Source organism: Anolis sagrei, chromosome 6 (assembly GCF_037176765.1).
Source record: "Anolis sagrei isolate rAnoSag1 chromosome 6, rAnoSag1.mat, whole genome shotgun sequence".
NCBI classification, from domain to species: Eukaryota; Metazoa; Chordata; class Lepidosauria; order Squamata; family Dactyloidae; genus Anolis; species Anolis sagrei.
In genome coordinates, this window is record NC_090026.1 from 15,809,880 (window position 1) to 15,860,864 (window position 50,985).

General features: G+C 42.4%; 2 protein-coding genes across 2 annotated transcripts; one reads left to right on the plus strand and one right to left on the minus strand.

The window, feature by feature from the left end:
- The first annotated feature begins 1,272 nt into the window (after positions 1-1,272).
- Positions 1,273-20,470, plus strand: LOC132779356 (carbonic anhydrase 4-like). Its single transcript, XM_067469819.1, has 10 exons — positions 1,273-1,580; positions 6,864-6,954; positions 7,293-7,322; positions 10,140-10,304; positions 11,698-11,846; positions 12,753-12,842; positions 13,403-13,487; positions 15,465-15,628; positions 15,785-16,028; positions 20,308-20,470. The coding sequence occupies exons 2-9, from the start codon at positions 6,879-6,881 to the stop codon at positions 15,995-15,997; spliced, it is 972 nt and encodes a 323-aa protein (XP_067325920.1). The 5' UTR covers positions 1,273-1,580; positions 6,864-6,878; the 3' UTR covers positions 15,998-16,028; positions 20,308-20,470.
- A 796-nt stretch (positions 20,471-21,266) lies between these two features.
- On the minus strand, positions 21,267-41,948 carry LOC132777760 (carbonic anhydrase 4-like). Its single transcript, XM_067469820.1, has 9 exons — positions 41,840-41,948; positions 35,611-35,704; positions 33,754-33,783; positions 31,722-31,886; positions 28,547-28,692; positions 23,688-23,777; positions 22,696-22,768; positions 22,429-22,592; positions 21,267-21,726 (listed from the first exon to the last, which is right to left on the minus strand). The coding sequence occupies exons 2-9, from the start codon at positions 35,687-35,689 to the stop codon at positions 21,556-21,558; spliced, it is 918 nt and encodes a 305-aa protein (XP_067325921.1). The 5' UTR covers positions 35,690-35,704; positions 41,840-41,948; the 3' UTR covers positions 21,267-21,555.
- Positions 41,949-50,985: the final 9,037 nt, after the last annotated feature.

Here is a 50,985-nt window from a genome sequence, read left to right on the forward strand (position 1 = left end):
ACATTGGAGGTCCTAAAGATACCCAGGGAGAACATTTTAAATCAAATCCGCAAATAATCAAATTTGTGCAAGTCTAAATCACGGATGAGGAGGGATGCCTGTAGTTGTTCTAGGTTACTAGTAGAAGACTGGAGTTTAGAGCAGGCATGGGTAAACTTTGGCCCTCCAGGTGTTTAGGACTTCAACTCCCACAATTCCTAACAGCCTACCAGCTGTTAGGAATTATAGGAGTTGGAGTCCAAAACACTGGGAGGACCGAAGTTTGCCCATGCCTGGTTTAGAGTGACATAGGGTGCAACTACACTGTAGAATTAATGCAGTTTGACACCACTTTTAACTGCATTGGCTCAATTCTAAGCAATCTGGGGTGTTGTCTTTTGGTGAAACACAGCACTCTTTGATGTAGAAGGCTAAAGGTTCAGTAAAACTATAAGTTTTGTAGCTTTCTTTGCCATGATTTCCAGGTGTTTTTGGACTTCAACTCCCAAAATTCCTAACAGCCTTGGGCCCCTTCCTTTTCCCTCCCTTGTGGTTAAAGTGGTGTCAAAGTGCATCAATTATACAGTGTAGATGTAAAGGTTTGGATTGCAGACCACTCCTTCATCCTCTAAAACAGGCATGGGCAAACTTCAACCCTCCAGGTGTTTTGGACTTCAACTCCCACAACTCCTAACAGCCTCGGGCCTTTTCCTTTTCCCTTCCTTGTGGTTAAAGTGGTGTCAAAGTATATAAATTCTACAGTGTAGATGTAAAGGTTTGGATTGTTGTCCACTCCTTCATCCTCTAAAACTGGCATGAGCAAACTTCGACCCTCCAGGTGTTTTGGACTTCAACTCCCACAACTCCTAACAGCCTCAGCTCCTTTTCTTTCCCCTCCCTTGTGGTTAAAGTGATGTCAAAGTGCATCAATTCTACAGTGTGGATGTAAAGGTTTGGATTGCAGAGCACTCCTTCATCCTCTAAAACTGACATGAGCAAACTTTGACCCTCCAGGTGTTCTGGACTTCAACTCGCACAATTCCTAACAGCCGGTAGGCTGTTAGGAATTGTGCGAGTTGAAGTCCAAAACACCTGAAGGGTCAAAGTTTGCCCATACCTGCTCTAAAAGGTAAGCAAGCACCTTGTAGAAGTTAAGAAACTACTTTTTCCAAAGGGAGCATGATCTAGTAGTTAGACCAGTGCCTGTCTTCTGGGTGGGCAAGAAGCTACCTTTGAGAAACTGGAACGTGCCCTTTGTCGTGTTGAAAGGCGTGATCATTTCCTAAATTGTGTAACTTGCTTGCTCACATCCCTTGTTCACCAACTCTCTTCTCTCCGCAGGAATGGTGCTGAACCCATGGAACTGTCAGGAGCCTGGCTAACTTTCTCCAGCTTGCCTCCCTGCCTGCATCTTCTCCTTCCCTCCTCCTTCCTTGTAATCTACTACCCTCCCTTTCTCGGTAATTCCACCCGCCCCAGTAGCAGACTGGGCGGTGACCTTAATGCATATATATGTATATTTGTAAAAGAAGCTGGATGCTCTCTTACCACCTCTGGTATCACCTTGTCCAGCAGGAGGGAAACAGATAGCCACTTGGCAGGTAAGTGAGCCTCCTTGGAGTTGGGGGGACAAATGGAGGGGTGTTTGGGTGAATGGACTGGTCCCCTCCAGGGGCCACCACTAAAAGACCCCCAATAGAAGCAAACAGGTTCATTTGGAAAAGATAAATTAGTTTCACATAAGTATTTCTTAACAGTGGTTTGTTTCTGGACATCCGATGGATACAGAAACAGAGCATCCAAACAGACAATGCAAACAAAGCATTTATCTGTGATTAAACAAAACTTTTTGTAAGTTTTGAGCAGCGTTTATCAACCTTCCTAATACCTAATACAGTTCCTCATGTTGTGGCGACATTATTTTCATTGCTGCTTCATAACTGTAGTTTTGCTACTGTTATGAATTGATATGCAGGATGTATTTTCATTCACTGGACCAAATTTGGCACAAATATCCCATACGCTCATATTTGAATACTGGTAGAGTTGCGGGGGGGGGATCGATTTTGCCATTTGGGAGTTGTAGTTGCTGGGATTTATAGTTCACCTACAATCAAAGAGTATTCTAAACTCCACCAATGATGGAATTGAATCAAACCTGACACACAGAACTTCCATGACCAACAGAAAATACTGGAAGGGTTTGGTGAGCACTGACCTTGAATTTTGGAGTTGTAGTTCACTTACACCCAGAGAGCACTGTGGATTCAAACAACGATGGATCTGGACCAAACTTGGCACGAATACTCAATATGCCCAAATGTGAACACTAATGGAGTTTAGGGGAAATAGACCTTGACATTTGGGAGTTGTAGTTGCTGGGATTTATGGTTCAACTACAACCAAAGAGCATTCTGAACCCCACCAATGAGACAATTGGGCCAACACAGAACCCACACAGAACCCCCATGACCAACATAAAATACTGTGCTTTCTTATGTTCTTGGCCACCCCTCTGATACCCGCTCGAGACTTCCCCAGGGGTCTCAACCCCCAGGTTGGGAAACACTCGTTTAGAGGCTTTTAATTAGAAACTTAATCCCTCCAGTATTCTTCCTGTGTCCTTTTCATAAAAGCTATCAGAAAACCCGATGCCTCTGTCTGGAGATAAGGAGAACATCAAGAAGATGTTCCATCTCTTGTCTGGATCTATACTGACATATGATGCAGTTTGAAATACTGACCATACAATGTAGGATCAAACTGAATTAATTATCTGGCACTGTAGATTGAGCCTCTGTTGTTAGTTCTTAGTATCTAGTGTTCACAGGTAGACTGTCTCTCAGCAGGGATGATGTATTTGGTTTTCATGGGTAGCAGGTATTGGGGGACATTTTCTTAAGAAATTTGTCTTATCTGTGTTTGAATGTGTTGATGCTGATGACTATCCCATCTGATACATATAATTATTCCTAGGCTTATTGATATTTATGTAATTTGTGTTTAATGCAATATGTTAATGTATTGTCGAAGACTTTCCTGGCCAGAATCACCGAGTTGCTGTAGATTTTTCTGGCTGTATGGTCATGGCCATACAGCCTGAAAAACTTACAGCAACATGTATTGTCAAAGGCTTTCATGGCTGGAATCACTGGGTTGTTGTAGGTTTTTTGGGGCTATATGGCCATGGTCTAGAGGCATTCTCTCCTGATGTTTCGCCTGCATCTATGGCAAGCATTCTCACCTCACTACCTCTGAGGATGCTTGCCATAGATGCAGGCGAAATGTAAGGAGAGAATGCCTCTAGACCATGGCCATATAGCCCGATAACACCTACAACAACCCAGTTACAGCAACATGTTGATGTATTGTTTATATGTTGGGATGGGAGATGATGGTTATCTGTATTATATAGTTTTTATATTTTTGGCTGCTTGTAATTCCATCCGTGGGAGAAAAGCAGGATAAAAATAAACAAACAACAACAACAACAATTCCTCACGTTTAGTGTTGTTGTGAATAGCAGTAACATTCAGAAGAACTATCATTGTTTCCACTTGTTGAGCTTAGCTTTCAGCTCATTTTGAGGTTACTGAAAGGATTTGAGGAGGGTTTTTTGCTTTCTTTTAAGACTGCTGGGTTCTACAGTTGTAGAACTGTAGTGTTGTAGAACTGTAGTGCTGCATCAACAGGACATTGAACCCTCAACTTAAGAATGCAGAACATAATACATTTGGGAAATCTGATGGGAGGCCAGTCTCTAGTTCATTTCTTCTGCTACACACCTTGAAATCTAAGCTTGAAAATGTAGTTCCTTGGACTACAAATCCCAGAATGATCCAACGACTATAGTTACTGGCCTGAAGACCCTGGAAGACAAAGTCATCGTCCCTCTACGAAAAGGACAACTGTTCCAATTGCCTTTTGAACTACAGTAGAGTCTTGCTTCTCCAACAGAAATGGGCCGGCAGAACATTGGATAAGCGGAAATGTTGGATAATAAGCAAGAATTACATTCTGATTTTACATATTAAGCACCAAAACATCATATTTTACAACAAATCGACAGAAAAAGCAGTTCAATACATGGTAACGTTATGTAGTAATTACTGTATTTGTGAATTTAGCACCAAAATATTGCAATGTATTGAAACAGCTGTCAATTCGGGCAGGAGGTAGTGTTGGATAATACAGAACACTGGATGAGCGAAGGTTGGATAAGCGAGATTCTACTGTATATATGAAATAGATACTGAGTTGTGATTATTCCTGCACAGGAGTAGACACAAGAAAATAGAATAGATGACCATTTTCAACAATCTACATTTGCCCTTTTTTTGCTATGTTTGTATGCACATTCCTCACTGCAGCAACTTCTCATAGTTTCCCTTCATCTCTACACAGAAGGAAAAACTATGTCCATGCAATAATTTGCACATAATGTGTGATTCGTGCATTTGCTCCAACACAGAAAATTTAACACTTGCACTAGCCTTTTAGAACTGTTTTGTCACACTGAAATCCCTTTCCTTCTTCTCATTTGGATACAAAACTATAGCTGGATCTAACAGAGAACACTTTATATACCTTTGGCATGCCAAATATCATACACTACAATTGTCCCAATTGTGAATCACAATCGCAATTTCATTCCCTGTCCTTCAATTTTTTCAGCTGCTTTTAAGTTGTCCCAGTTTGTATTTCCCCCTTTCCTCTCATTCTCCTCACCTTATTTCAACTGCTGAAAAATTAAAATAATACTTTACATTTAATTAATTCAGCAGAAGGAGGGGAGAGGAGAGGAGGGAATTTTTCTCTTCTCAGTTGGCTCAAGCAAAAGCATAATGATGCAGTCTCTCCTTTTCTTCCATTGTGACCACACTTACATGGTTTCATGGGTACTGGGTTTCAATTGCAAAATGTTCAAAGATACGACGGAAAGGTATAACACTGCCATAATGCAGTTAGATAATATTATGTAACAAAATCTGGGGGGGGGGTCTGTTCCTGGATTGAAAGTTTTATTTCCTGATTAATTGTGTAGTACTTACTTCTAAAGTAGTTGTTATTCTCCAGAAACTTTATTTTTGAGGCTGTCACAAACTATGTTGAATTGGTTGAGACTTTATGAGATATTCATTTGAAAAATTATAGCAAAATGTGCTGCAGGATGTCCTGAAAATACAAAGTTTTTGCAGTTTAATAAATTTTTTCCGTGTTTTCATGAAAGAACCAATTAGGAAATCACATTCATAATCCAGAAACAAAAAACGTGTTACATAGACTGAATTTAATCGATTTAGAGATATGGGGACTGTCTAGATCAGGCATGGGCTAACTTTCTAACTTGGAGGTTGCATGCTAGCACGTCCTGTGAAGAAGACTGGCTGCCCAGTGATGGAAGGAAGGAAGGGAAGGAGGAAAGAAAAAGAGAAGGAAGGATGAAAGGGAGGAAAGGAAGGATGGAAGGAGAAAGAGGGAGAGAGGTAAGGAGGGAGGAAAGAGGGGAGGGAAGGATGGCAGGAGAAAGAGGGAGAGAGGTAAGGATGGAGGAAAAAGCTAAGGAAGGAAGGATGAAAGGGAGGAAAGGAAGGATGGAAGGAGATATAAGTGAAGGAGGGAAGGAGGAGGGAAGGAAGGAAGGACAAAAGAGAGGAAGGGAAGTATGGAAGGAGAAAGAGAGGGGGGGGGGAGGAAAGGAGGAAGCAAGGCCGAAAGAGTGGAAGGGAAGGATGGAAAGAGAAAGAGGGAAGGAAGGAAGGGGGGGAGGTAAGAAAGAAAGAAAGAGAGAAGGATGGAAAGACGGAAGGAAGGAAGGAAGGAAGGACAAAAGGGTGGGAGGAAAGGAAAAGGGAGGAGGAAGGAAAAAGAGAAGGGAGGGAGGGAGAAAAGGAGGAAGAGAAGGATGGGAGAAAGAAAGGGAAAGAGGAAGGAAAGAGAAGGAAGGAAGGAAGGAAGGAAGGAAGGAAAAACAAAAGGGTGGGAGGAAAGGAAAAGGGAGGAGGAAGAAAAAAGAGAAGGGAGGGAGGGAGAAAAGGGGGAAGAGAAGGATGGGAGAAAGAAAGGGAAAGAGGAAGGAAAGAGAAGGAAGGACAAAAGGATGGAAGGGAATGGAGGGAGGGAGAAAGAGGGAGGGAGAAAGAGGGAAGGAGGAAGGAGAAAAGCATGGAAGGATAGGATGGTGAGAGAGAGGAGAGTCTGAGAAAGGAGCCCAAAGGGCTGCATCCGGCCCCCAGGACTGGGTTTGCTCATACCTGGTCTAGATGCTGTTATACATAAACATCAAAAAAATCTAATAAGATTCTTCTTCTGCATTTGAAGCCTTACCAACTCATTCTGGTGTAGTGAATCTATCTCGAAGACTGCCCAGTAATTTGTTTTCGTTGTGATCACTCCAATTGCTCTTCATTTCAAGGTGTACCAGAGTTTATCTCTCTTTTGCAGACTTTAAGATGACCTGTCCAATTGACTAACTTTTGTCAGCCAGAGATTAACCTTTGACCTGAGCACACATTGTATTTCTATGTATGCCTTGCTATATTGTGGGCTACCAGACTCACACCCACCGATATGTTTAGCATACATTCATGTTGTCATTCCACCTGCCTTGTGAACATCTGAGCTGTCCAAATGACAGAAAACTGAATTCTTTGCTCAAAAGATGGCAGGTTTCTACATCTCATGGTTGCCAAAGAAAATATGCTAAAACCACCTTAAAGAGTAAAAATAGAGATGCCATATGTTGACCGTGTGATCTAGTCATCCTTCTTCCCTCTGCAACCAACATTGCCAAATAGGAACTGGTAAATTCCCTGGATTTCTATCTACTCATGCTTACTTAGGAACTGTACTTAATTTGTTTTATTATATACTTTTCTTCATAGCTCTCACAACACACAATGGCTTCTGTCTGGGTGCGAGCAGTTCTTACGGTGGTCCTTTTGCTCTTGGGAGGACACTACTCCAGTTCTGCAGGTAACACTTTTGCATCTCCTTCCACACCTGGGAAATATCAATTTTTTTGCTATGGGACGGGGAGGGGGAAAGTTGAATTCCTTGTTGATGGAATCAATTTCTACCATTGTGTGACTACACTGTGAATTACTGCAGTTTCACTCCACTTTAACTGTCATGATTCAGTGCTATAGAATCATGAGAGTTTAGTGAGACTAAAGATTTTGTAAAGCTATAACTTTCCTGTCACTGAGCATGACAGTTAAAGTAGTGTCAAACTGTATTGATTCCACAGTATAGGTTCATGTTTGGACTTCTTTTAGCTAAGTTTATACCTTCTCTGTTTATTTCCTTTATAGATTCCTGGTGCTACAATGAAGCACACTGTGGTAAGAAACAAAATAGCTGCCATTCTCTTTGCTCCCTAAAATCTGAAGAAAATAGGCCTGGGTAACAAGGCAAAAATTTGGTTTTGTAATCGTTTTGTAATTGGGGTGTTTTTTTGTTTCGTTATTTAAAATAATTACAAAATTTTCCCCCAAAAAAGTTCGGTATTTACGAAATTTCGTAAATATTTACAAAACATTTTGTAAAGATGGCGCCCTTTTTTTCCAATATTTTTAAAATATTTTTTAAATTTAATTATTAATTTAGTAGAATAGGGAGGAGAAATTAAAATTATTATTATTAAATTTAAATTATTATTAAGGAGGGAAGGCAGGCACTCACTCTGGCGGGCCCTCTCGCTCGCTCGCCGCTCGTTCGCCCCTCTCGCTCGCCGCTTGTGGGGTTCAGAACGCTCTTTGATTGCAGGTGAACCATAAATCCCCGTAACTAAAACTCCCAAATGTCAAGGTCTATTTCCCGCAAACTCCATCTGTGTTCATATTTGGGTGTATATTGAGTGCTTTTGCCAAGTGTGGTCCAGATCCATCATTGTTTGAGTCCCTCTCGCTCTCCACTCGCCCGCCCCTCTCGCTCTCTGCTCACTCGCCCCTCTCGCTCTCCGCTCGCCCGCCCCTCTCGCTCTCCGCTCTCTCGCCCCTCTCGCTCGGTTCGCCGCTCTCTCGCCCCTCTCGCTCGGCTCGCCCCTCTCGTTCGGCTCGCCGCTCTCTCGCCCCTCTCGCTCTCCGCTCTCTCGCCCCTCTCGCTCGCCGCTCTCTCGCCCCTCTCGCTCTCCGCTCTCTCGCCCCTCTCGCTCGCCGCTCTCTCGCCCCTCTCGCTCGGCTCGCCGCTCTCTCGCCCCTCTCGCTCGCCGCTCTCTCGCCCCTCTCGCTCGGCTCGCTGCTCTCTCGCCCCTCTCGCTGGCCAAGTGTGGTCCAGATCCATCATTGTTTGAGTCTGTAGTGGTCTCTGGATGTAGGGGAACTACAACTCCAAAACTGAAGGTCAATGGCCCACCAAGCCCTTCCCTGACAGATGGCCATCCAGCCTCTGTTTCAAAGAGTCTCCACCGCACTCCCTCTGGGGCAGAGAGTTTCACAGCTGAATGGCTCTCACCGTCGCCGCTCGCTCGCCCCTCTCGCTCGCCCTCTCCCTCGCTTGCTCAGCCGGCAGAGCTCCCAGCAAGCATCAGCAGGCGGCCATCTTACGTATTTCCGAAATGGACGGAAATACAAAATTTTTTGGCGCCTGCCGTTTCGATATTTAAAAACACTTCCAGGTTAAAAAAAAGTTTTGTTATCGTTTCGTAATTAAAAAAATAACGAATTTTTAACGAATTAACGAATTAACGAAACGAATAGCCCAGCCCTAGAAGAAAACCTTATTCTTTAGAGCAGGCATGGGAAACTCGGGGGCCACATGTCTTTCTAACTCGGGGGCCACATGTCGGGCAGAGCGGGGTGGGCAGGCCGGAAGGGCAGGGGTTCTCCCCAAGCCCCCTCCCTACCCTTTCCTCCCCTTCCTCTTCTCTTTCGGAGGCAGAAAGTGAAGGAAAGATGGGAAACGTTTGGATCCCAAAAGGGTTGGCCTTGGTCAGGATGAGATGGTGGTCGGGAGAGAAAAAGTGTATTAATTAGATGCTGTATTGTCTATTTCTGATATAGAATCCTAGAGCTAGAAGAGACCCCCAATGGCCATCCAGTCCAACCCCCAGCCATGTGGGAAGGCACAATCAAAGCACTCCCGATAGACCAGCATTTCTCAACCTGGTGGTCAGGACCACGGGGGGGGGGGGGGGTCGCAAGGGGGGTTGCAGAGGGGTCACCAAAGACTATCAGAAATCACAGTATTTTCTGTTGGTCATGGGGGTTCTATGTGGGAAGTTTGGCCCAATTCTATCACTGGGGTTCAGAATGCTCTTTGATTGTAGGTGAACTATAAATCCCAGCAACTACAACTCCCAAATGTCAAGGCCTATTTTCCCCAAACTCCACCAGTGTTCACAATTGGGAATAAAAAGGACACAGGAAGAATATGGGAAAAACCTCTAAATGAGTGTTTCCCAACCTAGGGGTTGGGACCCCTGGGGAAGTCACAAGGGGGTATCAGAGGGGTCGCCAAGACAATAAGAAAACACAATATTTTATGTTGGTCATGGGGGTTCTGTGTGGGAAGTTTGGTCCAATTCTATCACTGGGGTTCAGAATGCTCTTTGATTGTAGGTGAACTATAAATCCCAGCTACTACAACTTCCAAATGTCAAGGCCTATTTCCCAAAAACTCCACCAGTGTTCACAATTGGGAATATTGAGTATTCATGCCAAGTTTGGTCCAGATCCATCATTGTCTGAGTCCACAGCGCTGTCTGGATGTAGGTGAACTGCAACTCCAAAACTCAAGGTCAATGCCCACCAAACCCTTCCAGTATTTTCTGTTGGTCATGGGAGTTCTGTGTGCCAAGCTTGGTTCAATTCCATCGTTGGCGGAGTTCAGAATTCTCTTTGATGTTAGCTATGGATCCCAGCAACTACAACTCCCAAATGACAAGATCAAAGAAAAGAGGGAAGGAGAAAGGGAGGGAGAAAGTGAGGAAGGAAAAAAAGAATGAAGAAAGGATAAGATGGTGAGACAGAGGAGGTCCTGAGAAAAGAGCCTGGTTAAAAATTAAGATTAGATTAAATGAGAGGGCTATAGATGGAAGTAAGAGTATAACAAGCTTGCATGAGGACTAGAGTCTTGGCAACTCTTTTCTGTTTCTTTATCGAGCACTAATTACTATGCGGGGACCAATCTTGACTCTTTCTCTGCTTTTCCTTGCCAAGGCCCTAACACGTGGATATCGAGCGGTCATTGTGGTGGCAAGAGACAGTCCCCCATCAACATCATTTCACGTGAATCCATCCTTAACTCTAAACTGGGCGCAGTGAACCTCACCGGCTATGAAGACAGCAAAAAACTGCTGGTGATCAAGAACACCGGGAGAACAGGTGACTGTTCCATAAAATAGCTGTGATGACTGATATTAGCTTAAAGCCTTTTCACACTATATAATTATGGCTTTATTGCGCCAGCCTGCTGTCTTGTAATTGCGTTGTTGAAACAAATGGAACTGACTTACTTAGGCAATCCCTCGTAGGCCAAGGATGATGGTCCTCCAAGTGTAGTGTCTTGGCAGTTGGTCTGTAGGTAGCTGTGGAGCCCTATTCTTGATCCGCCTATTCTCCCACAGTGAGGACATCAGTTTCCAGATGGAAGGAGGTGCCAGTCAAGGTTGGCTTGGCATGCCTTCCTCTTGCCATGTTTCTCTCTTTCACCCTATCGTGCCTCTTTGAATTCTGCAGCACTGCTGGTCACAGCTGACTTCCACTTTGAGCACTCGAGGATCAGGGCTTCTTAGTGTCTATACCACAGTTTTTTAGGTTGGCTTTAAACCCATCTTTAAATCTCTTTTCCTGCCACCAACAATTTTCTGTCCCATTCTTGAGTTGAGAGTATAGTAACTTCTTTGGGAGATGGTGATCGGGCATTCGGACAACGTGGCCAGTCCAGTGGAGTTGATGTCATAGGAGCATCACTTCAGTGCTGGTGTTCTTTGCTTCTTCCATCATGCTGACATTTGTTTGCCTGACTTTCCAATACATTTGGAGGATTTTTTGAAGGCAAAACTGTTGGAATCATAAACGTATTCGTATTTCAATGGGTAGTGTGGGCCTGCTTTTGGCTGATGAGATAGGATTGTTGTTGTTGTGTGCTTTCAAGTCATTACAGATTTAGGTTGACCCTGAGCGAGGGCCAAGTAAATGACCTTGGAGGGCCGTATCTGGCCCCGGGGCCTTAGTTTGAGGATCCCTGCTTTAGATAGATAGATAGATAGATAGATAGATAGATAGATAGATAGATAGATTGATTTCTGGGTGTTTGGGATGAGACCCAAGTCTAAATACATAGTAATAATAATAATTTTGAGAACACAGAAATGATGGACCACTCTCACAACCTCAGGACTACACAGAGAAGCCATTCTCTGTTGTTGTTATTGCTGCTGTATGCTTTCAAGTCGTTTCAGATTTAGGTTGACCCTGAGTGAGGGCCAGGTAAATGACCTTAGGGAGCCAGATTTGGCCCTCGGGCCTTAGTCTGAGGACCCCTGTTCTAGGAGTTGAGTGTGAAGTCTGTAGACAGTCCACGTTTCGTAGACATATACAGGGTTGGGAGGACAATAGCTTTATAAACAATCACCTTAGTCTCCCTACGGATGTTGTGGTGTCAAACTGTATTAATTCTATATTGCAGATGCACGCATGGTGGTTTTATTAGAGAAGAATGCTAGAGTTTCCAACAGTTGCAAAAACATATTCCTTCTTTTCTTCTTCCCTGCAGTTGACATAGAACTTGAAGATGGGCTCTCTCTTAGCGGACATGGCCTTCCATCATTATATACAGCTAAATCCTTCCACCTCCATTGGGGAGATGGTGTCTCCAAGCCAGGATCTGAGCACACTATTGACAGTAAACGCTACTCTATGGAGGTGAGGACATATTCTTCTCCTTCCAGGGACTTGGAGCTCCCTCTTTTGAAGCTTGAAATGCCTTCAATGCCTTTCTTGGGATTATTTCTCCCTCTGTAGCTTTCCCTATCCAAACAGTAAATGGAGCTTGGAAATGTTAATTTGGAGACTGGAACTCCCAGCATCCCCCAGCCAAGCATAGTCATTGCCAGTAATATTCAGAGTTATTGGACTCAATCAAACTAATTCAGAGATTGGAATCTTTCACTTTCAGCCTCTCTGAGTACATCTACACTGTAGAATTAATGCAGTTTGACGCTACTGGAACTGCCAGGGCTCAGTGCTATGGAATCTTGGGAGTTGTAGTCTGGTGAAGCATCGGCACCCTTCGACCGAGAAGGCAGCAACTCCCATGATTCTATAGCATTGACCAAGAGCAATTAAATTGGTGTTAAATTGCATGAAGTGTAGACCAGGCATGGACAATTTTTGGCCTTCCAGATGTTTTGGACTTCAACTCCCACAATCCCTACCAGCCTTGGGTCCTTTCCTTTTCCCATTCAGCTGCTTAAGCCACTGAGGCTGTTAGGAATGGTGGGAGTTGAAGTCCAAAACACCTGGAGGACCAAAGTTTGACCATGCCTGGTGTAGATGCACTCTTTTATGAAGTCCCAGAATGTCCAAGCGAGCATGGCTACTGATATAATCCAAATTTTTCAAGCGTTCTTTGCAAAATGCTGCATAACTTGTGGTACAGATTCTATATAGTTTGGGTTAATATAAAGGTTTCCAAGCTAAAGTCTGCTAGATGTGAGAAATGGCCCAAGAAACAAAAGAACCCATGATGACATATTTCCAGCATGTAGTGGTTTTAACATACCCACGAATAGATGCGTGCCAAGCTAATCGTGTTTTTGCCCTCCACAGTTACATATTGTGCACACCAAAAACAACATGAATATATCGGATGCTGTGAAGGACCCAGAAGGCATTGCTGTGCTGGGATTTTTTCTTGAGGTAAGGGAAAGAAAGATCATACCATCTCACAAAATCTATTGTAATATCAGCTTGTACCCATTTTGTGATATTTGGGGGTGCATTGAGGAGCCTCGGTGGTGCAGCGGATTAAACCACTGAGCTGCTGAACTTGCTGACCGAAAGGTTGGCAGTTCGAATCTGGGGAGTGGGGTGAACTCCCACTGTTAGGCCCAGCTTCTGCCTACCTAGCAGTTCAAAAACATGCAAATGTGAGTAGATCAGTAGGTACCACTTCTGTGGGAATCTAATGGTGCTCCATGAACTTGGAACCATCTCTGGACAATGCCGGCTCTTCGGCTTAGTAATTGAGATGTTCACCACCTCTCAGAATTTGACATGACTAGACTTAATGTCAAGGGAAACCTTAACCAAGGGGGTGCATCTATACTGCAGAGTTAATGCAGTTTGACACCACTTTAAACTGTTGTTTAGGGTGGAACCATGACAGTTAGGGGAAAATCAAATAAGATACTGAAGAACTTCTGGGCTCTTTCTTCACTTCTTCTGTGTTACATCTGACCAATGTCTTTTTCCATCAGGGCTCAGAGGCGGCTAAGTCGAAGGGAAAGGCAGCCGAAGCCTGGGAAGAATTTATAAAGAACCTCGATAAAGTCCCTGAAAAAGGTGAGTCTGTTGGCTAAGTCAAGGTTCTGCCCACTCCTGACAAACCATATTCTGCCATTTCTTCATTATAGACTTTAATCAATGTGAAAACAATGCAATTATTATAATTATTCCCTTCCAGATGAACCCCATTTTACAAGAATCCTTGACTTTGCAATAAATTGGTGATAGTTGACCTTAGAATCGTAGAATCATAGAGTTATACGAGACCTCCAGGGCCATCCAGTCACCACCTGCTAAGAAGCAGGAAAATCGCATTCAAAGACTTCCAACAGATGACCATCCAGCCTCTGTTTAAAAACCTCCAAAGAAGGAGCCTTCACCACACTCCAGGAGTCTCTACCACACTCCAGGGCAAAGAGTTCCACTGCTGAACAGTTCTCACAGCTAGGTTCAGGCAGAATCCCCTTTCCTGTAGTTTGAAGCCATTGTTTCGCATCCTAGTCTCCAGGGCAGCAGAAAACAAGCTTGCTCCCTCCTCCCTATGACTTCCTCTCACATATTTATACATGACCCTCATCATGTCTCCCCTCAGCCTTCTCTTCTGCAGGCTAAACATGTCCAGCTCTTTAAGCCGCTCCTCATAAGGATTGTTCTCCAGACCTTTGATCATTTTAGTCACCCTCCTCTGGACACATTCCAGCTTGTCAACATCTCCTTTCAATTGTGGTGCCCAGAATTGGACACAATATTCCAGGTGTGGTCTAACCAAGACAGAATGGAGGAGTAGCATGACTTTCCTGGATCTGGACACTAGATTCCTATTGATGCGGACCAAAATCCCATTTGTTGTTTCTTTGTTTTTTGTTTTTGTTTTTTTGCCGCCGCATGATATTGTTGGCTCTTGTTTAACTTGTTGTCCATGAGGATTCCAATATCTTGTTTATGCCTTAATACTGAACTAGGAGCTATCATTAATCTGTTCATGTATTACTTTTATATACAATAATGTTTTTCCCCTCTGATTGTTATGTATGGGTGTGGAAGGAAATCAGCACATCTGAAATGTGGCGCTAGAGAAATTTTTTATGGATACTATGGGATGCTAAAGAGATAAATGAATAGGGTCGTTGAGCAAATCTCCCCTGAAAATTTGCTAGATACTAAATTGAGGGTCCTTCTACACTGCCCTTTATTCCAGGATCAGATTATCTGCTTTGAACTGGAATATATGAGTCTCCACTGCCAGATAACCTGAGTCCCCTTGGGAAGAGAGGACAGCATATAAATAAACTATTAATAATAACAACAATAATAATATGAAGAAGAAGAAACAGATAATCTGGTATCAGATCCTGGGATCCAGGCCCCTTCCACACAGCTGTGTAAAGTCCACATTGAACTGGATTATATGGCAGTGTGGACTCAGATAATCCGGTTCAAAGCAGATATTGTGGATTATCAACCTTGGGTCCCTTCCACACAGTTGTATAAAATCCCAGATTATCTGCTTTGAACTGGGTTATATGGCAGTGTGGACTCAGATAACCCAGTTCAAATCAGATCTTGTGGATTATCTGCCTTGATATTCTGCGTTATATCGCTGTGTAGAAGGGCCCTGAGGCTCTGTAAAGGGATCTTGTAGCACCTTAGACACTAAGGCCCCTTCTACATTACCATACCATCCAGATTATCAAAGATAACCCACATTATCTACTTTGAACTGGATTACAGGAGTCTACACTGCCATATAATCCGGTTCAAAGAAAATTATCTGGATTTTATATGGCAGTATAGATGGGTTTTTCTATGGGTGAACAGATGGTGACTGGTATATGGTTTATATCTTGTAGCTTGAAAACTAGAGCTGATGGAGGAAAGCGGTGCCATTTTTGGAATCAGCAGGTCAAATATACCCAGAAACAGGGCTAACATTTGTGGCACCAAAATGTGTGTTGGCCAGTGTACTTATTGTTAATGCTAGCTTGAAGTTGGTATACATTTTTACAGTGACCATTTTTCCTTTTCCCTGTGTAGACCAAGATAAAGATCTCAGGAGCACCGTCTCTCTGCTGGACCTTTTGGGCACCACAAACCTTACCACCTATTACCGCTACCGTGGCTCCCTCACTACCCCACAATGCAATGAGGTAGTCATTTGGACCCTCTTTACGGACCCAATCCTGGTGCCACCCAAAGTGGTGAGTAGGGATGGAAAGGGATGGGAAAGTTTCGAGGGGGAGCATTTGGGAATTCAGAGGACCACATACATCCCATGCCTTCCCCATAAACCCAAAGGTTCCTCCCATTTTGCCACTTTCCCTGGTGTGAGTTTCTTTTTCTCTTTCTCTTAATAGGTAGAAGCTTTCCCATCTGAACTGCGTTCAACCGATTCCTCCAGTGGGCCCCCAATAAAGAACAACTTCCGTCCCCAACAGAAACTTGGGGACCGGAAGGTGGAAAGATCGGCTGGTTTGAGGTCCAGCTCTCCTTCCTCACTCATCTCTCAGTCGGCCACATTGCTTCTCTTCCTTTCCATCACTTCTCTGGCCTCCTCCTTACTGTTCTAAAGGTTGGGAGAAGCAGGAACGACATGGAAAGGTGAGCTGGAAAGATCTACAAAAGACTTCAAAGCTAAGCAACCATCTTTCCTGCCCTCTGGAAACTCCTGTTTTGTCTCCATTTACCTATCAGCCCAACAAATCTGGTAGCAGAACGCTAATGGTAGGTGACACTAAAAGAGTGTGAGGTCCATTTTCCAGCAAGAACAGGACTATGGATGAGAAAAAGTTCCAACTTCTTGGCCTGTATTTCGAAAGCGATTGCACTCTGTCAAAACTAGAGCTGAAGTCCAACTTTCTGCTCTAAACTAGTTATGTCTTGAATGACATCCACAATCTTAGGGCTTGTCCACACTGATGAACAAAGTTATACCATAGTATCATAAAATTGGAAGAGATCCCAAGGGCAATGCAGTCCAACCCCAATCTACCATACAGGAACACACAATCAAAGCACCCCTGCCAGATGGCCATACAGCCACTGCTTAAAAGCCCCCAGAAAGGCTCTACCATTGTCCCAGGTCCCTTGGTGACACAGCGGGTTAAACCACTGAGCTGCTGAATTTGCTGATTGGAAGGTTGACGGTTCAAATCTGGGGAGTAGGGTGAGCTCCCACTGTTAACCCCAACTTCTGCCAACCTAGTAGTTAGAAAACATACAAACATAAGTAGATCAATAAGTACCATTTTGGCAGGAACGTAACAGCATTCCATGCAGTCACGCCAGCCACATGACCTTGGAGACGTCTACGGACAATGCCGGCTCTTCAGCTTAGAAATGAAGATGAGCTTCACCACCACCACCCCCCGTCGGAAATGAGTAGACTTAATGTCAGGGGAAACCTTTATCTTTACCTACCATTGTCCCAGGCAGCATATTCCACTGAAGAATAGTCCTTACTGTCAGGAAGCTTTTTCCCCTTGCAATTTAGTCTCTTTTCCTGTAATGTCCAACACCGCATTTTCCTGATCCACATTCCCTGAGCCCTGCAGTGACCCCTTAACATCACACATATCACATTGTGGTAAGATGGCATTATCTGGCCACACATTTCCATTTGGTGAATTCACCTTGCTGTTAGTGAGTGGTCTGTATTTCCAATCCTTTGCATTATTTTCAATCACATGAGTGCTCCACTCCCCCCGCCCCATCATACACACCAATAAGTGTATTTTCTGTTAAGTGGAGTTATACCAATGTTAATACATATGCATGTATTTGCACACCTTCTTTTTTAAAAAAGAAATAAAATTAAAGCCAGGAGGGAGCCACTTCCTGGTGGAAATTATATTATATTATTATATTATATTATATTATATTATATTATATTATATTATATTATATTATATTATATATATTTATCACGGTCAATGAGCAGCACCCAGGTGGGAATGCTCACCACCCACCCTTGACTCTTCCACCCAACTACATAGCAAAGTGATGCCACCTGGATAGATGGCCCACATAACCAAAACATCAGGAATTCTTTAGGAGTAGGAGAAAAGGCAAGTCTTTTTCTTTGTTTTTAAAAAAGGATTAAATCCCAAAAAAAGGCATATCAAATGAGTTGTCACAGGATAAGAGTCCCTTTGAGGTATGATTTTTTTCCTGTAGACAAGTCCGTAGAGATCATAATTGAAAAACAACTACAAGCAATGTGCCCAGCTCATTGCTTGGGCCTAAACGCAAAGATTCTTTCAGCAGGCATTGAGCAACATTTCCAAATCAATGCATCATACCCCAAAACTTACAGATTTCAAAGGTTCAGCTTTCTCAGTACGAAACATTTTAAGGTCTAACCTTCAGAATTAATTTCAGCTCTATTTGTGGCAGAGTTTATATTCCTTGGGACTAGGACCCCGTCTGCACTGCCATATAATGCAGTTTCAGAATGCAAATATACTGCATTTAAGTGTAGACTTATATAACCCAGTTCAACTTGCATTATATGAGTCCACACTGACCAATACAAAGCAATTCAAACTTCATTAAATGACAGTATAGATGGGACCTAGGATCATGTACGTCTGGTGATGATCTTAAAAGGTCCATTCACATATTTATCTAACACAGTGGTTCTCAATCTGTGGGTCCCTAGGTGTTTTGGCCTACAACTCCCAAAAAATCCCAACCACCTTACCAGCTATTAGGATTTCTGGGAGTTGAAGGCCAAAACATCCAGGGACCCACAAGATGAGAACCACTGATCTAACAACAGATCACCATTCCATCCTATTCCATGCCTATCTCACAGTTGCCTACAGCAGTGGTTCTCAACCTGGGGTCCCCAGATGTTTTTGGCCTACAACTCCCAGAAATCCTAACAGCTGGTAAACTAGCTGGGATTTCTGGGAGTTGTAGGCCAAAAACATCTGGGGACCCCAGGTTGAGAACCACTGGCCTACAGCATCAACATCAGGCTGGATCTCTTCCTATCGTGCGATGGACTGAGTAAATAGCAACTTAGTTGGATCTCTTCTTAGTTGGAAAACTGGAGCAAACAATGAACTCTGAACTACCTCATCTTCCCCTTTAATACTGGCATCCGTTTGTTCCTGCTTATTGTTGTGCTTTAATTCTTTAATTGCAGAGCGGATTTCCATAACCTTTGATGACAAAGGCCTATAATTTATTAAGATACGAACTACTCCCCAATGATGCGGGGCAGAGAATTGTTTGTTTGAAAACAGCCCTTACAAAGTGGGAGCTTGAAAGCGTGGGAAGACAAAAGAATGTTATTTACTAATCACTCCTTCGAGACTTTTCTAATGTTACAAATATAGTTTTGACCAGGAGTTGGGAATAAGCTGCGATTTAGTGCCAAACTAGACACTGACATTTGTCACGTACTTTACCCTTGTTTTGTTGTTTTTTTTTTAAAAAATAAACAGCAACTTCAGTGGGAGGAGGCGCTCCCTGCTGGGACCAAGACGAGACAAGAGGCTAAAGTCCTGCATTCCTTGTAATTGGGTCTTAGGTTGGCTCAAATACTACTGCCTCCAGGAACATATATTTTAAAAAGCAACTACAATAGTCTCGCTTATCCGACATAAACAGGCCGGCGGAACATAGGATAAGCAAAAATGTCAGATAATACAGGATCTCCTACTGTTACCTGTTCAACAAAGTGCTAGACACCTAGAATACTGATGGGCTAGAATGGCCCATCAGGCCGTGCCCGGATGCAGAAGAGTATAGTGGAAATCACAGAGGGAAGGAGCAAGGACGGTCCTGCCTCTTTTCCCCCTTTCCTGCCTCCTCGTCTTGCCTTTTTCACCTATTGGGAATGGAGACAGAGTTGAGGAGCACTCCTTTAATTGAAGGGAAAATACTGGAGGAAAACGGGGGAGTTGGATAAGAGTGTTGGATTAGACGGAATGTCGGATAAGCGAAGGTTGGATTAGCGAGACTACTGTACATATGGTTAAATTACATGACAAATGTTGTGTCTACTTTGGTCCTGAAAAGAAGAGGTGTGCAGTGATTATATTGTGTGTCTTTTGTGTGTGTATGTATTTATATGAAGAGAAATAAGCAGTGTTAAATATTTCAGTGAAGGATCACTTAACACTAGTGTAGCTAGTTATATATTTAACCAACTCTTCCTCCAAGGAAATGGTGTATATACCAATGCCTCACAATCAGCCATTGTATTGTGACAATAGTAAGTTATATCAATGGATAATTGACCTAACATCACCCACTATGCATGTAATCTCCATGCTGCTTTTAAGACTCTCACCAACTTCTCTGGAATATTATTTTTTTCCTGAAAGCCTCTGTGGACCCTTTTGCACTACACAATTATAGTGCTATGATTCCACTATAACTCAATGGGATTTGTAGTTAAGGGAAGAGTATGTAGCATTCTCCACTGGAGCCGCGGTGGCACAATAGGGGTGAGCTCCCATCTGTCAGCCACAGCTTTCCGTGTGGGGACATGAGAGAAACTTCCCACAGGATGGTAATACATCCAGGCATCCCCTAGGCAACGTCCTTGCAGACAGCCAATTCTCTCACACCAGAAGCAGCTTGCAATATATTCCCAAGCTGCTTCTGACACAATTAAAAAAACAGACTAGTCGAGTGCCTCACCAGATTACAAATCCTAGGACTGCAAAGGATGCAATCATGGCAGTGAAGGCTGAGTCACAATGCCATGGCTGGTTGTGTAAAAGGGCCTTACAAAACTTTTATATAAGACTGTAGGGATCCCCCCTGCAGCATTTAACATAAAAAAATAACAAGTTTTAAAGAAGAGAATTTCTTGTTATTTTAATTTAATTTGCATATTTCTTGTTATTTTAATTTAATTTAGCCTCCAAAAGGTTCCGGGGCAGATATTTGGCTGACAGATCCAACAAAGCAATCTCTTAGACAAGCAACGTGAGAGGCCATTCTGTTCTATTAGCTCTAGAAGGTTTTAGTCTGTATATAAATATATATTATATGTACATGTATGTGTATAAATAAATAAATAAATAAATAAATAAGAAACAAATTACTTTTGTCAATATTGGTCTGATTCAAGAAACGTGCATACCCTCCAACTGTCGCAATTTGGCAAGACATTGCCAATCGATCTGCTGTCATCCCGCCTTTTCCAGCTGCTTTTGAAATGTCCCAGTTTCTCTCTCCTCCTCTCACTTCTCTCCTTTATCTTCAGCCCTGAATTCAGTTTTTGTAAATTGAAATCAAAGTACAAAAATAATAGAAGAAACAGGGGAGAGGGCAGAGTCTTGTCCTTCGCCTTAAACTCAGGCAAAAGCAAACTGCTGCACCTCTCCTAGCTTGTGTATTCTTTCTCATTAGTAATTTTTGCTATCTTGACCACAATCTGATATTGTCTGGTATCACTTGTCCTGATTGTCATTTATGAAATGCTGTGGGGGCGCGGGGGGGGGGGGGGAGAAGACAGCAGGGAATTCATTTATGTGTGGTCAGTTGAAACATTCACACCTAGCTCCAGCAGAAAAGAGTCCTTTGTCTCACCCTGGTCATTCTACAGATATATAAACCCTTTTTCCTAGTTCCAACAGACCTCACTACCTCTGAGGATGGTTGCCATAGATGCAGGCGAAACGTCAGGAGAGAATGCCTCTAGAACATGGCCATACAGCCCGAAAAAACCCTACAACAACCCATTTATGTGTGATTTCCCAAAACTTTTTGGGTTCAATTTTCATAAAGCTAACCAACACACTTTGACAGAACTTTTAGCAACCAAATATAAAGAAAGAACAAATGTTAGTCAAATTAAAGAAAAACTTGTGTGTATATGTGATAATAGTGGCATTTTAATGTTGTGCAAAAATATAGTCATGACCTTTCTCCACCAAAACAAAATAGAGGTGAAAGAGAAGGCACTCTCCATACTGAAGCAAATCTCTTTCTTCAATGGATTTGAGAGAGCCCTTGTGCAAAACATAGGTGGGCACGATTCATAATAGAGTTGCGATGGATGTAAGTTTGTGTTTCTTTGGATGATCTGAACACATGGAATCGGTCGTCATGCTGCGACATACATGTGCATCCTCACTCACACATAAGACATATTCCTGTTGGTTCAAAACTCCCCGGAGGCTGAGCAGTGTTTTGGGTAAGGATGTCCATGTTTGCTTTCTGTGAAGTAACCGACTTTTCGGTTGTTCAGTGGTTGCAGAGGACGATAATTCTTCTGCATCTTCCTGCCTTCTGCTATAGTGGTGAAATAGAGTGAATCTGTGAATTTCTTCAGCTGCAGAAAATTCAGAAAGCGAAATGGGGACAAAAGCAAAACATTAGCCAGGGTCACCAAACTAAAAAAAACAACAACCCCAAACCTGTGCAAGAAAAAAAACACAAACATTGTAGTATTTGAATCGAGGTCCTCAAGGAATAGCTCAAAATAGGGTGCCTCTACACTGTAGAATTGATGCAGTTTGATTGCCATGGCTCAATGGAATCGTGGGAATTGCAGCTTTATAGCCTTCTCTGGTTTCTATCACAAGCCTTACAACCTCTGAGGATGCTTGCCATAGATGCAGACGAAACGTCAGGAGAGAATGCTTCTAGAACATGGCCACATAGCCTGAAAAACCTACAACAACCCAATGATTCCAGCAATGAAAGCTTTCCACAATACATTTTAATCTTTTTTTCCTCTTCTAACACCCCCTCTTTCTCTCTCTTCCCTCTACTTTTGATAGTACAATTTTTTAAATTTATTTTTCTTTTCTTTCTCTCAATTTTTATACAATATGCAAAAACTTTAATAAATGCTATATTACAAAAATACAGAGCATTGGATAAGCAAAGGTTGGATACGAGAGACTCTACTGTATCAACCCTGGCATTCACATCCAAGTCTCCATTCTTCATTAACGGGACTGAAGGATTCTGCTCTTGGCCGCCACCTCTCCGCCTCAAAACTGGAAAGAAATTGATGTCACCCACTCACCGTTTTGTGAGTCACCTCAATTGGCTGAGGGTAGACAATCCAGGTCACGGCCTCGCTGCAGTTAGGACTTGTGAGGGAGCCAAAGTAGCGGTAGTAGCTTCTCACATCTGCCACCTTCAATAACCCTCCCAAGGAGAACTGTCCATCCAAATTCACAGCATTTCCTAAAGAAAAAAGAAGATGGAAATCCTGGGGATAAAGAGGGGAAAGAGAAAGAGACAAGTGGAAAATCACTCTATTTTCCAGAGAATTCAGAGTGGGGCTCACCTTTCTCTGGGATCTTCCCCAGGAGGTCTGCTAGAGTCTTCCAGGTATTAACACTGGGGGCCTCATTGGACTTCTGGTGGGAAAGGAAGAGATGGAGCAACAATTACAGATAATTCTCCTCTCTAAAAACTTCTCTTTTCCATTTGTATGGAGAGCCGTACCCTATATCGCAGTGGTTCTCAACCTATAGTGCTGCGACCCCTTAATACAGTTCCTCATGTTGTGGTAACCCCCAACCACAACATTGTTTTCATTGCTACTTCATAACTGTAATTTTGCTACTGTTATGAATCGTAAACTAAATATCTGATATGCAGGATGTATTTTCATTCACTGGACCAAATTTGGCACAAATATCCGATACACCCAAATCTGAATACTGATGGGGTTGGGGGGAGGGGGAATCAATTTTGAAATTTGGGAGTTGTAGTTGCTGGGATTTATAGTTAACCTACCATCAAAGATAATTCCGAATTCCACCAACTATGGAATTGAACCAAACTTGGCACACAGGTCTCCCATGACCAACAGCAAATACTGGAAGGGTTTGGTGAGCATTGACCTTGAATTTTGGAGTTGTAGTTCACCTACATTCAGAGAGCACTGTGGATTCAAATAATGATGGAACTGGACCAAATTTAGCATGAATATTCAATATGCCCAAATGTGAACACTGGTGAAGTTTGGGGGAAACAGGCCTTGACATTTGGGAGTTGTATGTAGTTGCTGTGATTTATAGTTCACTTACAATCGAAGATCATTCTGAACTCCACCAATGATGAAATTGAACAAAACTTGGCTCCCAGAACTCCTATGATCAACAGACCTCTCTGACACCACCTTATGACCCCACCCCACCCCCCACCCCGGGGTCCCGACCCCCAGGTTGAGAAATGCTGCTATATGGCTCAGGACATGGCTCTTAAATCAGTCCAACTTTGTCTCTGGTTATTTTCCATTTTGCAATTCCACGTCAATTCCATTGCCCTCACCTTTATGAAGAAGGCCAGGACAGCAAGTCCCTGGGGGTCCTTTTTCGCTTCCTCGAGTGTCATGTTGTTTTTAGTATGAACTATATGGAGCTGATGCAAGAAGATGGGGAGCAAGGCGGAAATGAATGAAAACAAAGAAAGGATCATTACTCACACGGTGCAATAGCAAGATTATGGTGTAACTTAACAGGAAAACGATAGACACTGCTTTTTGCGAGTAGTTGGCATGAATCATTTAACCTGACTGCTACTCTGGGAAACATGATGCTAGATCAGGGTGACCTTTAGTTGTACTTTTTATATTGTATTTTTTTAAAGATGCTCTGAGTCCCAGGTTTAAGAAAAAAGATCAGATATGCATTAATACATCGTAATTATTCTTTGTAGTTTCTTACCAGTCTACCATATGTTACTGATGAGAGTTTTGGGCCAATAGTCAACCAGATTATATTAAAAAATCTAGAGAATCAGTATTCTTCTGGTAGGAGGAAAAGGAGACAGACTTCAACTAGGTCTGAGTCAGCAGGGATCATCCTGCTTTGTGGGAGATGGAGATTCACTTCCTCATTCAACCATAAATCTCACTGAAATCATGAGTATGAGTTCCAAATATGTGGTGGCTTGTGAGTAATGGATTACACTGGCCAACACAGATTTTGGTTCCTCAAATGTTAGTCTCATTTCTGGGTATATTTGGTCTGCAGATTCCAAAAATGGTACCAGTTTTCCCTTATCACCTCTAGTTTTTGAGATACAGAACATATGCCATATACCAGTCATGATCTTCTCTCCCATAAAAAAAAGAATAACCATATCGAATCTGGAGCTGATGCGGTCTATTCAATGCCATTTTTTTGAATCACTTCCCCAAATGACCCCAGGAACAGATCTATAAACCAAGACACTAAGAAAAAAATGTTTTTGTTGAGCCATGGTATAAGACAACCCCATATCTGCAGGGGAGGCAGCCCTAAATTTGTAGTGAAATCAGAAAACGGTGAACAATAGTGAACTCTATTGAAATGAACTACTTCCACCAGAGATTCACCATTTAGGACCTAGAAAATTCCTAGCAAGGTATCCTCTCTAGGAGTTAGCTTGATCCTCCAGGATGACTCTGCAACTGGTATGATAAAGCCCTCAATCATCATTTTAAACAGTTAAATATAATGAAGGTTAGGAATATTTTCTCTAGCAGTTATCACAGCTTACATGGCAGAAGCACTTGTGATAGTTGCCATAACAAGCAGTGTTTTGAAATAATCAGTTGATTAATAAAGGTAAAACAACAGGTGGCATAGGGAGATGGAGGTGCCAACAGAGGTCTTCCAAATCATGAGTTGGGTTGAACCTTTACAAGACCCTTACAATGTCACCACAGATGTGACCTTTGAAGACTTTTCATCAAAGTGGGTGTTAAGTGCTACAGATGATGTTACACCTCAAGACACATTCGAGCTTGTCAACCTCTCCCTTCCATTGCGGTGCCCAGAATTGGACATAGTGTGATTCCAGGTGTGGTCTGACTAAGGCAGAATAGAAGGGTAGCATGACTTCCCTAGATCTAGACACTAGACTCCTATTTATGCAGGTCAAAATCCCATTGGCTTTTTATGCCACCGTATCACATTGTTGGCTCATGTTCACCTTCCTGTCTATGAGGACTACAAGATCTTTTTCATACCTACTGCTGCCGAGCCAGGCATTGTCCCCCATTTCATTTTTTTCTGCCTAAGTGAAGTCTCTTGCATTTGTACCTGTTGAACTTGATTTTGTTGGTTTTGGCCCATCTCTCTAATCTGTGAAGATAGTTTTGAATTCTGCTCCTGTCTTCTGGGGTGTTAGCTATCCCTCCCAATTTGGTGTCATCTGCAGACTTGATGATAATGCCTTCTAATCCTTCATCTAAGTCATTAATAAAGATGTTGAACAGGACCAGGCCCAAGACGGAACCCTGCTTATGGCACTCCACTCATCACTTCTTTCCAGGATGAAGAGGAAGCATAACCAATTAAAGATCCACCTAACCATAATTTTGCCTAGCCTGTATTTGACTAGTTTGTTTGCCAGAAGGTCATGGGGGACCTTGTCAAAGATCTTACTGAAATCCAGATACGCTACATCCACGATGTTCCCTGAATTTACCCAGCTTGTAACTCTATAGAATAATAATAATAATAATATAATAAACCTTTATTTATACCCCGCTATCATCTCCCGAAGGACTCGGTGCAGCTTACAAGAGGCCGAGCCCAAATACATCAGTAAAACACAACAACAACAATACAATAATAAATAAATAAATAAATAAACCTCAGAAACAAAGCAAAAAACATTAATAATAACACCACGGTGCATTAAAACCTGTGGCAGGGCCAAATGTAATACTTAAAATCTTTAAAAGTGGTGGGCATGATCAGGTGAAATAGGATAGATGTTTTAGGGATAGATGGAGCTTGCAGGCAATTCTAGATCTCTAGTAAAGTGCATTTGGAACATATTGCTTGGAGTTTCCTTATTCTGGGAAGGCACACTGGAACAGCCATGTTTTCAACCTCCTTCTAAAGACTGCCAACGTTGGGGCATGCCTGATGTCCTTGGAGAGTGAGTTCCAGAGTTGAGGGGCCACCACCGAGAAGGCCCTGTCCCTCGTCCCCACCAATCGCGCTTGCGATGCAGGTGGGATCGAGAGCAGGGCCTCTCCAGATGATCAAAGCGATTGTGTGGGTTCGTATACAGAGATGCAGTCATGCAGGTTTTTACATATTTTATGTTTTAACATATTTATTTTAAAGAATGTTTTAGGTGAATGTGTAACCCACCACGAGCCATGAGGAGAGGGAGGCAAGAAATTAATATTAATATTAATAATAATAATAATAATAATAATAATAATATATGAAGCATGCAATGCACACTGTGTATACATGGGTCTATTTTGGATTGACACCACTTTGTCTACATCAGGGAGGTTTAAAACTTTTCCCTTCATTGTCCATTTCAGCCCAAAATTCACGCGTGTACACACACACACACATGCACATTAAGACTTCAAAAAGCCACTCTCCAGGGTGATGTAGTTTAGGAGATATATTTGCTACAATCTATCGCCCCCTAGTGGCACCCTTGGAGGATTAACACTAAGGGCCCTTTCACAGTTTTAGAACTATGATTCCACTTTTGACTCTTGTAGTTTTCTTCAAGGAGCAGCAGTTAAAGTAGGGTTATTTACAACTCTCTGCACACAATATCAGAAAAACAAGATAATAAGAAACAGGGATACAATGGATACTGATGATTTATAACCAATTTTATACTAAAACAATAACAAAATTCAGCCAATTAACAAGTATAAAGTTGTTGCTTTTTTGTGTCAGGAACAACTTGTGAAAGAATTGGCCATCTGCAAGGACATTGCCCAGGGCATGCCTTAAGTTTTACCATCCTGTGGGAGGCTTCTCTCATGTCCCCAAATGGGAAGCTGGAGCTGACAGACAGGAGCTCATCCCGCTCCCTGGATTCAAACTGTTGACCTTTTGGTCAGCAGTTCAGCCAGCACAAAGGTTTAACCCATTGCACCATCAAGGGCTCTAGTATAAAGTTGAAAACAGACAAACACAATGAAATCATAAAATAGGTTTGAAAAACAGCTTGAAAAGAATTTCTTACAACTACTAACTTGCAAGTGATTCCTTTTCTGAAAAAAAGCATTGCATTAGTAAGTGACAATATGGTTGTAATCTAAAGAAGGAATATCTTGCTCCTTTTGCCATTTGTACTGTAGACCAACAACTTTTAACATATATTGTCGAAGGCTTTCATGGCCAGAATCACTGGGTTGTTGTAGGATTTTTCAGGCTATATGGCCATGGTCTAGAGGCATTCTCTCCTGACGTTTCGCCTGCATCTATGGCAAGCATCCTCAGAGGTAGTGAGGTCACCTACAACAACCCAACTTTTAACATTCTGGGTTTTTTTTAAGTAACTTGAAAAGTAAATATTTTACGCATTGTGGAGCAACTTGTAACATATTGTTAATATAATGGCAACCAACTATCTTTTGTGGCTGGATACAATAACCAAATGATTTTTAAAGTAACTTTTCAACCAGGGAAGTAATGACCTTGAGTCTGCAAGGCTTGAGCAGGGTTGTCGAGAAGGTGAGTTGGGTCCCAGCTACACGACCTTATAATCCAGTGTCTAAATCCAGATTATCTGCTTTGAACTGGATTGTATGGCAGTGTAAAGGTAAAGGTAGGTAAAGGTAGTCCCCTGACATTAAGTCCAGTCATGTCTGACTCTGGGGTGTGGTGCTCATCTCCATTTCTAAGCCGAAGAGCCAGTGTTGTCCGTAGACACCTCCAAGGTCATGTGGCCGGCATGACTGCATGGAGTGCCGTTACCTTCCCGCCAGAGCAGTACCTATTGATCTACTCACATTTGCATGTTTTTGAACTGCTAGGTTGGCAGAAGCTAGGGCTGACAGCGGAAGCTCACGCCGCTCCCCGGAATCAAACCTGCGACCTTTCAATCAACAAGCTCAGCAGCTCAGTGCTTTAACCCAATGCGCCACCGGGGGCTCCTGTATGGCAGTGTAGACTTATATAATCCAGTTCAAAGCAGATAATCTGGATTCAAAAACTGGATTATATGATAGTGTAGATCCAGCTTTGGAGGTCCTTCTTTCATAGGGTCACTATGGCTCAAAGTCACCTTGAAGACAGTGAACAACCACAAAGCTGTCCCCATTAAAAAAGAAAGAAAGAAATATAGGGGAAAGAAACAACAACACACTTTGAACATATCCCCCCATCTCAAAGAACATAGATAGCCCTCCCTGTCTCCTCTGTTTGGCTCACCTCCATGTCGTGTTTCAGGCCATCGATTGCATGTTCAGAGCCTTTGTGGTGGTAGGTACCCCAGTGGAAGTGGAAGGACTTCAAGGAGTAGATTGCGGGAAGGCCTGGCCCAGAAATGGTAGCTCCATCTTTCATGGCAATTTCAGCTGCAGTGAATCCAAAGCAAAACTTTTTATACCTCCATAAAGGGCAGACGTAATGCACAACACCATGTCCCAATCTAAAACTGACCTGGCAAAGCCCAGCTCCTATTCTTAAGAACAGGCCCAATCAGTTGAGTCTTGTGGCATATGATCTGTCTAGACAAGGCATGAGCACACTTGGGTCCTCCGGGTGTTTTGGACTTCAACTCCCACAATTCCTGGCCTTGTGGGAGGCTTCTCTCATGTCCCTGCATGAGAAGCTGGAGCTGGTAGAGGGAGCTCATCCGCCTCTCCCCGGATTTGAACCTGTGACCTGTCGGTCTTCAGTCCTGCTGGCACAGGGGTTTAACCCACTGCGCCACCGGGGGCTGCTATGTCACATTATCACAGGATGTTTATGCCCCACACCACTGGAGAAATTATACTGTTTAGCTGTTATTGCACCACCTGACATCCTTTGGGAAGTAGCAGCCAATAATGAAAGGACCAAGACAGTGACATCTCCAGCCCATCCTCTGTTTGGATATCAGTCAGCATAGCAACACCTTAAATCAAGAAATAGCTTCCTAAGATCTACAAAGATAGTTGTAGGAACACCCCAGCAAGCAAGAGTCCAAAAGTGGCAGGCTAAAACCAGGAACCCCAATCCATGGCTGATACCAAATGAGAGACTCCTTCCTGGGCACACAGAAGAAGACTGGGCAACCTGGAAGGCACTGAACAGGCTGCGCTCTGGCACCACGAGATGGAGAGCCAACCTTAAGAAATTGGGCCACAAAGTGGAGTCCATGACATGCGAGTGTGGAGAAGAGCAAACCACAGACCACTTACTACAATGCAGTCTGAGCCCTGCCACATGCACAATGGAGGACCTTCTTATAGCAACACCAGAGGCACTCCAAGTGGCCAGCTACTGGTCAAAGGACATTTTGTATAATGCCAAGTTTTTTAACTTTTTTGTGTTTCTAAATACATTATGACTGTACCCTCAATTTGCTTCTGATATGATAAATAAAATAATCAGTGTCAGGGATAAAACCTGCCACCACCTAAAGCCACTAGTATAAGATTGCTGGCAGAGTCTTTTGGCTTCTGAATTAGCAATAATTCATTCTTAACAGCCACGCTTTGTGTAGAGTCAAACCCAAGTTAGCATATATGGGTATCTGCATTTTGTACATCATAGAGACAAACAGAAGTTGGCATATGCATTAAATGTATTTTTAGTTATGCACAAACATTTAAGTCGACTGGTTGTTGATTTAGTGCTGTGAGCTTTCAAAGTATGGTATAAATCAAAGAAGCAAGAATTTGTGTATACTTCATAGTTCACAATGTTCTCTCTTCCACACACGCCATAGCAGAACATATTAATATAACAACAATGTGCATATACAAATGAAGAATTAGAATCATTGTGGTCACCCTTGGTTTACGTTTTCGTCAGAACAAAGCAAGAGGCAGCAATAGGCAAAGAACAGATATGGAATGGGAGGAATCCTAGCCCTTTTCCAAACCAACTGGAGTCACCGTAATAAAAGGAATATTTTCCTCCAATTCCCCAAAGGTGCACCATATTGGGTTGTTGTAGGTTTTTCCGGGCTATATGGCTATGTTCTAGAGGCATTTTCTCCTGACGTTTCACCTGCATCTGTGGCAAGCATCCTCAGAGATAGTGAGGTCTGTTGGAAGTAGGAAAATGGGTTTATATATCTGTGGAATAAACCCATTTTCCTACTTCCAACAGACCTAACTACCTCTGAGGATGCTTACCATAGATGCAGGCAAAAGGTCAGGAGAAAATGCCTCTAGAACATGGCCATATAGCCCAGAAAAACCTAAAACAACCCAGTGATTCCAGCCATGAAAGCCTTCAACAATACAGTGCACCACATTGTTTTTTGCTTCTCTTGAGAATGACACCATGGACAAATTCAATGCATTTCAGCATAAAGCAGTGGTTCTCAACTTTCTTAATGCCGTGACCCCTTAATACAATTCTTTATGTTCTGGTGACCCCCAACCATAACATTATTTTCATTGCTACTTCATAATTATAATTTTGCGACTGTTATGAATCTTTATGTAAATAACTGATATGCAGGATGCACCAGATTTGGCACAAATACTCAATACGCACAAATTTGAGGGAGGGATTAATTTTGTCATTTAGGAGTTGTAGTTGCTGGGATTTATAGTTAACCTACAACCAAAGAGCATTCTGAACTCCACCAATGATGGAATTGAACCAAACTTGGCACACAGAACTCCCATGACCAACAGAAAATACTGGAAGCGTTTGGTGGGCATTGACCTTGAATTTTGGAGTTGTAGTTCACCTACATCCAGAGAGCACTGTGAACTCAAACAATGAAGGACCTGGACCAAACTTGGAACGGATACTCATTATGGCCAAATGTGAATAGTGGTTGAGTTGGAGAAAATAAACCTTTACATTTGGAAGTCGTAGTTGCTGGGATTTATAGTTCACCTACAATCAAAGAACATTCTGAACTTCACCAGCAACAGAATTGGACCAAACTTCCTACACAGAACCCCCATGACCAACAGAAAATACTGTGTACTCTTCTGGTTTTTGACTACCCCACTGACACCCCCTCGTGAACCCCCCAGGGGCCCCGACCCCCAGGTTGAAAAATGCTTGCATAAAGTGTATGCCATCTCTTATCACCTTCAATCATGATACTAACATATTCAGTTGTATACATCATGAAGAAATCTAGTGGTCCTTTTATTCCCAAATTTGCTTTGCAGCATAACTCTTATTTATCGGGACAATACAGAATGGTCACCTGCTGATTCAAAAGCTTTAGAAAAGTAGGTGGAACTCAACTGACTGCCTGTATCCTTCCAGTTTTCAATTGAAAAGCAGCTTGGAGGCCAGCATCTCACTGCTCCAGACAATTGTCATATGCTGTGACAGATCTTCCTGACACCATCTGACATTCAAGAGCCATCCCATCTCAGTGTCTTACATATCAATTTGTAGTTGCTCATTTGCCTTCACTTACCGTAATGCCCTGTGTTCTTAAGGACATACGGCCTCTTGCGGTCTTCATAGCCAGAAAAATTAATTGGACCCAAGCAGTCATCAGATATGGCTTTCTTGGTTACGATATTGATGGGAGACTGATTCTTGCCATTGCATTTACCAAGAGATGACCATGTTTTTGGGCCTGAGGATATGGAAAGAAAGGCAGTTGCTGTTGATTTATTGAGATACATTTCCTCTCTCTCTTATCTCAATACTTCTTGTCTCTCCAGCATCCACTTGGAAAGCACAAGGAAAATAAACGAAGCGTGCTACTTAAATCAGCTCCAAAGCCTGGATCAGCATAGCTTTATTGCAATCTAAACTATAAACTATATACAGGAGCAGAGAAAAACACATTCAATCACTTAGCCATACATTGTTGGAAGCACATGCTTATCAGATCTTCTGGCATGCCTCTACATCACAGGAACTTTCCAAAGTTATGCTCTAGCAATCCATCACAGCTCTATACATTTATCTCTTGTATTACATTGCTACATCACACAGTTTAAACTACAAACAATATTTCACCACATTTAAACATCATGTTGTGATAGTTGCATGTAATAAACCTACCAATATTTTCTACCAGAGCATCTGTAATGAGAAGCCTTTACCCCAAAATCCACAACAGACAGATGTTGGCTGTGACTCCTACATACACTCCTTAGGTTAACCTCCTTTTCACAGTAATTCATTTAGTATAACAGAGATGGTTCCTTTATAAAATACACTCTAAATGGCTAAGAAGGTGAAGCCAGTTTCTAAATAATTTTCTGATTGGATAGCTAGATCACTTTCCTAAAAACAAAGTTTCTTTCACAAGTAGTCAAAACAACAATCTACCTTCACCAAGGAGCCGGATTCTACTACTCACAAATGCATATTTTGTTTGCAAGTTTGTGATGTGGTGCATACTTTGTCTTTCTCTTTCCCTAAATAAGTTATATATCTTGATTGTGTTGCTGTATTATCCTGGCAGGACCACCTCATACAATTTTCCTATGTGCCAAGAGTGTGCAAAGTCTCTATACGTTTCAGAGTGAAAATTGCAAGTTCTATAAAATTTGGATTTCTATGAGCTAAAGGAAATCCAAGGCATGCTCCTTTACCGGGCATGTAGCCCGGGGGGGGGGGGGGGGGGGCTTGAGGGGCTTCAGCCCCCCCCCCCCCCGAAATTCTCATGGTGGTTCGCGAAAAGGCCTTACTGGTGCATTATTTAAACTTATGTTTATTCATATCATGATCTGATCACCATACTCAATATATCCCATATGCATGGGGGTATTGGGGTAATGATACAAAAGGTTTGCTAGGCTAGGCCCTCTTTCACTCAGACTCAGCCCCCCCCCGAAACTCAGCCCCCCCCCCAAAAAAACCCCTGAAAAAAATTCACACACACCCCGAAACGAAATCCTGGCTACGGGCCTGTCCTTTACAGTTTATTTTTTGTATTGAGCTAAGCTATAAGGAGGAGAACTTGGCCACAGGGCTTATAAACAGCCCAAGTGCAAACTCTCCAAAAGGAGACGAAGATGCTTGCAATATGACATATCCAAAAGGCACTACATCAGGCATGGGCAAACTTAGTTCCCTCCAGGTGTTTTGGACTTCAACTCCCACAATTCCTAACAGCCTACCGGCTGTTAGAAATTATGGGAGTTGGAGTCCAAAACACCTGGAGGAACAAAGTTTGCCCATGCCTGCCCTAGATTGGAGAACTCTGGAATAGGAATGTTAAGTTTGGTTAAATATAGCTGAAGGCATAATAAGAATAAGAATAATCTTTATTTATAGCCTGGCCTATCTCCCCAAGGGGACTCAGGGAGGCTTACAACAATATAAACACAATGGCAAACATTCAGTGCCAGTGAAGCATCTTCAAAGCCCCAATAGGAGAAGCTTCTTCCCTTTCTTTACCCTAAATGTATCATTCACCTACTTGTGGATACAGCCTTTGGGAAGGATGTTGGAAGCACGGCTTGAACCAAAGAATGCTGTTTACTTACCGCAATGTGGTCGGTCATAGCACCAGGGATCTGTGGGAAAGATTGAGAGATGAAGAACAAGAATGAACATGGAGTAGGATTGCTTTCTGCTGCAATATGTAGATGTCCTCCTGATCTCCCACCCACACAGGTAAGAGAACATTGTAGATTGTTGTTGTCTGCCTTCAAATCGTTTCCAACTTATGATGGTCCTAAGATGAACCTATTATGGGTTTTGCTTGGTGAGATTTGTTTAGAGGAGGTCAGCTTTCATCTTCTTCTGGAGCTGAGAAAGTATGAATTGCCTAAGGTCACTCAACAGGTTACCATGCCCAAATGGGGACTTGAACTTATATCAAAGTCCAATATGGAAACCATTATACTATGCATTCCTTTTCATTCAATCAGGCATGGGAAACCTTTGGATGGTTTCCCATGCCTAAACTCACACAGAGACCTCCAAGCACCCCAAAGTCTCTCATTGTAATTAAATGAGGTACATTTTGGTAATTTTGGAGCTGAAAATGCCTCCTTCACAAAAAAAAAGCCCAATTCATAGGTAAAGGTTTCCCTTGACATTATGTCTAGTCATGTCTGACTCTGGGGGTTGGTGCTCATCTCCATTTCTAAGCCAAAGAGCCGGCATTGTCCATCGACACCTCCAAGGTCATGTTGCCAGCATGACTGCATGGAGCGCAACGTGTTACCTTCCCGCAGAAGTGGTACCTATTCATTTACTCACATTTGCATGTTTTCGAACTGCTAGGTTGGCAGAAGATGGGCCTAATAGCAAGAGCTCACCCCACTCTCCGGATTCAAATCGCCAACCTCTTGGTCAGCAAGTTCAGCAGCTCAGCGGTTTAACCTGCTGTGCCACCAGGGAGCCCAATGCATATCCTCCAGCATTTCATGTAGCGTTTGCCTTTCCCACCCCCAGAACTCATCCAGCTCTCTAAATACACCCCCAAATGGCAGAAAATCAGCAATAATGGAAAATAGTAGAGGCACAGTATCACTTCTGATGTATTTCTACATCTTAGTCGGCAATAGAGGTGAAAATGTATTCTCATCCCCTACATTCAGTTGCCTGTCCCTGCATTAAATAGGAACATTCTTCATCCCACCCCTTCTCCGTCAATGATAGTTATTATATGCTGCAGACATTCTTAGTTAACACTGAACCAATACATGCATCATTAGAAAGTTCCCTTCTGATAGGAAAAATGTGGGTTTATACATCTTGAGGTTTCTAGTAGTTCTTCACTGTGGTTCTGGGTTGATATGATTAAACCATTCAATAAATTCCTAAGAAATCAGGCAATACTTTCTAAGAAAATGAATCAGTTCTCTAGGTTTGCTGGTCCCTTGTGGTTAGACAATGGCGGTCTCAAGATCCTGTGAATCATTAGCCTTTTACTAGGGCAAACTAACAGTTAACCTCTCTGAACTCTCAAAATGGGTGCAGATTGGTATTGTTAAGTGCCTTAAAGTCAGCTTTGACTTGTGGCGTCTCTACGAATGGGACCTCTAAGTCACCCTACGATCAAAAGCTTTGCCCAGGTTTTGCAGACTAAGGACTGTTGCTTCCCTAATTGAAAAGATACTCTTTTCCTATCTACTTCCATTTCCTCAAGCATTATCGTCTTTTCTAGTGAGCCATCTCTTCATAGTATGGCCAAAGGTTAGCCATCTTGACCCCTAGGAAGAGTTCAGACCTGATTTGCTGCAGGATCTACTGATTTGTCTTTTAACGGTTCACGTTATCTGCAGAACTCTCATCCTGCACCAGATTTCAAATGTGTTGAATAGATTATTACCTTCTTTAACAATGGCATTATGTTTAAAGTAAACATTTAACAAAACGGTACTGAATCTTACCTTTGTTGCCAATGCAGGCTCCTCCAAATAATAATAATAGCCCCAATATGTGGAGTGTTGCTTTTATTGTAGGACCCATGATCTCAATGTTTACCTGCACAGAAAAAAGTATAATCTGAGAGATTAAGGACCATATTCTACCCAACATGTCCCTCTGCTACATCCATAGACAACATTAGTAGAGATATGTATTTATCGTGTCAGGAGCAACCAGACAGTTGTATTACATTTTTAACAAAACAAACAAACAGACAAAACACAAAGTTTGAAAGCTTGGTAGTTGATTAAATGAGGTTTAAATGAGGATTAAATGAAATTTGGGAGTTGTGGTTGTTGGGATTTATAGTTTTATTTATTTATCGTGTCAGGGCAACCAGACCATTGTATTACATTTCAAAGAGAACAAAACAAACAAACAGATTAAAAAAACACAAAGTTTGCAAGCTTGGTAGTTGTCCTTTGACCAGTATCTGGCTACTTGGAGTGCCTCTGGTGTTGCCGCAAGGAGGTCCTCCATTGTGCACGTGGCAGGGCTCAGGTTGCATTGCAGCAGGTGGCCAGTGGTTTGCTTTTCTCCGCACTCGCATGTCGTGGATTCCACTTTGTAGCCCCATTTCTGAAGGTTGGCTCTGCATCTCGTGGTGCCAGAGTGCAGTCTGTTCAGTGCCTTCCAAGTCTCCCAGTATTCTGTGTGCCCAGGGGGGAGTCTTTCATTTGGTATCAGCCATTGATTGAGGTTCTGAGTTTGAGCCTGCCACTTTTGGCCTCTCGCTTGCTGGGGTGTTCCAGCTAGTGTTTCTGTAGATCAGGGGTCCTCAAACAGAGGGCCAGGTCCCAGTTCCTCAAACTGTTGGTGGGCCGGATTATAATTTGAAAAAAAAATGAATGACTTCCTATGCACACTGCAAATATCTTATTTGTAGTGCAAAAAACAATACAATAATTAAAATGAAGAACAATTTTAACAAATATAAACTTATTAGTAATCCAATGGGAAGTGCGGCTGGTGAGATAGGGTTGTTGTTGTTGTTGTGTGCTTTCAAGTCATTTCAGACTTAGGTTGACCCTGAGCAAGGTCTGGTAAATGACCTTGGAGGGCTGTATCCGGCCCCTGGGCCTTAGTTTGAGGACCCCTGGTCTAGATCCAGGGAAGTCATGCCTCCCCTCTATTCTGCCTTGGTTAGATCACACTTGGAATACTGTGTCCAATTCTGGGCAACACAACTGAAGGTAGATGTTGACAAGCTGGAATGTGTCCAGAGGAGGGCAACTCAAATGATCAAGGGTCTGGAGAACAAGTCCCATGATGAGCGGCTTAAAGATCTGGGGCATGCTTACCCTTCAGAAGAGAAGGCTGAGAGGAGACATGATGGCCATGTATAAATATGTGAGAGGAAGTCATAGGGAGGAGGGAGCAAGCTTGTTTTCTGCTGCCCGGGAGACTAGGACACTGAACAATGGTTTCAAACTACAGGAAAGGAGATTCCATCTGAACATTAGGAAGAACTTCCTGACTGTGAGAGATCTTCAGCAGTGGAACTCTCTGCCCCAGTGTGGTGGAGGCTCCTTCTTTGGAGGCTTTGAAACAGAGGCTGGATGGCCATCTGTTGGGGGTGCTTTGAATGCAATTTTCCTGCTTCTTGGAATAATGGGGTTGGACTGGATGGATCACAAGGTCTCTTCCAGCTCCATAATTCTATGAGTTGTGAGGCCACCACCATCAAAAGATTGGGGCAGTGAGCATCTGGTGTAAAGCTGTTGCATCGATGGGACATGAAGCTGTGACCATGAAGGAAATCAGTTTGGGAACCAACTAATTAAAATCATTTATCATTTATGTTTTGAAATTTCCTATTAAATTTCAAAATAAAGAGATAACATAATTGCAGCACATTGCAATCAGTTAGTGAAACTGGAATTGCAACATTCTTCCTAATATTCAGGTGGAATCTCCTTTCCTGAACATAAAGTTTCATTCATTCATTCATCTTTTCCATCCCAGTTGAAGCCCTCCAGATGTGGCTGGACTACAACTCCCATTGTACTCACCAAATGGAGGGGAGCGATAGAAGCTGTGTCCCAACCATATCTGAAGATTACATGAATGACTGATGCATTTAGGACACATGTCAGTATCTGCCCTACTTAGAGCAAGTCAGCTATGTTGGAGGTTAGCCAGCACGATGCCAACAGTCTCCTTCAATCTCTTATCCATTTACTTGACAACAGAATGGCTCGTATCTTGATTATCCCGACATTATCTACATTTCAGAAGTCATAGTCATTTCAAATAGCCAAAGGTTTATATATAATATTGCCGGGAAGGATGAAAGAAAGGCATTAGCTGAGTCTTCCCTCCTCTTACATCACTGCATAATCTGGAGAACCCTTGATGCAGATGGGTGATATTTTAACAGGCTCTTTATTGGATTAATCATCTAATGAGCAGGTTCAATCCTTCATCCTTCCCTCCTTGAATGAGCCTCTTTAGTTGATGTAGAGATCAAGGATTCCTGGCCCCCCAAGTAGCCTATGACAATTAAACAACATCCCAAAGGATAAAGTGTCTGACTATTACAGAACACGTGCATAGCAATAAACTATGATCCATTCTAGAGTATGAAAACTTAGCATTTAAAAGTAATCCATTGCAATGCTGGAAACGCTATGGTAGACCTCCAGTTCAAGAATTAAAGTCTTTGGGCACAACAGATTTTATCTGAGCTGCGCATATCCTTTGGTTACACTATTTTAAATGGTTTGAACAGGTTTTTAATTGTATGGTTTTAAACTACTAATCTTTTAATAAGTTTTTAATCTTACACAATTATTGCTGTTGTTTATTGTTCGAAATTGATTTTATCACACACAACCACAAGATCTTCAGATATAGGGTGGCACATCAATCTATATAAATAAAAATGTAATGTTCGTTTGTGGTATTAACAGAACTCAAAAACCACTTGACGAATTGACACCAAATTTGGACACAAGACACCTAGCAACCCAATGTATGCCCTTCACTCAAAAAAATTGCTTTTGACATTTGGGAGTTGTAGTTGCTGGGATTTATAGTTCACCTACAATCAAAGAGCATTCTGAACCCCACCAACCATGGAATTGAACCAAACTTGGACACAGTTCTCTCATGACCAACAGAAAATACTGGAAGGGTTTGGTGGGCATTGACCTTGAGTTTTGGAGTTGTAGTTCACCTACATCCAGAGATCATTGTGGACTCAAGCAATGATGGATCTGGACCAAACTCTACACGGATACTCAATATTCCCAAATGTGAACACTGGTGGAGTTTGGGGAAAATAGAATCTTGACATTTGGGAGTTGTAGTTGCTGGGATGTATAGTTCACTTACAATCACAGAGCATTCCGAACCCCACCAACAATAGAATTGGGCCACAGAACCCCTATGTGGGCCACAGCAACGCGTGGCAGGAGACAGCTAGTCTATATAAATAAAAATGCAATGTTCATTTGTGGGATTAACATAATTCAAAAACCACTGGACGAATCAACACCAAATTTGGATACAATACACCTACCAGGCCAATGAGTGACTATCACTCATAAAAAACATTGAAAAACACAGTGGAAGAGACTTAGAAAGCCAAAAAATAAAAATAGATTACAACACATGTGCAAAACCACACATATACACAAATATATACACATATATACACACACAAAACTCATATACTTGGCCACAGCAATGCATGGCAGGGGACGGCTAGTATTTTACTAAATAAATTACTAAATCAAACATTAGCTATTGCATTTTTTGTTACCCTCTAGTTAATTACCATTAATTTGGTGGGGATTTATTTCGCCCTCCTCAAAATCTACAGAGACACTCGCAGGAACATCTCAGCAAGTGAGAGTCCAAAAGTGGCAGGCTAAAACCTGGAACCTCAATCCATGGCTGATACCAGATGAGAGACTCCCTCCCGGGCACACAGAAAACTGAGCCACTTGGAAGGTGCTGAACAGGCTGTGCTCTGGCACCACGAGATACAGAGCAAACCTTAAGAGATGGCACCACCAAGTGAAGTCCATGACATGCTAGTGTGGAGAAAAGCAAACCACGGACCACCTATCACAATGCAGTCTGAGCCGTGCCACATGCACAATGGAGGACCTTCTTACAGCAACATCAGGGGCACTACAAGTGGCTAGCTACTGGCCAAAGGATATTTAATATAATGACAAGATTTCAAACTTTGATCTGATTAAGGGCTGAGGCTGTTAGGAATTGTGGGAGTTGAAGTCCAAAACACCTGGAGGACCCAAGTTTGCCCATCCCCGACCTATTTGGATAATTTTGGAATCCCAGATAAGAGATGTTTTTTATAATACCGCCTTGAGTCGTCTGCGGGCTGAGAGGGGTAGTATTAAAATGTAGCAAATAAATAAATAAAATGCTCAACCTGTATAGTCCAGATTCCACCCTCATGGAACACCCTCATAGACCATCAGCAACAAAAACAATATATGCTTGTAACACATGCAGGTTATATGGTTTGAGGCATCATTGTAATTTCATAATAATGATAGCTCTAAGTCACCTTTTCCCAACCTGGGTCCATGGACCACCAGAGGCCCACAAGAATGAAAATATGGTCCACGGTCTCACCATTACTAAAATGTTGCCTCCAAACCACACGGCAACTAGAGTGAAACCCTCTTATAGTGCCGAGGCAACGGCAATGTCGGATGGGAAGAGGCTGACTACCCACAAAAGATTACTAGTATGACATCAGCTCTATATTATTAAATATGGTTTTCTGTGGGCAAGCAGATAGTGACTACTGGATAGCATATATTCTGTATCAGAAACTGGAGCTGATGTGATCTATCCAATTCAATTTTCTAAATCAGCACCTCAAATAACCAAGCCCAATCTAAAGTTGACCAGAAACAGATTCATAACCCTTTTGGTACTAATGTTAGAGAGTGGTCCCTGATCAAAGTGGTCCCTGGTCAAAGTAGTGCCTGGTCAAAGTAGTCCCTGGTCAAAGTAGTCCCTGGTCAAAGCAGTCCCCGGTTAAGTGGTCCCCAATCAAAGTGGTCCCTGGTCAAAATAGTGCCTGGTCAAAGTGGTCCCTGGTCAAAGTGGTCCCTGGTCAAAGTACTGCCTGGTCAAAGTAGTCCCTGGTCAAAGTGGTCCCCGGTCAAGTGGTCCCCAATCAAGGTGGTCCCTGGTCAAAGTACTGCCTGGTCAAAGTAATCCCTGGTCAAAGTGGTCCCCGGTCAAGTGGTCCCCAATCAAGGTGGTCCCTGGTCAAAGTAGTGCCTGGTAAAAGTAGTGCCTGGTCAAAGTACTGCCTGGTCAAAGTGGTCCCCGGTCAAGTGGTCCCTGCTCAAAGTGTTCCCTGGTCAAAGTGGTCCCTGGTTCAAAGTGGTCCCTGGTCAAAGTCGTCCCTGGTCAAAGTGGTCCCTGGTCAAGTGGTCCCTGGTCAAAGTGATCCCTGCTCAAAGTGGTCCCTGGTCAAAGTAGTGCCTGGTCAAAGTAGTCCCTGGTCAAAGTGGTCCCTGGTCAAGTGGTCCCCAATCAAAGTAGTGTCTGGTCAAAGTGGTCCCTGGTTAAAGTAGTGTCTGGTCAAAGTGGTCCCTGATCAAGTGGTCCCTGGTCAAAGTAGTCCCTGGTCAAAAAAGGGTTGGGAACCACTGCTCTAAGTCCAGCACATGCACATTAGAAGGTCCATAAAGTAAATCAGCATAGAGTTTTAGCCTTGTAGATATATTGATACAGCAGATGTCAGCTGGACTCATGAAAAGTTTTTCTGAGGTTGCATCGAACTACAAGCATATTTTTAATTTAAAAATAAAACATTTCTGCTGAACTATTGCACAAACATTTTATAGACCATCATTTTGACATAATCCCTGGAATGGTGTCGCCAAGTACAGTTAGCACCCCCTAAATCCCAGTATTGATGCAGTTGGGGAAGTTTGATTTCCCTCCATTGAAATTCTCAAGATGGAACATTTTTTTTTCTCAGGAAAAAAATAATTCCTGGATCCCCCTTCCATAGGGTCCAAGAATGGACAAACTTGGTCCCTCCAGGTGTTCTGGACTCCAACTTCCACAATTCCTAACAGCCTATCGGCTGTTAGGAATTGTGGGAGTTGAAGTCCAAAACACCTGGAGGGCCCAAGTTTGCCCATGCCTGGTATAGTCCCATCCCCTGAAAGATGCCTCCCCTCTTCTTACCTGCTCAACCAGAGTCACCTTGGATTGCTGCTGAAGCCAGTTGGAATTGCCTTCTTCTCAGAAGCTTATTACATTTATTATGGGCCACCTCCTGGGGAGGAGGCGAGTTACGAGTGAGAAGGAGGAGTCATCGAGGGTGACAATTGAACACGTCCTGAAGCACAAACAGATCTGGACCAGATAAATTGGCACTGGCCGGGAGATGTCAAAACTCAGCAATGAAGAAATTGATCTTTCGTTTGCATGCTTTGCATACAACCAGGAAGTCAATCTGGTCAGTTAGCTATTATAATCACAAGTCAACAAAATCAAACTTTTTGTAATCATCAGAAATGAGAATAGCACAGTTTAAATCAATTTTTATGCTGATTTTAAATATGTTTTTATTTTTTCCATCACATCAGCTTTTACAAATATGAGAAATGGTATATTACAATGCACATTTCGCATCACATTCATGAACACAAGCCAACAAATATTTTTCATCAGATATAATTTTAGATCATTTTGATAGATTTTTTGTGTTGAATCAGATCTGTGTTTATGTTTTCTCTCTCACAGGTAGTTTTTGCAATCAGGCTAATCGAATAATTAATGCATTTACACACTGATATCAATAGAATCTAATTAACCATAAGCCAACAAATATTTTTCATCAAATATAATTTTAAGTCATTCTTATAGAGATTTTTGTGCTGAATTCAGATCTGTGTTTATTTTTTATCTTTCTTGTGTAGTTTTTGCAATGAGGCTCATTGAAGAATTAATGCACTTACACACTGATATCAATAGAAACTAATTAACCACAAGCCAACAAGTATTTTTCATCAAATATAATTTTAAGTCATTCTTATAGTTTTTTGCACTGAATTCAGATCTGTGTTTATTTTTTCCCTTTCATGTGTAGTTTTTGCAATGAGGCTAATCAAATAATTGATGCATTTACGTGGTGATATCAATTACATTCTATTGAGATCAGTGTGTAAATGCATTAATTATTTGATTAGCCTTATCACAAAAACTACACAAGAGAAAAAATAAACACAGATTTGAATTCAGTGCAAAAAACTCTATAAGAATGACCTACAATTATATCTGATGAAAAATACTTGTTGGCTTGTGTTATTTAAAATTAATTGATTGGCCATCTGGCTTCTGACTAGGAATCAAGATCATTCCTTACTGGACCACTCTTTAGGTTCAGGTGGGATGCTATTATCGGCAGATAAGAAAACTGACAGAAGTATTATGACAGGTCCAGCCTTAGAAAAAAAAATTCTATGTCAGGAGCGACTTGAGAAGCTACAAGTCACTTCTGGTGTGAAATAATTGACCATCTGCAAGGACGTTGCCCAGGGGATGCCCAGATGTTTTGACGTTTATTTTCATGTATAAGTCAAGAATTGTCCCCCAAAATTTGGCTCGACCTACGCATCTTAACTACTGTTTTTAAAAGGAAGCATCCTCTTTTCTGAGTAAAGTGGTGAAAGGCGAGACCTTAGTCTGTCTACTCAGAAAAGGGAATGGTTCCTTTTTTGATAAGAGTCATACTGAATCATAACTTTTATCAAAGTATGATGAAAGTCTTTTTTCTTTTCTATTTATTTATTTATTTATTTAGTAGTCCTGGATGGAGAAATAGCACCAAAAGTGAAATGGATCCCTGAGCTCAGGCGCCTGAGCTCTGCGAGTGCAGCATTTTTCTGAATGAAGCACAGAGTGTTTGAGGATTGGAACATCCTTAGGCATACCAAGGTGCTTGTTTATAAAGCTATTGTCCTCCCAACCCTGTTATATGCCTGTGAAACATGGACTGTTTACAGATGTCACACTCAACTCCTGGAACTATTCCATCAGCGTTGCTTCAAAAAAATCCTGCAAAACTCTTGGAAAGACAGGCAGACAAATGTCAGTGTGCTGGAAGAAGCAAAGATTACCAGCATTGAAGCGATGCTCCTACACCATCAACTCCGCTGGACTGGCCATGTTGCCTGAAAGCCCGATCACAGTCTCTCAAAGCAGGTACTCTACTCACAACTCCAGAATGGAAAATGGAATGTTGGGGGACAGGAAAAGAAAATTAAAGATGGGCTCAAAGCCAACCTTAAAAACTGTGGCATAGACACAGAGAATTAGGAATCCCTGGTCCTTGAGCACTCTAGCTGGAGGTCAGCTGTGACCAGCATAGAGGACAAAAGGGAGAAATGTGCCAAGAGGAAGATACATCAAGCCAACCCTGACTGGAACCACCTTCCACCTGGAAACCGATGCCCTCATTGAGGGAGAACATGCGGGTCAAGAATAGGTCTCCATAGTCACCTATGGACCCACCCCCAGGTCACCGCACTTGGAGGACAATCTGGCCCAGGTAACAAGGGATCGCCTAAGTAACGAAGTATCCGTGAGATGGTGTCCTGATGCTTTCCCCTTTCCTCAGATTGACCCTTGCTTTCCCCTATCCTTAGATTGACCCCTGACTTATCCATAGGTCACATCAAAATCCATAATATGGGCTCCAAAACCTGCTCTTGTTTTATAAATGAGGTTGACTTATACATGAGTGGATACCATATATATTTATGTTTCGATTAGCCTGCTGTCTGCTATATATTGTGGTATAATGTCCTTCCTTTTTTACTCTTTCATCTCATATTCAGTGGAATAAATCATACGGAGTATTATCACATCCTTCTTCAAGTATGGCAATAAGGGGGCTTGGGAAGCTTTAAGAATATTTCTTAGATATATTTAATTTATTTTAGAAAGGCTGCTTTAGTTAAGAAACTGCTTCACTTCAAGAGTGCTGTTAATGCGTAACTTTTGTGTAGAGAAAGCTTGAGGAATTGAGGAAGATGCTTAAGAAACTGAGGATGATTCTTGAGGAATTGAGGAAGGAGATACCTGAAGTCGTTTAAGAAAACCTTGCTTAACAGGGATGTCACTTGCCTAACTTGACACATTGCTTAAACTGGAAGGTGTGCCTTTGGGCATATCGTATAGTAAAAAGCCAATAACCACGTAAGTGCAAATTCATTGGTTTCTTGAATACACATAGTAGAAAGTGATTGCTTAAAGGTAATAAATATGCATTGCGCAGGAATGGATTTGGGCCAATAACTTCCCTGAGAAATTAAAGTGTTGCCTGGTGTGTTGTCCTAGTCATCTGCAAACCTAATCAGCAATTGGGCCACACAGTTTGCAGAAAACCTACACACACCTATGTACACAAAAACTCCAATCATCACCCAAGTTTAAAAGGAACACAATTAAAGACCTGGTAGACTGTGCAAAAGAAATCTGTAAATCCCACCTTCTCCAAGGTGAACAGAACCGCCTAAACTGGGCTCTACAGGCCAATGGAGACTCCACCACAGGCATCAGAAGAATGCAAGACAAGCCACAAGAGTAGACAAAGATCCACCCCGATCTTCTTACCACTGACCACATAGGGAACCACATAAGAAATCACTGACCACATAGGGAACCTGATGAAGAAACTCAACTGTCAGGTTTCTCAGTTCCAGCTTGTGTTGCTGTGGACCAGTCTTCTCTGAAATAACACACAGAGACACACAAGGGCTGAAGATACCAAACATTTTTCTTGTTCGGAATACAAGAGTCTTGTACTACTCCTCATCTATATAGGCCTAGCTACAATATCATTAATCACTCAAGAGTCCTCGTGCCTGGAGCTAGCCCTTTTCCACATTCTAGGGTCAACTTCCCCACCACCACCACCATCACCACCACCACCATCACCACCACCACCACCACCACCACCTTCAGGCAATTGACCTTTATGGCTGGTTCATATGTCCTGTCCTCCCTTTTGGCCCATGGCCATGTAGTAAGTGTCAGAAAGGCTGATAGTTGGATGGCATGAGATAACAACAACCTACAAACTATCTACAGGTCGTATTGTCGAAGGCTTTCATGGCCGGAATCACTGTTTTTTTTGTAGGTTTTTCGGACTGTATGGCCATGTTCTAGACCTATTCTCTCCTGACGTTTCACCTGCATCTATGGCAGGTATCCTCAGAGGTTGTGAGGTCTGTTGGAAACTAGGAAAATTGGGTTTATATCTCTGTGGAAAGTCCAGGGTAGGAGGAAGGACTCTTGTCTGTTGGAGGTAGGTGTGAATGTTTCAATTGGCCACCTTGATTAGCATTTGATGGCCTGACAGTTTTTAGATGTGGCTTGTTACTGCCTGGGGGAATTCTTTGTTGAGAGCTGATTAGCTGTTCCTGATTATTTCTTGTCTGGAGTTCCCATGTGCTTGAGTTTTGTTTTTTATTTACTGTTATAATTTTAGAATTTTTAAAATACTGTTAGCCAGATTTTGTTCATTTTCATGGTTTCTTCCTTTCTGTTGAAATTGTCCACATGCTTGTGAATGGAGCATTTGTTGGATTTTCTTAGTGGGTCTGTAGATCGTTTGTATGTTGTTTTTCTTCATCATCTTCCCAATGTGGTGAATGGTTTCCTTGATGTATGGCAAGAACACTTTTAGTCTGGATGGATCTTTGTCTTTACTCTCATGGCTTGTCTTGCATTCTTCTGATGCCTGTGGTGAAGAACCCATTGGCCTGTAGAGCCCAGTTGAGGTGGTTCACTTCATCTTGGAGGAGATGGGTTTCACAGATTCGTTTTTGCACGGTCTGCCAGGGCTTTAATTGTACTTCTTTTTTGAATAGGGTGATAGTTGGAGTTCCGGGTAGTTAAAGCAATGATATTCCCTGTAGTAACCTATGGATGTGAGAGCTGGACCATAACAAAGACTGAGCGAAGGAAGATAGATGCTTTTGAACTGCGGCGTTGGAGGAAAATTCTGAGAGTGCCCTGGACCACAAGAAGATCCAACCAGTCCATACTTCAAGAAATAAAGCCTGATATTAGAGGCAAAGATGAAGTAGTGTACTTTGGCCACATCATGAGAAGACAGGAAAGCTTAGAGAAGACAATGATGCTGGAGAAAATGGAAGAAAAAAGGAAGAGAGGCCGACCAAGGACAAGATGGATAGATAGTATCCTTGAAGTGACTGGCTTGACTCTGAAAGAGCTGGGGGTGGTCACGGCCAACAGGGAGCTCTGGCGTGGGCTGGTCCATGAAGTCACGAAGAGTTGGAAGTGACTGAATGAATAAACAACAACAATTTATCTATGTGTGTAGGTTATCTACAGACCCACTATGAAAATCCAACAAATGTTATGTTCAGCAAAGGACAAGAAGGATCCTCTCACCTCTGCAGGAGTCTACCATATACCATGCAGTTGTGGACAAGTATACAAAGGGACCACCAAACGTAGCAGCATTGAAAGGCACTGCAAAATGAAGGTACACAAAAGGAAAGGCACTGCAAAATGAAAGGCACTGCAAAATGAAGGTACACAAAAGGAAAAAGGGATTAAGTCCATCAGATATTGTCTTTTCTTCTTTGCCTCCAAGGCCAGGGCAGTGGCAGTTGGTTTAGATGGAGGGGCCTTTCATATGCATTATGGAGCTGTGCCTGCCTCTTCTTCTCTCTGTCTGAGAGTAGGTCAGTGGCAATTGGAGTGGAGAGAAGGTATTTCATCTTATTTTGGCCTTAGGCATGATGGAGCTGTGCCTACACTTATTATCTCTCTCCAAGCCTAGGGCAGTGGCAGTTGTAATGGCTTTTCACTTTTTAGCCGTAGCTGTGCTTGCATTTACTTCTATTCTGTCTGTGTTTACTTCAAGCAACCCCCAGTTGGCTCACAACTATGAATTTCTCCTGAGGCAACTGTCCCTTGCAAGACACGTGCAGATAGCCCCAACACTGATGTATGCCATGTATGGAAAACATTGTTGCTTTGAAATCAAATTAAAACTTATAAAACCTCACTTAGCACAAACAAATGCCAGACACGATGGCCACACAGGAAAAATACATCTCTCTGAATTACAGGTTCAAGAATGAATTGTATAAGAACACTGTCTCTCTTCTACAGAACGGTCCTAGTGATTCATCCAGGCAATGAACACTACACTCTTTATGAAAGTCTCTGCCAGCAAATCACATACACAGTTTCATATCCTCCAACTGTCCCATTTGGCAGGGACAGTCCCCATTATTCCTTTCTCCTCCTGCTTTTTCAACTGCTTTTAAAATGTTCCACTTTCTCTCTTCTCCTCCCTCCTTCCTGTTTTATCCTAAGGCTGGATTGCCATATAAAATCCAGATTATCTGTTTGAACTAGGTTATATGGCAGTGTAGACTCATATAATCCAGTTCAAATCAGATAATCTGGATTATGTACTTTGATAATCTGGATTATATGGCAGTGTAGAAGAGGCCTGAGTTCAAAGTGCAAAAGCAGTTTGCATTCAATTAGTTCAGGGAAGAAGTGAGGAATCGATGAAATCCTGCACTTCCCAGCGGTTTCAAGCAAAAGCAAACTACTGCAGTCTAACATGTGAATCCTTTCTCATCAGTAACCTTTGCCATAATGACTAGCTGTGTCCCAAGTCTTCATAATTGTTGAAATTACGTCACAAAGGCAGATATACTCTAGAGCTTTACAGTAGCATCTTATCCGCTGTTGCTGTCTCTAGTTCTCATCTCTTTCTTGGAGCCCCCAGTGGTGCAGTGGGTTAAACTCCTGTGCCGGCAGGACTGAAGACTGACAGGTCGCAGGTTTGAATCCAGGGAGAGGCAGATGAGCTCCCCCTATCAACTCCAGCTCCTCATGCGGGGACATGAGAGAAGCCTCCCACAAGGATGATAAAAACACCAAATTATCCGGGCGTCCCCTGGGCAACGTCCTTGCAGACGGCCAATTCTCCCACACCAGAAGCGACTTGCAGTTTCTCAAGTCGCTCCTGACACAACAAAAAAAATCTCTTTCTTACAACAATAGCAGGTTAGCAGTCTTATCACATTATAACAAAACATTTACTGTACGTTTTAAACATCCAAAACAGTGTTTCAATAGTCTCTCTTTGGAAATTTTGCCCTCTCTGCCTAGGCACTGGAGATAACTCAGGTTTTCCCTATGGAAGATTTCCTTGAGAATCTCGAAGGGCGGGACAGCTACACCCTCACCACACCTACTAATCAATTGTACTCACAGTTAAGTGGAACAAAACATCTACACTCAAACTAGCAATTTAATCATAACAGGAAAATAATTCATCAATAGATTACAAGCATCCCCCGCTTTTTGCTGAGGGCTTGTCTGCACTGGTGAGAAACCCCAAATCAGGCCAGTAGTTGCTACTGGATAGTCCACAAGATATCTATGGACTTCTGGCCCATAATGTAGCTAAAACCGGTTAACCCAGTTTTACGCCACATTAACAAAAGTTGGGAAAGGCTCTGGAGATTAGTCAAAACTCCAGAGCAGTTCCAGATTTTGGTGCAGATCTGGACAGCTGGATGGATTCTAATCTGAAACTTTCATGGCTATTGCCAGGTGCCTTTGCTGATGTCCAAAAAAGCTTTCCAGAGCTCTTGAAGCTGGCTGCTATGACAGCAAAAGACAGTCTGGAGTTGATCCAACTAGATCAGCATTTCTCAACCTGGATGTCGGGACCCCTGGGGGGCCATGAGGGGGGTGTCAGAGGAGTCGCCAAAGACCATCCAAAACAAGTATTTCCTGTTGGTAATGAGAGTTCTGTGTGCCCACTTTGATTCAATTCCATCGTTGGTGGCTTTCAGAATGCTCTTTGATTGTAGGTGAACTGTACATCCCAGCAACTGCAACCCCCAAATGTCAAGGTCTATTTTTCCCTAACTCCACCAGTGTTCACACTTGGGCATATTGAGTATTTGTGCCAAGTTTGGTCCAAATCAATCATTGTTTGAGTCCACAGTGATCTCTGGATGTAGGTGAACTACAACTCCAAAAATCAAGGTCAATGCTCACCAAACCCAGTATCTTTTGTTGGTCATGGGAGAACTGTGTGGCAAGTTTTGTTCAATTCCATCATTGGTGGAGTTCAGAATGCTCTTTGATTGTAGACGAACTATAAATTCCAGCAACTACAACTCCCAAATGACAAAATCAATCCCCCCCCCCCCCCACACACACACACACACACCACCAGTATTCAAATGTGGGCGTATCGGGTATTTGTGCCATATTTGGTCCAGTGAAGGAAAATCCATCCTGCATATCAGATGACGATTCATAACAGTAGCAAATTTACAGTTATGAAGTAACAATGAAAATAATGTTATGGTTGGGGGTCACCACAACCTGAGGAACTGTATTAAGCGGTCAGGGCATTTGGAAGGTTGAGAAATACTGAACGAGATGGTCTGGACTCTGCTCCTACTTCTGCTGCAGAATCCAGAACAAAGCTGTGTTGCCTCTGACCAGATTTTGAGGCTCATGTAAGTAGATAAACTGGATCAGCACCATCTAGTATTCAGTCTTAGATTTCCAAACTAAGAAAATACTGGTACAAAGGCAGATATACTCCAGAGCTTTGCAGTAGCATCTTATCCACTTGCTGTCTCCACTTTTCAACCATTTCCAATTTTAGACAGTACTCTGGTTTCTAACCTGTCAAGCAGAGGATGCCTATAGTTCAACATGGAAACAATCACATTCCCAATGGCTGTACAGCACAACTGTATGGATGAGAGAAGCATAATGTCATGCAATAACACTTAGTCAAAAATACTATGACGGTATAACAGTATGATATGAGTCTACACATCTCCAATAAGGCCATCCTCTTTTCCTACGGCCTTCTACCTTACCAAGCATTGTTATCTTGTCAAATGAGTCAGGTCTTCTCATGATATGTCCTATGTATGGCAGTCCCACTTTAGTCATCTTGGCTTCAAGGTAGAGTAAAGCTTGATTTGCTCTCAGACCCATTTATTTGGCTTTTTGGCCATCCATGGTATCCATAGATCTCTTCTCCAGACCAGATTTCAAATTATTTATTTATTATTTACCGTGTCAGGAGTGAACCAAACCAGTTGTATTGCATTAAAAAACAGACAAACAAACAAACAAAACACAAAATTTGCTGACTTGGTATTCTATTAAATGTCCTTTGACCAGTAGCTGGCCACTTGGAGTGCCTCTGGTGTTGCTGCAAGAAGGTCCTCCATTGTGCATGTGACATGAGAGAAGCCTCCTCACAGAATTGCGGAGCATCTGGGTGTCCC

What these genes read in the sequence shown, in the direction of transcription:
- LOC132779356 (XM_067469819.1), top strand. Translation starts at nt 6,879, where the DNA reads ATGGCTTCTGTCTGGGTGCGAGCAGTTCTTACGGTGGTCCTTTTGCTC. An exon ending in CTACAATGAAGCACACTGTG is followed by an intron (nt 7,323 to 10,139) that starts GTAAGAAACAAA and finishes TTCCTTGCCAAG; the next exon opens with GCCCTAACACGTGGATATCG. An exon ending in CAAGAACACCGGGAGAACAG is followed by an intron (nt 10,305 to 11,697) that starts GTGACTGTTCCA and finishes TCTTCCCTGCAG; the next exon opens with TTGACATAGAACTTGAAGAT.
- LOC132777760 (XM_067469820.1), bottom strand. Translation starts at nt 35,689, where the DNA reads ATGGGTCCTACAATAAAAGCAACACTCCACATATTGGGGCTATTATTA. An exon ending in GCCTGAAACACGACATGGAG is followed by an intron (nt 23,778 to 28,546) that starts GTGAGCCAAACA and finishes TTCTTGCATCAG; the next exon opens with CTCCATATAGTTCATACTAA. An exon ending in GGGGAAGATCCCAGAGAAAG is followed by an intron (nt 22,593 to 22,695) that starts GTGAGCCCCACT and finishes TTTTTTCTTTAG; the next exon opens with GAAATGCTGTGAATTTGGAT.